Source organism: Melozone crissalis, unplaced genomic scaffold (genome assembly GCF_028551555.1).
Source record: "Melozone crissalis strain CALT ecotype California unplaced genomic scaffold, PUWL_Pcris_2 ptg000041l_1, whole genome shotgun sequence".
Taxonomy (NCBI): Eukaryota; Metazoa; Chordata; class Aves; order Passeriformes; family Passerellidae; genus Melozone; species Melozone crissalis.
In genome coordinates, this window is record NW_026535819.1 from 5,358,112 (window position 1) to 5,429,680 (window position 71,569).

The window sequence follows — 71,569 nt, forward strand, 5'->3', positions numbered from 1 at the left end:
GCAAGCACAATGCCTTCAAATCACCTGTACATTTATGATTGAAGAGTTGGTGGGTATCAATCCACAGGTGACTGCATCTGGGGGATGAAATGACATGGACATGTCACTCCTTTAAGTCAGGAATGTCTTGCAAAGCACAGTGAGCGATCCCTGATAAATAATACCTGGCCCTGCCTCTTTCAGACAGGGAACTCAAAGGCTAAATATTATTACAGAAACCTCAGGCTTTGGATCAGCAGCCTCTGAGAAGTTCTCGTGACTGGGCAGGACACAAGGATCCCCTGACATCAACATGCACTAAGCAACCAGAGCTGATGCAAATACCATCTGCTACAATCATGACATCACTTTAATTACACAACGGATGAGGATGTCGCCACATACAGATTCCTGACATCACCAGCAGAGCTGGAAAAAGATCTGGAGCAGGATGATTAAAACCAAAAAAAATTAGTGCAAAGGAGGAAGATCTCAGCCTGGAAAAGCAGCAGCCAGAGAGGCACACTTGTGGCCTCAAGAGGGTGAACCAAGATTGATTGCTTGCTGCGTCTCCCAATAAAAGAATTAGGAGATATCCAATAACATTAAGAGGCAGCAGGTTCAAAAGAAACGAGAGGAGACGGTTCCCTACACGGTGCATGGTTAAGCAGTGAAGTCCTTGCCACAGCTCTCTGGGGATGATTAAAACTTACGTGTTTACAAAAATCAACTAGACAAATTCATGGGAAATCCATTGAGGGGTATTAAAGATGAAATGCCACTTCAGCCTGGGGAGTCCCTGAGCTGCCATGTGCTCAGGGCTGGAGATGCTCAAGAGATTCATAGGTCCTGGTCATTGTGGGGGCAGCAGGAGCGGGGACAGCCCTGCACAGCTCCTTATGCTGCAGATGGCAGGTGACATCTCCAAGGCAGCACGCTGCTGTCCACAGGCTCTGTGTCACACTCTAGGTGATGTCCAGGTCCCATCAGCCGGGTGCATTTACAGGCCAGTCTTGGGGATACTGAACAAATTCCCTAAGAGTGGGACCACACAGTGCCACTATTGCTGTCACTGGCTTAACACACTTGGAGCCACCCTTAATCTCACCCAGCCAGCACTGGGCTGCACTCACATTTCTTCACTAAACATCATTTCCCAGGTTCCATCCACCCGGGAGCCGGGCTGGATTCAGGGTCCATCCCTTGGGACCCGGCTGGATTCAGGGTCCATCCCTCGGGAGCCCGGCTGGATTCAGGGGTCATTCCTTGGGGCAGGGTCCATCCTTTGGGACCCGGCTGGATTCAGGGTCCATCCCTTGGGACCCGGCTGGATTCAGGGGCCATCCCTCGGGAGCCTGGCCGCGCACCTCCCTGCGCGCAGCATCCCTTCCCCGCACGCCAAATGCGGGCACGTAGCGATCCCAATTAAACCCAACTGCCTCGCACAGGGGCCTGGCAGCGCTGCATTTATCAGCCTGCCTGGAAGGGGCTTGTGCAAGCTGTCCCCCCGGCTGACGGATTAGACGGCAGACAATTAGGTTTCAGACACACACACTCACACACGCACGCACGCAAGCAGAGCACACGCAGGCACACAAATCCTCTCTCCCCATCCATCTGCAAGGCCGAGGTGGCCGAGCCCAGCTGCGCTGCCGGCCGCTGCTGCTGGAGCTGCGTGCAGCTGAATAAGAACGAGCCCCCGTGCCTCGGCTTTCAGCGCCCGCTCGCGAAATGAGCGAGAGGTCCCCGAAGAGATGACACAATTGCAATGGAAATTATTAACCCTTGGCGGGGCGGTCTCGCCGCCTCCTCAGAGCCGGCGGCAAACTCCCACTCCGGGTTTCAAGGGCAAAGCCGGAGCGAGTTGGTGGCCAGCTGACACCGCAGGGGACCAGCAGCCTCCTGCGTTTGTGCTCCGAGGTGAGCTGGGCTTTTCTGGATTATTTCACACGCATCCCTTTGCTGCTGGGAAAATCCCAGCTCCTGGAAGTGGGGATGGTGCCTCAACATGAGCATCACTTCTGCAAACATCCCACCAAAACATCCCCTCTTTACCAGGAACTATGGCTGATATGTGCAGATTCAAGGTGCAGCACAAGGCAGTGGTGTTCCTCAGATTGTTCTTTCCAAGGGCTACTGAGAGCAATAATTCAATGTTTCAAAATTAATTGAAACGTGAAATGGCTGAGATAGAAATGGAACAAGCCCGGCTGGCTTCTAAAGGCAAAGCCTGCACGTCCTCTCTGGGAGAGGATTTCTGATGGAATCAACAAAACTATGGATAAAGGGAAATCACTAGATATAATTTATTGGGATTGTCCTAAAGCCTTTGAAAAAAAATCCCACATGAGACGCTATTAAGGAAACCAAGCATTACTGGGGAAGATGTAAAATATTGCTGGGGAGCAGGAAGCAGTAAAGTGGCACAAACCAGTGCAGGAGGGGATGCTCGTGCCATGCCAGGATGGAGGAAGATGGAGCCTGGCTGTGCTCTGAGCCCAGCTCCTGCCAGCATCAGGAGCCAGGAGCCAACAGCTCCAGGAAAGCAGCACCGTGGATGCTCAGGGGACACCAAAACCCTCCCAGAGCAGCCCCCAAAGCCCCTCACTCCTCACAGTCTGTCCCAGGCTGTTTGTCCTCCTGTGGGGCAGGGGTCTGGGAGCATGAGCAGCCTCACCCTCCATTCTCCCCCACACCTGCTTGAGGGACAATATGTGGAACAGGACACCAAAAAGGACCATGCCAGCCCCTGGCCTCACTCCTCACACTCACAGCCCTTCATCTCCCCAGGTCCTTTCAGGACACCTTTCAACCATCCCTATGGAGAGGAGAAAGTGCCAGGAGAGCAGACTCCCATCCTTGCTAGGAGTGGGACATGCTGGGAGAGGGAGGATCCTCTGGAAACACCACACTCAGCTGTGCAAAGAGCTTTCTGGAAACAGCACTGTATTTTTATTATTTTTCCTCTAGTTACTTTTTGAAGAAAGGGAGAGTGAATGAGAAAAGCCCTTTTTGGTCCCATCTCATCCCTGGTAGAGGATGCAGCCATCTCCAAGACAACTGATGCTGAGGAAGAAACATTACAAAAGTAACTCAGCACATCCCTCAAACCAATTCCAGCAATTTTTTTAGGTATGTTTTCACAAGACACAGACATAAGCCCTCAGTGTTACAAGATGCATCATCCACTAAAGTTAGGAGAAGCTCTCCAGATGCACTGGGGAATGTCTAGATGTTTGCCAAGGAAGATTGCTGCTCTCCCTGAGCTCTGATTATTATTGGCAGCATAACAGTGGAGACATGAGGATGGACAGAGCACGTCACACAGGAATTCAGGACAGCCTGGAGGCTGCCACATTTGTCACCTGTGAGCAGCTGGGTCACAAAACTGGCTCTGATCCACACGTGAGCTGCTCCATCTCCAGACCCAGCAGCTTTTTCACCTGCTCCAGCAGGGCTGGCCCAGAGTCTCATCCCCTCCTTCACCAGAAACCAGTTCCTCACTTTCAGCCTTAACTTACTTGTGGGCATTTTCTAGTCATTTGGTCATGAGCCAACAATATCTGTCAGTGAAACAGCTCCTCTCCTGCCCTGGTGGCCTCTCATCTGCTGGATTTGCAAAGCTGAGTGTGCAGAGTCTCAGGAGATGGGCCATTCACCACTTCTCCTTGGGGATTCTGCCATCATTTCATGTATCAATCCATAAATCATCCCTCCAGGTTTATCAAGGACCTACATGTTTCCCTCTGCAGCACTAAGAGGGACCTGAGGAGAATTTTCTGACAACTGCACTGCATTTTCCTTTCCTCCATTCATGCCATTACCCATGGTTATATCCCTTAGACCACTCTAAATAATTACTCAGCTGTGTGTTTATGACCTTCAGATATTTGTCCATCTCTGGTTTAAGTGAACTTTTAGTCAAGATACGCTTAATATTTAGACTGCACAGAGAAATGCTCGTGTTCAAAACACATCCAGGCTGTGGTGGGGAACTCAACAGAAAGGGTTGATGATGCACTATCAATGGCCACAGTTCTGAGGCCATTTCCCAGTTCCTGGCAGCTTTCTGCTTCCTCAGTGTGATGTATTCCCACTAAAACCCCAACACCTGGAAACCTCTCCATGCTTGCTTCCTGCCCCTGTGCTTAGGGATAGGGAGTGCAGGGACAGTTTAGAGGGGGTGCTTCACACAGAGATCTCCAGATAAAGCTGCTCACACACCTCCTCTGGGACGAAGAGCTGGGGTGTCTGCAGAACAGCCCTGGGAGTTACAGGGAAGGGAGGAACAAGCCTTGCAAGAGCAGCCAGCCTCCAAAATAACAGCTGATGAGGCCAGGAGGATCCAACACTTCCCTCTGTGCCAGGAACATCACTGACACCAGCAGGAATTCCTGCTCCCCTCTGGCCTCCCAGGGATGAGAGCCTGGCTGAGGTGAGGGTCAGGGCCACAGAGAGGGACAGCAAAACTGGCCCCAGTAATGGAGATTTACTGCTCCAGCCCCATTAGCTGGGCCATCTGCATCCCAAGCACCAGCACAAATTATTAGAGACCCCAGAGCGATGTGGCACAGGCACAAAAGCAGGGAGAAGTGGGAGAAACTGCAATGGCTTCTTCCCATGTGGGAGAAGGTGGGAGCTCCACGAAGGTTTCTGCTGGAGCAGAACCCCAAGAAAGAGAAGGAGAAAGGGAAAGGCACACTGAGCTCAGGGATAACAACACAAACACACCGGTGGTGCACAGAGTGCATCTGCACTCACAGCTCTGCACGGGTGCTCACACCCAGGCACAGCCCTGCAGCTGCTGCAGGGGCAAGAAAAGAGAGAGGTGGAGGGAGGAGGAGGAGGAAGAAGCAGGATGAGCTCCTCATCTGCAGCACTGCCAGCTTCACGCATCCATCTGTCATTGCCAAGCCCCAAACAAAATTATGAGGAGGGTCTATAGGACTTTGTGTCCAAAGAGTGCTCAGCTGGCTGGTTATGGTGTATCTTCTGCTTTTTGATGCTTTATAAGGTCATATTTACCTTTATTGCTTTTTGCTGTGTCCCCAGGAGGTGGAAACACTATTTCTTACTGAAAAGTAAGATCTCCTCATGGCCACCAGAATGTGTAACCTTAACTTTAAAGTCAGTATTTGTGATAAAACAAAGAGCCTGGGTTGGTGTCTCTGTTTTGTGGGGCAAATCTCCCAGGGCTTGGCACAACAACACTTTCTTTTCTTCTACCCAGTCTGGGTTTCTGTTCCTTTTCAGCGAGCCAGGGTTCAATGGTTAGACCCAATATACACCATGCAAGAGGCCCCAGGCTGACTCAGAGAGGGGAAATGACTCGCTGTGGTTATGAAGCATCACTTTCCCAGAGAGGAAAACAATCCAGCACATGAAACAAAACCTCTGTCCACCCTTAAAACTGGGCATCACCTGTCAGGGCAAAACAGACAACCCAAGATCTGAGAAACAAAACTTGTCTTGCATGGGTAAAGTGTATTTCCCTCAGACCTGTGTGAGTCCCTGGGCTCTCCAGGTACCATCCCAGACCTCCACCAACAGCCTGGCCCTAACCCTGCACCCATTTTGGTGCTGTGTGTGACCTGGCTGCCTCCAAACCCCAACCCTGCACCCATTTTGGTGCTGTGTGTGTGACCTGGCTGCCTCCAAACCCCAACCCTGCACCCATTTTGGTGCTGTGTGTGTGACCTGGCTGCCTCCAAAGCCCTAACTTTGGACCCATTTTGGTGCTGTGTGTGTGACCTGGCTGCCTTCAAACCCTAACCCTGCACCCATTTTGGTGTTCTGTGTGACCTGGCTGCCTCCAAACCCCAACCCTGCACCCATTTTGGTGCTGTGTGTGTGACCTGGCTGCCTCCAAACCCCAACCCTGCACCCATTTTGGTGCTCTGTGTGTGACCTGGCTGCCTCCAAAGCCCTAACTTTGGACCCATTTTGGTGCTGTGTGTGTGACCTGGCTGCCTTCAAACCCTAACCCTGCACCCATTTTGGTGTTCTGTGTGACCTGGCTGCCTTCAAACCCTAACCCTGCACCCATTTTGGTGCTCTGTGCAACCCAGCTGCCCCCAAAGCCCCAACCCTGCACCCATTTTGGTGCTGTGTGTGTGACCCGGCTGCCTCCAACCTTCTCTCCCGAAGGAAACAGACCTGACCACATCCAGCCCTACAGAAGAGGACCCTTCACACCTTCCCTGCAGCCCCCACCCCAGCACTGCAGAGAAAGAACCCCCCAGTCCCCCCTGATGGCTCCTCGGAGAGGGGCTGGGGCAGATCAGTGTGAGGGGAGGAAGCAAAAAGGGAAAGGCAGGAGGACAGAAATAGGGCCGGGGATGGAGGAGGCTGCCGGGCCGGGCTCCCGCAGGTCTCAGCCCGCATCGGGCTATTTTCTGCCTTTTCCTTTTCCTCACCGCCGCGTCGCCATGGCAACCCCATCAGCTGAGCGGCTCCGCTCCCGACTCTGCTTCCCGCTCCGTGGGGATTTTTGGGTTGGTTTTTTTTTCCTCCCCTTCTCCTCATCTTGATTTCCTGCTCGAGCCCCAGCCCAGAGGGACTCTCAGTGGTGACCAGAGACTTCCAAGGGGTGCTCATAAGGCGTCCCCTGTACTGGCAGGACCGGGCTGTGCAGCCCCTCCCAGCCCCAGGCAGGGTCGGGTGCCCACCAGTGAGGCACAGGACAGGCTTTGGGAGCAGAGCCCTGTGCCAAGGGAGTCCCCTACACCTCTCACTTTTGCTATCCTGCCCTGAGAAACATTCTCCCCTTCAGCAGCTCCAGCCCCAGTGCCCCCAAACATTTCCCATTGTAAGGAGCGGGTGTTGATGTTTTTGGCAGCCATCCCACAGGAATGGGATGTCCCAGTGCTGCCCTGGGACATGGACATCACCCAGGGAAACCTGGAAGAAGCCCTGTGGTGGACTCACTGCTGGGGAAAAGTTAAACACTGTCTGGGTATAACTCCTGCCACCAGGACACTTCAGTCCCCAGAGGTCACTTCCAGCCCTGTTTTCTGGGCCTCAAAATGGCCAAATGTCTCATTAAAAGAACAGCTGAGCCAGAACCTTGGGTAAATCCTTGGGTTTAGAATTAAACAGAGGAAGAGAAATGTAGCAAAGCCAAAATTGGTGACAGAGGATGCAGAGAGGTCGGAAGAGGAGGGAATAGGAGGAAGGAATAAAAAGGCTTTCCTGCCCTCCATTCAGACAGTGTGTCCAGGTGTGACAGCAGCCCTTGACAAGGAAGAGGGGTTTTCAGAACATCCCCTGACATCAGATACCTTCTTGTAGTTACCAGCTTGCTCCCCTTCTGTCTTTGAAATCCCCAGCCTTAAATACAAAGGCAAATCTCTGCCTCCCTGAAAGCCTGAGTTTGAGGAGACCAGATTCATCTCCAAAGCATGCTCTCCTCTTTCTTGCCTAGCACTGGGCTGGCACATCCCCAGAGCACCATGAGCTCATCCTGCCTGGCCAGCTCCCCTTCAGCACAGAGTAGTCCCTTTGGGGTGTTTTGCATTGGTTTTGGTGCCTTCAGAATAGCTGTGGTTGGAAATCAGAGGCTGGGTTAATCTGACCCTGTCATACATATCAGATATGCAGCAGAAACAGCCCTCCAGTGAGCATTATCATGACATTTGGGGAGGGTGGGGATTTTCCCCCCCTTCTTCTCTGTTTTATAGCAGACATCTGCAGCAGGAGAAGAGGGATAGAGGAGAGAGGAATGAGAAGAAACAGCAATTCTTCTAACAGCCAAATCCCCATGACTCAAAGCCCCCCATCGCCCCCAAATCCCAACTTGCTCAGAGTGAGGCCAAAACCCCTCTGGAGAGGAGCAGCCCAGTGGGGCTCTGGAGAGCTCAGCACAGCCCCTGGCACCAATATCCCTGCACACATCCCTGCCAGACTCTGGGTCTCTTTAAATGCAGAATCTCACTGACTTCACTGAAGGTGCAATTTTGCAGCCACTTGCTGGGGAAGCAGAGTTTCTTTCCATGTGGTTTAAGTCAATTAGGAGCAGGTTGAAGCTGAAGTGAATTAAGGCGTTCAGCTCCAAACAGGAGCGTGTGCCTGGAGGAAAAGGGAGGGGAAGGCAGCTCTGCATCACTTTTAGCTAATCCAGTGCAACTCAACCAGTATAAATCCAAGGACAAGGCAGCATCCTTCACTCCTCCTCCTCCTCCCTGTTCTCACTTTTTCTCCCCCCTCCTTGCTTTCCTCATCCTTCCCCCATCCCCTCACTTAAGAATTCTCCTCCTGCTGTTCATCTCTTCCCCACTTTCTCAGCTCCTCCCGGTGCCCACATGCGGGGGGGGCAGGGAAGGAGATCAAACTCCTGGCAGCAACGAGGCACCGGCCACGCCGAGAGCCCCAGACAGCCCCGGGGCAGGGAGGAGTGGGATGGGGAAAAGCTGGGTGAGTTTTGGGGATAAGCAGAGGAACTGCCTGCAGCCTGGGAAGCTCAGGATATCAGGCAGCAGGGAAGAGTCTGGTTTACAGCACCATGAGCACCTGGAGTCACACACAGAGGTGTCTGTATCCAGCCCCTTCCAGGACACAGGGCAGGGAGAGCTGGTGTGCCCAAGCGACTGCTCTGATAGCCAGGGAATGAGGGAACAGCTCAGCTGGTCAAGGGGAAAGTGCCCCATGGCAGCCATCACCCTCTGAGTCTTTGTTGGCACCCTCAAGGACATCAGCCAACAGTTTAGAGACCAACTCTTGGGGTGTTTGGAATTGTGTAAGGACACTATTAATGCAAGAAGATGCATTAACACGGGTGCCATAGGATGTTTTTAAAGTTTAAAAGCTCCTAAAGTACTAACTTCCTCTATCCCCATCCCCACTCCCCCCTCCTTAATCTCCCAGCTTAACATCCGGAAATAAAACCAGCAATGTTTAAATTCCTTTAGACCTCATCCAGCTCAGGTGTCACAGCCCCTGGAAGAAGGCAGAGAGGAAGGCACTCCTGGCCCCACACTGCAATGACAGAGGACCCTGTGCATGCCAGGAAACAGTTCCAGCTGCTGTTACAGCTTCCCTCAGCAAGAGGAAGAGCCCAGAGAGGGTGAAGCAGCTCCAAACCTGAGCTGCTGTACCGGGCTTTCAGTGATGTTGATGCCTCTGTCCCCTGCAGCATCAGTGGGGCTCCCCAGGAGGCTGGGGGAGAGAAGGAGAAGCTGACAACCCAACCCCACAGAGCTGCTCAGGGGCTGTTCTGGAGATGCCAAAGCTCTGGCTGCTCCCAAGGACACACACAGCACAAACAGGCTGCACAAAGAAAATGCCACTGGAGCAAAGCCCCACGCACCCTGCTCTGCACCACAGAGCTGCAAAATCCTCATCCCTCGGTGCTCCCCGCAAAGGGCAAAGGCAGCAGATATTTCCAGCACTCCCTGCTGCAGGTCGAGCTGGCAGCACTGTGCAGTTTGTCCCTGTGGCTCTCGGTATTGGCTGCTGCCAGCCAGGGAGGGAGGAACTGGGGGCAGAGCAGAGAAATCACAGTGAGGGACAGTTAATTGGAAAAGCCGCCAAACAAACAAACAAACAAACTTTGGGATGTCCCTGCACACCTTCTCAATGCAAATGAAGCAGGCGGAGCCAGGGGGATATCGGAGGCTCCCCATTGGATCTGTCCCCAGATAAGCAGGTGACAAGGCTGGCCCCTGGTGCTCCTGGAGCCCCCTGACCCCTCACTGCAGCCTTGCAGCCTCCACCAGCCCCGGCTGGCACAAAGCTGTGGGAGCTGCTCAGTGCTGAACCTGCTGCTCTTGCAAACAAACAATGCAGCTACAGGAGGAAATGTGGTGTGGGCAGGCTGGTGTGAAGGAGCTGTGACCCATCACAAACATCTGTCCCCGCTCTGCTTCCCTGCAGCCCCCTCAGCACCCATGCACACCGAGCTCCTGGGGACACAGAGCCTGGAGGGCTGCTGTGATCTCCTCAGGCATTAAAAGCCTTAAAAATACCAAATCACTATTTACTACCTAAATACAGATTTTCCTCAACACTCTGTGGTTAAGCACCCTAAAGAAGCCCTCCCCAAGAAGGAGAAGCAGGAGGAATCCCTGCACAGGGTCTGTTCTCTCTTCCAGGAGACATCAGGGTTGGCATGGACATCCCAAGTCCTGGGTGCAGGAAGCTCCAGGCAGGAAGATGTGTGGCAGACATGTGCTAAGGGATAGAGAGAAAGGCTGGACATGTGGGACAGCAAGCCAGATCCCATTCCCATTCTATCCACAACTTCCCCCATGACCTTGGACAAATTCCAGGGGCACCAGATTTTCAGACAACTCCTGTTCCCTTCAAACCCACACTTATGTGGGCAGAGCCTGGCATGGCAGGTCACTGAGAGGGCTGGAAAGCCAAAATCCATTCAGCACTGTGGTTCCTCACCCTTCCAAAGGGCATCACCAATGCTGCCTTTTCTGCCACCCCACTTCCAGCTGATTTTTCACATGTACTGGGGTGGCAAAAAGATATTTCAAATTTGTGCAGCTCTCCAGGAGTTAGAAAATGTCCTGGGGATGGGGGGAAAGGTGTCCAGGAAGAGAAGAAGCAATAAAGAAAACCCTCCTTAAAGAAACCAAACCAAAGTGTTAGGAGCTTGTATGGGGCCAGGATGGGGGGTGAATCCATGGGTCTTGTTCTCTTGGGGGAGATCAGACACACTGTTTAAGCACAGTAAAAACCTTCTGTGTTGAAGCAAGTCCCTCACAAGGGGCTTTGATTTCTCCCCAATGCTCTGGGGTGCCAGAAGCCCAAAGCAGCTCCAACAGGAGCAACATTTGTGCTGTTTGGAAAAGGGAAATTGGAAAAAGCAGCAGCAGACACAGCACTAGCTCTGCCAAACCCCAGCATGCTGGACAGGGCTGGCCTTTGCTCTGTGCTTTGCTGTCCCCAGGAGTCATGTAGCTGTCACCCAGCACAGCTTTTAGGGGACCCTTTGGGGCAGGGCAGCAGGGGCGAGGCAGAACCTGATCCTGCAGGATCAGCTCTGGCCACTCCAGCTCTGACAGCAGCAGCAAGGAGGAATGGAAAAATACAGAAAGGAGCTGAATAGAGCTGCCTTGTAAAGGGGCTCAAACCACGCTTTGGACCCTATTCCCCACCCTTGGTCCCTTGTCCTGACAGCTGCACAGTGTCTCCGTGGGGAGAGAGCAGATTCAAGCTCCAAACTTTAACAAAAAAAAGGAAAAAGAAAAAAAAAAAAAGAGAGAGAGGGAGCGAGCAAGCGAGAGAGTGTCTGACTACAGCCCTAAGGGCTGTCACAACAGATAAAACCTCAGCCAGGATTCGCAGTTTGAGCTCCTGCACGCTAATGCACAGCAGAGCTAAAAATACCGACGTGTGGAAAAGCAGAGGCTGCTGTTGCTGCCTCCCGAGCTGATGGCAGGCTCCAGCTTCCCAGGCAGCCCAGAGCAGCCAGATGCACGGCCTCAGAGGGGGAATGCAGCCCCAGAGAGGGGCAGGGGCACCCGGGGGGCTCCCCCAGCACCCGGCTGCAGGGCGGGCTCTGCCCATGCAGTACCCGGCCGAGCCATCGCGGAGAAAGATCTGGGTTAGGTTTGTGCTGATGTGAAGTAAAATATCTGGGCCACGAGCTCTGTGCTCTGCAGGCAGAGGGATGGCAGTGCAGGGATGGAGCAGCCTTGGGGAGAGCAGCTGACGCCAGAGAGAGGGAAGGATGGAGCCTGTGATGAGGAGGAGAACGCAGAGAGGCTTCAGGAGATGACAAAGAGGCGGGACAGCTCCAGAGCCCCAACTCTGGGGCTGCAAAATAAGCAGCCCAGTGCAAATCCCCGGAGTCGGCCTCGTGTGAGATGGGAACGAGCTCGTGGCTCTGTTGTCACACTCTGTCCCAATTTTTGCAGCCATCTTTGCCCTGTCTGAGGCCCAGGAATGGGAACATGCTTCACCATGCACTTAAATTCAAGCACTCACCAAAAGTGGAGCTGAAGGATGAGCTCAAGGGTTCTCACCTCATCAGCTGCCCTCACCAAGGTCAGTTCTCTGAACTGGGGCTGGCTCAGGGCCCCCACCCAAACCTGGGGAAGGCACCTGGCTGTCCCCAAGCTGTCACATCTCCTCCTGTAAATGCAAAGCCCTCTGCTCCTGGGACAGCCATTCTCCAAAGTGCTGATTAACACCAGGTATGGAGCAGACACCACTCTCCCTGCATCAGCTCTGTGTGGTCCCAATCCCATCCAGTGGAGCAGCTGCCTGCCCAAAGGCCCTGGCACTGCTGCCCAGGGAGGGCTTGGCATAATTTTGGAAACCACCAGGACAGTGGGGACTCAGATAGTCTCCCTGAGCTCCAGGGCAGAGTTCTTCTCTCATGTTCTGTGCACGCTCTGCTCGGTCCCATGAGTGGGACAGGCATGACCATCTCAGGGTCACTTCACCCCAAGACCTGGAGCCCAAACTTGACCTCAGAGCACCAGAGAGAGTCTCCAGAGCCCTGGCTAACACAGCCTGCACTGACTTCCTTGTAGGAATCAAATCCTCCCCAAAATCAGGGGGGACATTGATCAGCACCCCTGCTCCAGCCCAGTATTGCACTGCTGACACACCTGCAGAGCTCACAGCCCAATTACCCTACACATCACCCAATTGCTGTTCTACTCACAGCCACATTCAGGACACCAGTGCAAAGTCTCTGTGGATCTGTCTCAAGCTGCATTATCAGCACATTTAGTATTTTCATTGTGCTTAGGACATGGTCCCCTACAAAAGGCCAACTTATTTTGAAGGCAAACCCTGCCTTGGAGGCTGCTCTTTCCAGCAGGCAGAAAGTCCTGCTATACCCAACAGCACCAACCACGCCTTATAGTGGGGCACAAACCCAGAGAAGGAACTCCCCCAGCTCCAAAAACCCAAATTTCTCATTGTCTGGATGGGTTATTTTCACCACACCAGTGCAAGCCATGATAGCAAATTAGTTGTTGAATAATAACTATTATTTAGATTAATTAATTGATGTTTCCACAGTGTGTTGAGGAATTAAAAAGAGGGGGAGGCAAAGGAGGGAGCAAATCAACAAGAAAAAAGCGTTACCTAAGGCCAGGGAATGAACACCATGCAGGAAGAGAGCAGCAGGTTGTTACAGTAATTATAATGTCAGTATTTATGGATGAGGCCAAGAGGGTCCCCCCAAGCACTGACTGCAGCTGGGTCTGTCTGTATCCAGCCCCACTCGCACAGGATGGGGCAGGAACCCTCCCTGCCTGATCCCAGCACAACCCATCCAGGCTGAGCATCAGCCACTCCTCTCTAAGTCGTTTTGCAGCATGAGAAACTCCTAAAACAAAATAATCTGGCTTTGCCCCCACCCCCCATCCAGCTTCCAAATCAAGTAGACACTTGCCAAGCAGCCAGCCCAGCCCCACACTCCTAGTGTTTCAAGGGTGCTTCCAGCCCTCTTTTTTTGCTGCACACAAGCACATTCTTATTATCTCTACAGTGGATATATAAACCTTACACATCACCATCCAGCTATAACCCAGTGTTGGCAAATATCACAGCACCATCACAAGGTGTTGCTCAACCTTTTGACTTCCAGAAAGCCCTTGCTCCCAGAGCCATGAAGTTATAGAAGAAAAATTTAAAAAAGAAAAAAACACAAACCTCTTCTTTCATTAAACAGGAAAATCCTCAGCCCTCATGGTTAGAGGCAAAGACTTGAAAATATGAGCTCTGAAAATACAGCTCCTAACCACACAGGAAAGGGAAAACATAGAAATCAGAATTTTTCACACAAGTTTTATAGCAGATTTCTGATCTGGGGGCAACAACTGGCATTACAATCACGCTCCTTATGTGCTTACATTTGAGCACACAAAGAGGAGAGTTCCCAACAGAGCAGCACTGACAACCAGGAGCGCTTCTCCAAACAGAGTCAGCTCCAGCAAAAATCCAGATGTCCATGGAGATATCCATGACCCAGACACAATCCCTCTAACAAGGAGTCCCATGGCCCAGGGATGTCAGATATGCAGACCCCCTAACAAAGACAGCAGCCCCACCCATGACTCCCAAAAATCCCCAGTTCCTCATCCCTTTGGCCCAGAAGGTCAGTGGTACCCACCAACCCTCCTGCTGACCCATCAGGCAGCTTCATCATCAAGCTGTTCACTGAAAACCCTCCAGAGGCAGCTGCACCAGCTGGGGTCTCTTGAGATGGTCTCACAATTTTAGCCCTTTTGAGGAACCATTTTGCAAAACAGAGGTAAAGAGGTGTTGGAATTCCACCTGGAGACACAGAGCTGCCCAGCCCAGGGCCTGGCAGCAGGTGCTCCACATCCAACATCCTGCCTGAGGTGTGGAAATCCCAGAGCCATTTCAGATGGGGCTGCTGTCCCTGGGGTGAAGAACCAGGCATTCCCACAATTCAGAAACCCCAAAGTCCTAAAGATGCTCCCCTTGAACACCCCTGTCCCGAATCCACCAGGCCTCTTTGCCAGCTCTGGCCTCTTGAAATTCTGCACACTAATAAAATCCTAACTAATTTACATCCAAGATGGGGAGTGAGTGGCAGCTGTTGCTATAGAAACCCTCTCCCGAGCCCTGGCTCCTGCTTGCTGCTCCAAGCTGAGAGCCTGGAAGCCAGTTTGGAGCCCAGTCCTGGTGCTACTGGGGCATCCCATGGGAGCCAGCTTGGAGCCCAGTCCTGGTGCCACTGGTGCCTCCCATGGGAGCCAGTTTGGAGCCCAGTCCTGGTGCTACTGGGGCATCCCATGGGAGCCAGTTTGGAGCCCAGTCCTGGTGCTACTGGGGCATCCCATGGGAGCCAGCTTGGAGCCCAGTCCTGGTGCCACTGGTGCCTCCCATGGGAGCCAGTTTGGAGCCCAGTCCTGGTGCTACTGGGGCATCCCATGGGAGCCAGTTTGGAGCCCAGTCCTGGTGCTACTGGGGCATCCCATGGGAGCCAGCTTGGAGCCCAGTCCTGGTGCTACTGGGGCATCCCATGGGAGGCAGCTTGGAGCCCAGTCCTGGTGCCACTGGGGCATCCCATGGGAGGCAGCTTGGAGCCCAGTCCTGGTGCATCCCATGGTGTCCAGGCAGTCTGGACCCACGGCTGCTGCCCCAGGTGCCACTGCAGCAGGGAGGACACGGTGCCCACCACAGCCACCAGCCAGCCCCTGGTGTCCTGTCATCCCCCAGGCTCTGCATTTCCCACCCTCCAGCACTGAAGGGTCTTCTGTTCCTGCCACCCTTCCTGACCACCAGCTCTTGGAGCCAAGGCTGGGTGACAAACCCTGCTCTCACTTGGGGAAAGGAAGATAAAGATGGAAACAAAGCAGAATCACTCCCTGAGCTGCCAGACTTTGGGAAAATGCTGGAAAATCCAAGTTGAGGATCCCAGCAAAAGAAGGAAAACTTGTTATGTGTTTAACACTTAATGTAGATCTGTTTTTTTCTTAAGTTGGACTGATAATTATTCAGTGCATGACCTCTGGAGGGGTTAATGCTTTGGGTAGATAACAGCACCTTACACAAAACCCTCCCTCAGTTCTGAGCAGGCTGTGCCTCAGGTCTTTGCTTTACAGAAGTAGCTCAACTTACAGCATGAAACCTGCACTGATCACCAGGGCTGCACCAACAGCTTTGCTGGGAATGGAGACACCACATCTCCATGGTGAAGCATCCAGGACTGAGCTTCTTCAGCAGAAAAGCAGAGGACATCATCTCCCTGAGGAAGGGAAGGAGGCAGCTCCCCTTTCAGAACAGAGGATCCCAAGTGACTGTCCCAGCTCCCTCACACCAGCGGCAGGCAGGCACAGCACCATGGGTGCTGCACACTGAGCTCTGCTCACAGCCCCTGCATGCAGAGCAGCACTGGGGACACTCAGTGTGTGCTCCATGGGCTGATCCTGCTCTCAGCCACCCCCTGCACAGCTGCACAGAATCCTGCACTGACCACCAGGGAGGGTGGGAGGAGTGGTGAGCACTCACATCATGGACACGAGCTGTGGGGTGAAGGAGTTTCCTCCCCATGGATGGGTTCCTCAGGGGTTCCTGGGGCCAGGATCCAGCCCACAGCACAGATGCTCCTGGGCCAGCCCCTTTTTTCCCTTGGTTGAGATGTCAAGGATGAATGAAGGTTGCTCAGAGGTGACATCTCCCTTGTCCCCTGGGTTTGTGCTGTGACACACGGACACTGTGACCAGGATCGGGGTGGTGGAAGCTCCTGCCCCAGCACCCTGTCCCAGGGACAGCCGTCCCTGGCATACCTCAGGAGTTATTTATTCCTCCCTCCAGCCCTCAGCTGCCTGCTCTGTCACACAGGGAAAAACTGACTCAGACCTTCCCAAGATAAGGGACCACATCTGCAGCCCAGCTCCCCAGGAATGCAATCAAAATAGCGACCGGCAGCCCGGCGGGGGAACGAGGGGAGGCAGCATTTTTGCTGTCGACTCCGACCCCCTGATGGACTGTTGCCATGGAAAGCCGGCAGCCAGCAGCCCCAGCTGGGGTCTGCTGAAGGATTTTTCCTGCTTGGCCTGAGGCTAGGGCAAGGGGAAGAGGGGAAGAGCTTGCATCTGGCTGTGACAGCCCTGCCTTGCTAGCAGGTGTGGAGCTCACTTCCCTCTTGGCTGGAGCATCCCGAGATGGTTTGTGATCCAGCACGGCTCAGATGCTGCTGGGCAGTGTTTGAATCCTGGTGCAGGAGCACGGATAATAAACCCAATAAATCCAGCTCAGCATTCATGACAGAGGGACCAGGGAAGGGACAGAGAGATGGTAACCTCAGACAGGGCTGCCATCCTCTGGGTTGGTGAGGTCACTGGGGCACCCATCCAGCTCCTCTCCCCTTCAGCCCGTTTCCAATCCCTCATTTTTGCATGAAGAATTAGGACAGTAATTTCTCTCCTGCAGAGAGAAACAATACAGGAGCTGAAGCCCACCCCTTGCAGGCTGCCTGAGCAGGCTGACGTTTGGGGAAGATTTGTACAACTTTCTTACTGTGAAAAAACCCCCAGGGCTGGAGGTTGCACAGAGCTGGGCTTTGCATGGTGGTTCCTTGTCCCGATGCACTGAGATGAGGTGGAAAAGGCCACAGCCCGAAGCTGCTTATTTACACCAGAGCCTGGATCAGGCACTGCAGAATCTGCTGCCAGCAGCAAGCACCCAGAGGAGCTGCCACCCCTCCCTCCCGCTGCCTCGCCGGGAGCTGGCAGGAGGGGACGGACAGCTGCTTCTCCATAATCATCTCTCCACCACTGACAACATGCTGGAGCTCATTTTCAGAAGACACCTTGGGAAGAAGAATGCATTTACAACAGCAGAAGCACCAGGAAGAGCATCTCCTTCCAGAAAGCCAAAGATGCAGCAAAATAAAATGTCGCTTCTTGTTAACCCTCGCCTGTACCTGAGCGAGCAGGACAAAAGTTGCTGGTCAAATCCTATCCACATTCACAGCCCTGGAGCTGAGTGCATTGGCTCAGTGGCTCTTTGGATACCTTGGTGACTGAAAATCCTGAAGGAGGGACCATGCCCGGGTTTGAAGCCAAGATTTGCTTTCCCAGATACCTGCTGAGATCATGGTCCCAGCAATCACCATTCCTGGCACCTCTCAGCTGTCCAGCACATGTGTGGCATGCACGGCATCCAGGATGGGGGATGAGGTGCAAAAACCAACAGCTAGCAATCCCAGCCCAGCTCTAGTTTTAAAAAGCTTCCCTGGCCCGGGAGGGGAAAGGAGAGCTGGGGAAGGTGAATGGAAAGGAAGGTGGAACGCCACCTGCCTATCGATCTGACGATATGAAATGGGTTTTTCTTCTGGTTCCTGAGCTGGAGACAGGAACCTATTGAATGCAAACCTCAGCTCTCCCGCTGCCCTGGTTTCAGCCACTCCAGGCTGCTGTTTAATTAGATGAGCATTAGCAGAAAGGCAGCTGGGCAGCTGGGAGGGGCTGGCTTTCCACACCCCACGGTCACCCACCCGATGTGAGCGTGCTGCTGTCAAAGGCACCACTCACTTCTACCTGCCCAGGCTCCCCCAGCAGCCAGGCTGAGCCAGCCAGGAGCCTGCCCCAGACACACCAGGGAGCAGACCTGGCTGATCCCAGAGCCATTGGGACCCCAGCTGCCCCCAAACAATGCAGTCATTAACCCTTTCCCCCTAAATTTCCAGTAGTCCCGCACAAAGCCCAGCAATGGGACAGAGTTTCCTCTTGCATCAGCCGCAGGTTCAGCTCAGTAATGACCTGGGAGCCAAGGAGGCCGGAGTGTGGAGCAGGCTGTATCCTATCTGGGAGAAATTACAACAAAGTCGTGAAGGATTTGCAGCTATTTTCACACTCCTTTTCCCAGATTAACACATGGATCCACTTTCTGTTCAGCAGTCTGAGAGCGTATTGTTTTGTCTCTGTCGCAACCTCGCACTCCCACATCCCAGAGCTTCCCAGCGCCCCACTGATGGCTATGGGATATCAACAGCAATGGAGGAGCTCACTTTAATTAGCGTGCACTTCTTAATTGGGCTGTAAGCTCCTCAGCAAGTCGGATTGTATTTTATCTTCATTTTACAGACCTGGGAGCAAGGAGACAGCAGGAAGACCAAGGAATATGACCAAGGGTAGTCAGCAGGATGGGCAGCAGAGCAATGGAGAGATGCTGAGTTCCCCCACCCCCATTATCTGCACTGAACCCAGCAGTGACAGTGCCTGGTGACAGCTCACCAAAGCCCTCTGTTTGCAAGGAATAACAGGAAGATCCCATACCCACCTGCATTAATCAGCCTCTCTCCCTTGCTATCAGTGGAGCAATGCAGATTCAAGAAAACTGGGTTAGATCCACATTTATATTAGGATTCAGCACTCACAGGTTAAGAGAAGTTCCCCCAACTATCTGACTGATGCCAAATCCCACCAGGGAAAAGACCCTGATCAGATGGGGCTTTATGTCAAGGTTTTACCAGAGACATGGGACAAGCTCTTATTGCCTGTTGTAAAATAAACTGTGCCACAGTGCCAGGATGCAGCTGTTTCAGCTGCTTTCAGCAGAAGACATTATCAGTGGTACAGATAAACCCAGTTCTGCCTTACCTGCAGCCCCTCCACAGCAGTGTCAGCACTCAGCTCACTGCTATCAGCACATCTGCAACACATCCATGCTGGAGCAGCCTCATGCCTGCTGCTTTGGAGAGAGAAAGCCAAAGTTTTGCATTGTCCTTCTCCAGTGGAGCTCTGGTCTGGCTGGTCAGAACTGGCTGTGGTGGGAGCAGGAGCTCTCAGCTTTGGTTTCTCACCCTGCTTTTCTGTCCGCGTCTCTTTCTGTGTATATTTGTTCCCAGACCAGCAAGGAAACACGAGGAGAATTAAATGTCTCTGAGCTTCCAGGTCAAAAGTGACACAACATGGGGCAACAACCCCATGGTTAATGCATTTCCCCCTTGCTCTCTTACTGTTCCTCATCACCCTCAAGACAATGATTTCATGCTGCATCTGCCCCATGAGAGATGTTGGATGGAGATGCACAACCCACCACAGGAAGATGCTGTGTCCCAGCTCTAGCCCAGCAAGCTCCAACCAGCCATGTGTTGTTCACCCCTAGGTCTGAAACCCCTTCATCTAGCTCAGGAAACGCATTGACCAAAACCTATGGAAAACAAGGGGAAATTGGGAGTAAGGAGCTTAAAGGTCAGTGGAGACTGACAATGCTGAATCTGTCAGTTCTGGGATGTGCTAGAATGTCTGGTGTTGGCTCTGGGATTGATATCCCACCATACTGATGGGAATGCGAGCTCAGGTCCTCCCTTAGGACAAATCCAAAGGATAAATTTTCCCTGCTGTGTCACAAGACTCAAAGCAACAGCCCCCATGCTTCGACTGCTGAACCCCACCGGTGCACATACGAGCACTGGGAACCTCTCACAAGAAAAGCAGCGAGCACATCCCACTGAGCAGAGATGGAGCTCCAGCAAGAGCTGCAGGAAGGCTGTGCCAACACCTCCATGCAACCAGGCAACAGTCCACAAGCAGAGAGAAGAAGGAGAGCTACAGCACCGCGTCCCCCTCCGGCTCCCAGCGTGACTCACACCGGTTGCCATGAAGAAGTCAACATTTGCATGCAGCCACCCCACGGTGGAATGAGAAGCTCCCTCAGCTATTTGCTGGCTCTCTGGGGGAGGGCAGCAAGCATGGGACCTCAGGGGCCAGCGTGGTACCAGATGGCAAACTCTGGCATTTCCACAGGCATCTCCAGGCTGCTACCAACGCGGTCCGTATGTGCAGCAAAGCCCAGACGATGCTCCGTGCAAATGAGATGTTCAAAACAGAGAGGCGAGTTGGGCACCCGGTTCCTATCAGATTTAGTTCTCCTTCAGCTTCTCTAAACTCGCAGCCTCAGAGCTCCCCACCCTCACTAAGCTCTGCATGGAATTAGCTCGGCACAGAGCGGTCGATTCCGGCTCCCGAGCAGTTCACACCCACTCGACACACCCTGCTCGGCTCGGAGCCGGCTCAGCCCCGAGCTCTGGCAGCCCCAAAACCCAACACATCCACAGGCACCTTCTCCCAGCATGGATGCACCCACGGATGTGCTCTGCAGAGCGGGGTGGCTGCTCCTGCAGGCGTGTGAAAGGCCCAGCCTGCGAGAGAGGGGGTAATTATATGCCAGAGGAGCAGCTGATTCAAACCCTTCCTGACCCCAGGCTGAAGAGTTCTCCTGATCGATCAAGAAGATGCTCTTTCATTTTCCTCAAGCGTTTCGCTGATGGATGGAAAAATCAATGCCCCATAGAGGAGTCTGGAGGGGGGTGGAGCAAGGGGAAGAAAGGGAGAGAAAGGGAATGAGGAATGGAAAGGAGGAGAGGGGAGAAAGGAGAGCACTGGGGCTGCTGGAAGGGGTGGTAGGAAGGCAGATGGGCTGGCAGCACCTATGGCTATCACCTGCACCTGAGGTTTGGGATCTCCTCCCCACATGGAGGACCATGGGCATTGCAAAGCTTCTCCCAGCTGCACCCCGTGGAGCCAGGGCACTGCCAAGAGCCTCTATCAGACTGGTGCCTCTCCATGCCATCACTGCTCCTGCAGCACTGATGAAGGGCCCAAATCTGAGCCATGGGGTCCCCCCTGCAGCAACATTGCTGGTTTCCACGGAAACACCTCCCAGATACCCATATGGAGACAGCCCGGGTACCCACAGTCAGAAGAAACCCTCTAAGTCCACAAGCCTTTGGATGAAAACTCCCCATTACTTTGTTTTCCCTTGAAATTGCCTGCTGAGATCCTCTAACTCTGACTCACCATGTGGGTGCAGTTCAAGCACCATCTTTGGGTCCCATCATGCCCACACAGCTCTGCAGGGTGCCCCAGGCTGGGACAGGATCCCTAGAGCCTCTGTGCCACCAGATCCTGCAATTCCACCAGCGATGCTGCCAAAAAGGACTTTATCCCTTGGGGGCAAATCTTTGCTAAAGATCAAGCTAAGATCTGTTCAGCTCCTCAGTTTAGGAGTGCTGTGGTTTTCAGAGAGGGAGTCAAGCCCCTTCATTCATACTTGCCAACACCAGTCACTGGAAAAGACACCCACAAATCTCCCCTTGGATCAGGAGAAAGCCAGGCCACACCACTGGACACAGATGAGGTAGCAGCTTGCCTTAAACAGTTGGGGTTTTCCAGTGTTTTCTTCCCCATATCCTATTAATAATTAACACAACTGCAATGAGACCAGCTTTTAAGAGGCTTCACTGCCATGGGCTGTGTTACAGTCCCTCTTTCAGGAGCAAAGGTTTGTCTGTTACCACTGGAAACAAGGAAGGCTCCAGTCTCAGCCGGGGATGCTGTCCTCAGGGGAACCCGATTCCATGTCCCCAGTGGGCTGAGCTGATCCATCACGCTGCCAGAGCCAAGGCAGCCCATCCTCTGCTCCTTCCCAAAATTCCACCCTATGTCAGAGACACCTCACTGGGCCATTTTGAGCTCTCCACATTCTTTTCAAGGCTGACCTGGTGTGTGCTCAGGAGGACAAGCTACTATTCTCCCTCCAGATGGGATCTGGAGGTCAAAGAACAGAGTTTGGGGGCTGTGGGTGGTCTCTGCCTGCTGATGAAGAACCCCACCCCATGGCACCTCCAAAACAGCAGGTGAGCAAAGCCAGAGCAGCACATTTTAGGCCACTCTGGGGGTGCATCCCAGGCTCTCCCTTCCTGAAGAGCCCCTTACAGATCACCCAGCTCCCAGCTGCCCAGATGACCATGCTGTGACAGGCTGCGGACAAAACCCCAGCCTATCCCAGAAGGAAGGACAAGCTTTCAAGCAGTCCCCAAAACCCAGGATTTGGTTCCAGTGATCCCCATGCCTCCTGCTTGGGAGAGAAACAAACAGAAAAGAAGGGATGTGATAAAAGCAGCCCCCTGGGCCCAGGCAGCCCTGTCTCCAGCAGTGTCCCAGCCCCAGCCCAGGCTGGGCCCCCCTGGCCCCACGCAGAGCAGAGCAGAGCAGAGCGGCCACACCAGCCCAGCTGGTTGGGGGAGGCAGAGCAGGGCCTGCAGCAGCCCTGGCAATAAACAGCTTCCACATGCTCCTGCTGAGCTGAGCCCTCAGCCCCGACATACCAGCACACTTATTCATCCCTGTGGAGGGGCTGAGGCAGCGCCATGGGCTGCAGCCCCTCCTGGGATGGGGATCCTGTGACCCCCCTCTGGTCCCTGGGGGTGTGGGTAGCCCGAGGTGCCCATCCCTCAGCTGTGCCACAGCTCCAGGGGTGCTGCAGGACCCCCAGGCCAGCAAACACTCAGTGTAAGTGTGGGCTCCAGTACTGGCAAACCCCCTCCAATCTCACTTTAATTGGATCCCCAGTTTTCTTCATCCCTCACTGTCTGCATCCATCCAGACCATCATGCCATGCTTCTCCTTCACTGAGGACCACTTCAAACCCATGCCAGCCACAGCAACACAGTCCTGACCCTCCCTTGTCCTCAGTCCTCTCAAATTAGGGGTTGGGAAAGTGTTTCACCCCTGTCCCTGAGGCAGAGGGGGTGAGTGCCCTGCAGAGCCTGGGGATGTGACGATGTTTGGGACACAGCACCCAGCAAGATCCCAGTGCTGTTCCATCAGGCTGGGGCTGTCCCATCCCACAGCCTCTGGGGATGATAAACCCCTTTAGAGGCAGGGAGCAGGCAGGGCTCCAGCTCGCTGGCACCCCGGTGGGTTTATGAGGAGATTTTTAGCAGCACCAGGAACAGTCCCCGGATTAGAGCTCCAGGCTTCAAAAGGAGCTGCCGAGCGCGAGAGCCGAGGGCTGGAGTCGCTGCGGCTGAAAAGGGAATGCTGCACATTATAAATAGCTGCTCACTGGCAGCACATCTGTTTCAGACAGCGGCTCGGGAAGGCTGTGCGTGTTCTGGTTTGGCTATTTTGGGGGAAAGAGATTTGAAACTCACTCATTATTATTGTTCACCCAAGAGATGCCTGTTTCTCCTTTGCCTTTTCAAAGTGGAAAGCAAAACGAGGTGAGTTTCAAAGCACACAGTGGCGTGAGGTTCTCTGGGAACTGCAGGTCTCGCTGGGAGATGGTGCAAGCACCCCAGTGACACTCAATGGGTAGTGCCACAAAACAAGGCTGGCCATGGGACAAGGAGAGCACAGCTCTTGTCGCTGCTAAGCCACCTTTCAGCCTTGGGAAACTGTAGGGTGGGAGGGAGACAGGCAGCAATGGGGCCAAGGGCGGGTGTTGAGGTGAGGCTGTGAGTGACACTCCCCAAAACAGTGTGGGCTTACCTGCACCCATCAGATGGAACTGCCTTATGGCCCTGTTGATGTCACCATGTACCCCCACAGCTCTGGTCCATCTCTGCACCAGAATTGATGCCAGACCTGCTTTAGGATCAACAACAGCGCAGAGGAGCAGGATGAAGGCCATGGTCCCAAGATTGGCCTGGAACCATCAGGACAGGGGACAAAGCGATATCCCCAGCCTGGCTGCCCCATCCCTCAGAGGCTGACACCCCACAGGAGCCCACAGCAGAGATGTGGGGCGCTGCTGAAGCCTGGGGGCGAGCAGGGGAGGACGAGAAGCGTCCGAAGGGCGGCGGGGTCGGAGCGGCCCCGCGGTGCCCGGGCGGGCCCAGGCGCTCCCGTGGAGCCCGGCAACGGCTCATTAATCACTCGGCACCGCGGCGGGATGGAGGCCCTGCCTGCCGCCGCCAATCCCCGCGCCGTTACCACAGAAACAACCCTCACCCTGCATAGGCTTCAAAGGGTTTTGTGCGTGTGCCTGTGTGCGCTGCTCCGGCTCCCCCCTCCCCTTGTTGTTTTTTGTGTGCGTGTACGCAAGAAAGAGTTGGGTTTTTTTTTCCTCTTTCCCGGGAAGGGTTTGGCACCAGGGCTCAGATCATGTGAAAAGCAAGGGCAGGATAGACAGACCGACAGACAGATGAAGCAGGAGGACCAGCCATGATAGCCCAAAGGCTGGGGGGGGTCTTCTGAAAGGAGAAGGGTTGGGGGGCATGGAGGCAGCTGTGGTGCTAACGAGTCAAAAATAAATATTTATATGGGTAGAGTTTTAAAACCCTATTTTGCATCGTTATAATAAATTATTCATCTGCCTGTTTCTCCCTGCCCGCCTCTCATGGTAGGGAGCTGTGAAAGGGGATGCAGGATGCTGCAGGGTGAGTGAAGGGGGTCAGGGCTGACCAGGACCCTGGACCCCCCCAGCACCCCAGGGAGAGGAGGCAGGGAAGCTTGGGGAGGGAAGCAGGGACAGCACAGATGTGGCTGGACCCCAACACAATCATGGCAGTGCCAGATGGGGAAGGGTGAGGAGAGGTGGGTGTCGGGAGCAGGCAGCTGAAGGTGCCCAGGGGACTGCACAACCTCCCAGCCAGCAGCGTCAGGAACAACGTGGCTGCTCGTGTGCTTGCTTTGGATGGAGCCCTCTGTGAGTTTTGGGCTCCCTGATTTTTACTTTGGCAAAGACAGCAGTTTGGCTGGTGCCCTGCAGCGTCCTGCTGAGGAGGTGGGGATGGGGAGCTGTGCAAGGAGTCCTGCTTCCCTGACTCCCCCAAATCCCGGCTTCCTGCATGTCCTGGTGTCCCACTGAGGGTGGGCACACACCTGCTGGCAGTGCTGCAGCTCCCACCCCTCGTGTCCCCCCTCTCACAGTCAGCCCAAGAGCAGAGCCAAGGGAGCCCCACACCAGCAGCTGAGACAGCGCTTCCAGAGCCATCAGTGCCCTCCCACCTCCACCTGAGCACTGGCAGTGCCAAACACATCCCTCTGCAGAGCTGGCACCAGCTTCCCATGGAGGGCCTTGAGCAGCACCTCTGAGCTGCCCCCTTGACCCTTCTGGCTGTACCAAATTCTTTGTTTTGATCACTTTTGCACGTCCCAGTGCTCTGCTGGCAGCTGCCATTGCCTCCACCAGTGTATGAGGTTTGAAAGAGCCGCAAGCACCAAGGAAAGGTTTGGGTAGGAGAGCCTTGCCCTGACTATTTCCAGGCTTGCTGCAATTGCATTTGCCAGAACAGCTGCAACAGAGACAAAAAGCAAGGATAGAGAAAGGCATGAGCCTGGTTGAGCAAGCCATGAAAAGCCCCTTGCCTAGCTGGAGGCTTCCAGCACATGGAAGGGAAGGTAAGAGGGCTGAAGAGGATGAAAAATTATCTTCTCCTTCACCCCACTATCCCTTAACTCCCAGCCTCTCCTGACACCCACTCATCTCACCTGCCCTTCCAGTGACACCCCAGCAGCCTCCTCTGGTGCTACACCCCCAGGATATCTGAACATGAAACCTAAATCTCTCTTGTACTACAGTTTAAGCCCATAATTTCTTGTCCTACCCACCGTAGGACATGGAGAATCGTTTATTCCTGTCCTGTTTGCAGCAGCCACTGACATATTTTTGAAGGCTGTTATCACATTTCACCTTCAGTCTTAGACCTTTTCATGAAAGATGGAACAGAAACACAAGTTTGTGACGGGGAGGAAGGACAGAATAACAAAGAGGTTTTTCTGGATCACACATAGAAACCAGGAAAGGCAGGGAGCCAAGGAGTGAGCAAGGAGAAGCCTGTAACACCCTGAAGGATCTTCAGTGCCACCAGCCAAGCCCAGAACACAAAGGGAGATGCTGGAGACAGCAGGGAGGAAAAGTGAGGACACACCTGGACAAAATGGGCCTGGGATTCCCATGCAGGGCATTGTGGCAATGTCCAAAAAGGGGTGTTGGACTTGGCTGCAAGCAGGAGAGGAGCCAGCTTGATTTATTTCTGATGGTACCAGTATGAATGGCAGGTAATGTGCCAGCTTGGCCCTAAGATGCAAGGAGGACAAGAGACATGAACAACAGACACACAACAGTGTGTTCCAATATGCTTATCGTGCCTTTGCACGGCTGCACATGTCAAAAGTACTTACGAGAAGGAGATAATCTAATTTGATAAGGGAGAGGGTAGAGGAATGACACTGTGGGCACAGATATCAGGAGCAGGAAACAAAGGAGAGACTTCAGCAGGCAGCTGCTACAGACCCCCAGGACTGGAGGAGAGAAAGAAAGAACAAAAAGATTCCTGAACCAACTATCAAAGAGCTCACAAACACAGGATATTTGTACTCAGGGGGCACTTTAACCACCCAGGCATCTGTTGGGCGACACACACATCAAAACATAGTCAGAATGGTTCCTTCGTTATGTAGAGGACAATTTACAGATGAAGGAAGTAGAAAGGCTCCACGAATCTACTCGCCAATAAAAAGGCACTGTTCAAAAAGCAACCTTAATAGGGGAAGTTTGGAGCCTGTGATCACAGGCACAAACCCACCAGAGTGAGGACACGGCAGCACAAGACACTTCACAGCAGCCACGCTGAACTGAGGGACAGCAGGAGCAGGGGCAGGAGCTGTGCTTGTGCCCTACAAGGGCATGGCTGTTGATAAGGGACACGATAAACTTCCCAAATGTGATGGAAAGAAAAGAAGCAGAAAGAGCAGCCCTTTGTGTCAGAGACAGCCCTGAATGCGGGCTGTGGAGCCAGTGAGCAGGGGAGGCTGTGATCCCACCTGGGCTGGCTGTTCCCAGATTCTCAGGGAGGTAAAGGCAGGAGCAGGCAGCTTGTGCAGCTCTTCTCTAAACAGCAAGAATTGCCATGCCTGTTGCATGAAGAAAACCCATTCCTGCCCACCACCACAGGAGCTGAGCACCTCCAAACACCAGGATGCCTCTTGAACATTGCCCCTTGGTCCCTCTAACTCTGTGCCAAAAGCAAAGACAAGATCTGAGTCCCACGAGCCACAGCTCCAGCACAAGGTCAGTGTGCTGCTGTGATTCCCCCACAGAGGGGCTTTTCTGTGCTACTGCATGGAAAGGAGTTTCACAACATAGAGCACAGCAGACACAGAACACTCTTACACAACTTGGAGATGCAAAAGTCCACAGATCTGACAAGTCCTAGGGCAGCAGAGGGGGTTTCCCAGCACACAAGGCACTTTGGCTTCTATAAACAAAAGTAACTTTGTCTATGAACTCCTGGAAGAGGTTGAAAAAGATCTGGCTTCAACCTAATTATCCATGCTCCATGGAGAGAGCCGGGCTTGTGGAGGGCACAGGCAGCAGGAGACTGCCCAGGGTCCCCCTGCCCTGGGGTAATGGCCCCCAGCTCTGGGCAGCCTTCCTGTCCATCCCCAACCAGACCTGGCAGCTTGGAAAGGCGTTGGCACTCCATAGTGTGCTTCAAAACTAACCAGGTTTTAAAGGTGTTTTGTGTCTAAAGATTAAAACAATGAAGGACTTGAAAATCTTTGACCCAATTTAAAGTTTCACTGCAGGGGTTGGGAAGCTGCATGAGCCTCCATTTCCCCTCCAGAGTCAGCTGGGAAATGAAGGGATGTGTCATCCCCTGCTTCCCACACCAAGAGCAAGGACCTCCTCAGTCTTCACAGTTACCTCCAAGCAGATGCAAAACTGGAGATCTGCAACTTCAAATGCCGTAATTAAAAAAAAACCTATTATCACTGGGGACAGGAAAAGCTCCCCACTTCTTTCCACGTTTCCAAAGTTGCTTCCCACACTTTGGCCTTAGCTGGAGTGCAGTTTCCTGTTTCACTTATAAAAATGTAGCTCCTGGTAGACAAGTGTCCAGGGTTCACAGGTGCTGGTTTTGAAATGCTTTGGAAAAATACAGCTATTGAAATAGGAAGGAAAACAAAGTAGCAGCAGCCATATACTACTGCTCTTGTAGGGAACTACCCTGGACATCTTGTTTCTTATTTATTAAAATAAAAAAAATAAGCAACCCAACATTGCTTTCCAGGCCTGAAACACTGATTCGGTTATGACATGTGTCTATTTATCAGGAGAAAAGCTGAATATTTCCACTATCACAAGATTATTGCCAGTGCTTAGATTTTTTTTCCTAACCTCCAGCTAAAATCCTTTGAAAATGGAATGGCATACAAAATATGCTGCCTGACTCTCAGAGTTAGAGCCCACCCCCCCTTTCTCCCAATAAACAATTTTGCATATATTTAAACCTCCTTTCTCTGGTTTCCCAACTCCTCCACCCTCCCCAGCAAAGAAATTACAAAAATCCGTCATTTCTCTCTTTTCCCCTTGCACCTCCATCTATCAGCGTTCAAAGGCAGTCTCCTCGAATGCCGAGCAGAGCAGGAGATGGGCAGCAGTAATGGGAATGTGCTCCTGACTGTGCAAACCCACACAGAGAGTGAGGACAGGAGAGACTGCATTTGCATACATATTAAACGAGAGCAGTAAAAAATGCAGACGTGCAAACCATTTGGACATGGCTCGGCTCGGCGATGCGCCCTGCAAGGGAATCAATCTTGTGCGTTCTTAAAGGGAAAAACCTGTTACGGAGAGAAAAGCAAAGCCCAGAGACGTCCGCCCGCAAACACTTGTCAAGGTTTCAGGACAACCTGACCTTCACAGCCATGCAAAGGCTGTTGTGAAGGAGGCTGAGGTCCCAGAGATGTCCAGCTGCTGCCCCTGCCGTGGTTCCAGCCAGGCAGACTGGTGCCTTTGGTCCTCTTCCCATTATCGTCAATGGGAGGAGAGCTGGTGAGACCCCCAACGCCAGCCGTGCTTGCACTTGAGCTGAAGCAAGATGTTCTGACAGGAATCAAGCTCTCAGGTGAGGGCAGCACAGAAACATCCCTGAAACAGCCTGAGTTGGGCTCCATGGAAGAAGTAAGTGATGCCTGAATGTGCTGAAGAAGTCCAACCTCTGCATCCCAGTACCTTTCTTGACTGAACAATGACATCCCTCTTTAGATCTGGACAATCCTAGATATGGGGAGCTCCAGAAAGCAAGGCCAAGCTCCAGGCCAAGGCCAGCCTGGAGGGCATGACTCCCGGAATGGCTCTGGTAAAAAGTTTTGAGCATCTCTTTGCTGGATCCATGGATTTTCATCTGCTGCTGGACTGACCCACAGGAGTCGCAACACAGCACGGCACACACGAGCTTCTCCCGTGGTCAGGTTCTACCTTGCCCTGGAATGACCCAACCCAACCTCACCTTCACTTGTCCCAATGCCCTGGTTAAGGATGTTCCCAAGATAGGATGTTACACCCAAGACAACAAGTAAGTACAGTGCAGCTTACGTAGTAGATCATTCCAAAGTGTCTGCAAGGATACGGATCTAACGAGGCAAATCACGCAGGCAAACCTACTGATTTCAAAGTCTGCAGGTTCAGATGCATAAAAAGTGCAAAATCAGTAACTTTTATATTGCCACTCAAGGAACCACAAAGATAAAAGCAATATTCTGGGAGTGAAGATGCCATGAATATTTCTCATCTGCACTTATAAGGGATATTTGGGACCAACGGCTTGATTCTGCATTAGCCTTGTTCAAATGAGATAATTTACATTCCCTGCCAGCTGAAAACAGGCTGTCAAGGTATTTACTTGTGTCAGGTTTCACTTCCCAGCCACAGCACTAAAACCCACCAGGTGCACATGGGGAGCAGAGGTCCAGGACCAGGAATGGCAAGGGGGGTCCAGTGGGGACACCCTGACATGGTGCGAGCTCACAAAGTGTAAATGTTCTGCAGGGAATCATGCTATGGTGTGTCAGCAGCTGCTGCTTTGCATCACATTCTCTCAGCTTCTCCCTGCAAGGGTCCCTCCTGGAAAACCAGGAACTTGCAAAGTTCAGCTGTCCATCCCTGAAGATCCCAAGGCTGCAGACAGACAACTGGACATACCTGCCCACCAAGCCTCGCTGTCCTGCGGGGTTTGGCCCCTCTGCTCCTGTGGGAAAGGCTGTCTGGAGCCTGCCTTCTCCTCCCTTGTCCAGCTATCCCCTGCTATGGCCAGATCTAATCTAACCACCTGCTTCTTTGTGGCTGACTCACCCTCATCTGCCTTTGCACCTACAGCCCAAAGGACACGCAGGGGAACACGCTGCCAGATCTTCCCCGTCAACCTCCAGAAACATCCCTTTTGCCAGGTCCAGCAAACCCAGGATAGCAAAGCAGTGCTCAGCTATCTTCTGCTCCCTACCACCCTCCAGCTCCTCTAAACCAGGCACTTGTGGGGTGGGAAGGCAAACAAAACAGGCTTCCCAGTAGCCTCTCCAGTGTGGATTCTCTGGTGTCTCATAAGGGTTGAGTTCCCATGCAGCTATCGAGCGTTCAGCTCTCTCTTTACCCACCCACCCATTTTCACAAGGCTTGTGGGAGCCACACAAGAGCTCTTTCCTTCAGCCAAATGTAATTGGAACTCGTCGCTGGGTAAAGAACAGGGGGAGGCGGGAACAAATGGAGAGAGAGAGAAAAGGAGAGACACGTATGCACACATGCACAGGCTGGATCACAGAGGGCCTATTCCCTTAAAGAAAGGGGGAAAAAAGAAAAAAAAAAAAAAAAAAGAACAAAACAAAACAAAGTAAGACTACAGTGGCAATGTGCACCAGCTGAGCTGTTGACTTGCTTGTGTGCTGCACAGTCCCACCCCTCCGCCTCAGCTGCTGGGGATTTACAGGCACAAACAATCTGGGAAGGGTTGGTTCATCTGTACATGGGGGTTTCTACAGCTCTCTGCACAACACCAGCTCCCCTCCCAACAGTAAGGCACAATTTGGAAACATTTTGAGCTGTTAACTATATTCGGATTGAATTTTTTTTTTCAATAGAAATTCACCCACTGCCCCTGTGAAAGGGCAGTGGGTGAGAATCTCACAGAGAGAACTCGGGGATTTCCACCCAGAAACTGTCCCCCTGCCTTGCCAGAGAAACATGAAGGCAAAAGAAAGTGGTGTTTGACAAAACAACAGAAAAACAACTTATTGAACAGCTGTCACTAGACAAGTATAAATATATTAGTGATTGTGTCGATATTAAGCTGATATCAAAGGTGATTAATTTGATAATTGCCTGTGCAGAGGAAAAAAATAAACCACAATCAAGTATATTGCCACTGGCATCTGAAACGCCTCCTTTGGTTAAATCAATTTCCTTTTTAACTTAATTTGAGTTAATAGGAAAGTTATGGTGTAACCATAACCCAGAATCACGCTCCCCCTTTTATTCCTTTTTTGACTGACCTTATTTTCACGTTGGCCCGAGCGCCTGAAGGAACCAAGGGCTTTATTTGTCAGTTTGGAAAAGTTAAGAGATAGTAGAGAAATGAAAACTGTTTTGCTGAAAAACTTGTCCACAAACCTCCCCAGTGACACTGAGTGCCACCTCCCACGTGTGCCAGGTCCTCCCGCAGGACACACATCCCAGCAGTAGTCAGTGATGTCAAACTCACCCCGCAAATGGCCCCAAATGACATTTTTAGAGAGGCTCTGTTATCTGAGACTACAAAATTAGCACCATATAACAGCCTTGGTCTGCAGGACTGTTCCTGCCAATGTCAATGGCGGTGCTGTAGAAGATCAAAGGCAAAGCACAGTTCTTCAGCAACAGAAACACTTTGGCTGGTGGGAGAACATGGGGGGAGCACGGCAAAGCCAGCAGCAATCCCTTCCCTGGGCAGAAGAGGCCCCAGTGAACCCCAGAAAGCAAAAAATCATTCCTGCCATTTGCTTAAATCAAGCAACTCATGCACAATTCTTCAGGAATATTCAAGAGATTTATCTAGAAAATCAGCACTGAAAGCATTGACCTTCTGCCAAAGAGCTACAGCCCCGAGAGCGAAGCGGAGGCCTCACTCTTGCTGCGAGATTTCTCCCAGTGACACCACGTTCCCACTTGGAGACAAGTTTCTTTGTTTGCTTTTCCCCAGTTATATAAGGGACATAAATTTTTCTTGCAGAGAGAACTCCAGGCAATCTGCATCTCCCTCAAAGTCTGCATCTCCCTCCAAGGCTTCTCACTATGTTTCTGCTTGAACACTACTGCTCTTGCTGCAGTTTTCCAGCTCCTGCCTGTGTCTGCACTAAACCCTCTCCCCTGCCCCAGGAAGCAAGAGCCTGCTCGAAACTCAGTTCCCCATCAGGTGTAATCCCACAGCATCAGCCAAAGCACCTTGCCACCCCCCCATTCCCTGCCTGTGGCATCCAGAAGGTGAAAACATGAGCACAGGCAAGCTACGAAACCTTGGGCCAGCACAAAGCTGTGTCCAGGGATAAGAGAGTCTCAGTGGAGCCCAGACTGCTGCCTTGCAGCTCGACTCCTTTCCAACAGGAATGCTCCAGCCCCTGGCTTTGCTCTCCCAGCAGGTCCCTGATCCCCAGCCCCATCACTCAGCGCTGCAGCAGCGAGCCAGGGGAGGCTGTGCCGGGAATTTCGCAGCGCTGGGGCGAGGGCTGGGTGCTCGGGGCCGGCCAGCGCCGCATTGCACACATACCAGCAAACCTCAGCCCGGCAGCCCCGGAAGGGCAACAGGCAGCCAGCAGCAGCTCCCAGGCCAGCGAGGAAGCCTTAACCCCTTCCCTGCTGTGGCCGAGAGGCTTCTCAAGAGTCCAGAGGCAGTGGGAGAGAGAAATTCACTCTAAGATCAAGCAGCACCACTCCCTCCCTAAAAAACACCCTAAAAAATCCCTGGGAATGCAGCCCTCCTCTTCCCTTTCCCATGGCCCGATGGAGGGGCAGGGGACCATCCTGAGCCCTGGCCAAAAGCCATCAGAGCTCCCAGCAGCCAGCACAGCCCCAGGCACCGCACAGCCGGATGTCCCCTGCCATTCACAGCCCCACGTCCTGCATGATGGAGGGTTCTGTGGGGGGCCCAGGGACAGCCACAGCCTGGCAAGGCTTATTGTGCACCCCAGAGAAGGGGAATGTTGAGTCCTTCCATCCACACCATTTAAAATCATGGTGCTGAGGAGAGTTTCTCATCAATACCACCAGGGGAGAATCTCTCAGGGTGAGGTTTGGCTCCAAGGTCTGTCAGTGTGAATTCCCCATGATCCCGAGGCAGGATTCGGCACATGGCTGCTGGCACCCATCAGGAGTCACAGACAACCTTGAGTGCCCAGAGGAAGCCCTGTGGTCGTGCCTCTCCCCAGCCCCTTTCTCAGCCTGGTTCCTCTTGATCTCTTGATCTCTTGGTCCCCCAGAGAGATCTGGTCTCTGCCCTCAGTCCCTGAAAGCCAGGGCAGGAAAAGGTGGCACAGCAGCTCCAGAGCTGGTACCAGCACATCTCACCTCTGAAAAAACAGCAACCAGGTGTTACAACCCGTGTGAATGGGCTAAAACATGCCTGTGCCACCCCACTTGGAAATCAGCTTGGTCTGAGCAGTCTCCAGACAGCTGCAACAGCTTAAAAGTCCCATTTATGGATCCAACACAACAGCAAACACTTTTCCTTTTCTTTTTTTTTCTTTTTGGACTAAGTAGAAAAACCAGACAAAGCCCTTTCCAGCACAGGTAGGATCTCTGAAACCCAGGGCTGAGCCCGTGGCTTTGGCAGGCAGAGAGAACAGAGGCTCAGGGGCAGGGGGTGTCAGCCAGCCCCAGCCCAGGCTGCCTTCCCAGCGGAGATCGGATCTCCCACACCGACACTCAGCCCTGCTCGGCTCCCTCCAGCTCCAGCCCCATCAGATCAGGCCCAACAGGATTAACCACATATCACAGAGCCAACAAAAGGCAGATTTACCTTTTAAAAGGAAACACGCACACACACACCAAAGTCCATGTTAAAGGAATTGCCTTGGTTCAAAAGCTGCTTCCAAATTTAGGTTTGCTAAAATTAAAATTTCATATTTTTAATAGAATAGAATTAGACTTTCATGATAGATTAATAATCAAAGGCCCACAGAAATGTTTCCATAAATGAAGTTTTCTAATTCCAAAGGAAACCATTTGTTTAAAAGAAGCAAGTGTTCCCCTGCAGAGCTGGAACTTCAGTAATTGCAGCATGATGATAGAAAATGGGGCTGGATAGCAAAAATAACTTAAAACTATTCTAAACAACCATGACGCTGAGTCATCTGTTTCAAAGTCCAAATGAAGCTATCCCAGTGACAGGGCCCACAGAAAATGCTAAGGTGCATAGTTAAAAGGGGAGGGGAGAAACAAAAACAAACAGTAAAAATAGTACAAATTCCTTCAGATACTACTTGTGACAAAAAGATGAAAACTGGGATTTTCACCCTCTTTCCAGCATCTCAATTGCACTGAAGCTCAGGGTTTCATCACACCAGGCATCCCCAACACAACAGTACCATGGATGTACAACCAACACCAAATACTGAAGCTCAGTGTTCCTCTACACCAACTTAAGGAAAAATAAAAGCACTCTCTCCTCAGCTGGTATCAGCCAGTGTAACTCCACGAAGAACAGGGGAAGGAAAGACCAAACCCTGATCTCTCAATCTTTTGTACTCCAGCCTCACTTGTGTACACTGCTATCACATTACACAGTGTGTAAGTTACTGTATGAATGGCAAGGTGCCACCGGCACAAATACATTCATATCTGGAGAAAGGATCAGTCTACATGTCAGGATCTTCATTAAAAATGAGTTTGTAAGCACTTCCCCTCATTCTTTTGATTCATTTCCACAAAAACAAAAATGTATCATTGCGTCAAAGCTGCAAGGACGCCCAACACGAGGCTGGACCAAGCACTTGGTGCTTCTGACCAAGTCAGCTGTGCTTCCACAGCACTCCAGCTTTCCCAGGCTCATCCAGGTGTGGGTTTACATCACTGGTATTTGATCCTGGTAACCAGCCTGATCTAATGATGTGTAGAGCATGTGCTCACTCCAAGAGAGACAGAGCTTGGCAGATCTGGTCTTATCCAACACACCAAGTCCTTTATGCCCTGCTACCAAGACTAATTTAAAGCTAGTTTCAGGTAGATATGGGCACACCAGACCAGAGGGTTTGCCCACACCAAGTTTGCAACATGGCATTCAGCTGGAATTCACCTCAAAGCAGCACGCTGTGCAAGGTGCTGCTTCCAGAGCTGCATCATGAGCAGTGCATCCCTCTGTGTGTGAGCAGCCACAGGCAGAACAGAGCAGAGCAGAGCAGAGCAGGAGCCTCCTCCAGTGTCCCCCCATGCCCTGGGGCACTGTCTTGTGGCTGGGACTCCAAGGACAATTCAATCCCCTCAGGATTTCACAAACAATCGACAAAAGCAGGAACCCAGGAAGGAGGTGAAAAAACGATGGTAAAGCCTGTGGGAACAGAGGGACAAGTGACAGGGACAAACCTTTCCCCATGCACGCTCAACAAAGGCCTGCAGGAAAGCTGGTGGTCATCCCCACTGTCAGCACCTCCCTCTCCAACTGTTTCAGACTTCCCTTCTCCTCCTGCAAAAGATCCAACTGCCTTAAATTCTGCCTTGTGCTGCTGAAACGAGGGAGGGCTCTTGCTTGCTGCTTACTGATGAGGAACCAACATCCAAAAAAAAAAGAGCATGGATCGAAGGCAGTCTGAGAGAGGGAGAGGGGAGAGGCCATAGTTTTTATCAGGCCAGCTGACAGAGCCAGAAAAACAACAGCCTGGATTTTGGGCACAACTGGCTTTCTTTAAGGTCTGTCTATGTTGTAGGCAGGAGAAGCCTGTAGTTTAAGCAGGGTGTTCCAGGTTGTTTTTTTTTCCTTGGCTGCACCCTGAGTTAAAAACACCACTGGCTGAAGGGCTGGAAAAAAGAAAGGAGTTCAAACAGAAAGGCATCCAGGAGGGGGATTTCCGAAAAGGTGGGGAAGAAACCATCAAAGCAAGATTTCCAAGGAGGTTGGCATTCTTTGGGAAGGGAAAGTTTTCCAAGATCTGACTCCAGGACCACTTCAAGACAATTATATCCTCTGTGTGTGAAGCTGCCTCAGTCTCCACTCCTCAAACACGGATCCAGGGAGGCAGGAGACAGATGGATTACAGAACTAAGCACAATGGGAGATCTGATCCTCATGTCCCTTTTACACCACACTCTCACTGTGAAGAAGTCATAAAGCAAATCATCCCCTGAGATAATATATGATTATTTTAACTCTTATCTTTTCTCAGCAAGAAAGGGACTCAACACATGGAGAGCCAAACTTTGCACCTTGATCACCACAATTTGATTCTCCACCTCCCAACAGGCAGGCAGGAAGACTGTGGGCTTCATCCCAGGTCACTGATGAGGCATGGAAGAACCTTCCACAGCTGATGTTACAGCATCCTCCCGGCTTTGTGCAGTCTCCAGCAGTGCTGCCTTTGGGGTCTAATGCCTGGCTGGGAAGATGAAGATCTCTTCTTTTGATGAAAGAGCAAAAGAGGGTGAGTTGTTCCCTAATGATAAGCAGGGTGTAGATTTGCCCAGACTGTGCTCCCTCTCATGCCTGAAGTACATCCTAGGATGTCTCCAATTCTCAGGTCTGGCAGTCTCCAAGGTGCTTGTCCTCTGGCTGCCCCAAGAAATGAGGCAGCACTTATCTGTCTTTTGCAGATGGGTCACTAGAGGCAGAGAGACAAAGCCCCAGCTCCCCTCTACATAAACTCCTCAAGGCACCAGGTTTGAGGATTTCATGGTGTTCAGGCACCTGAACCTGGGCCCAGTGTCACAGAGAGCAAAGAACCAGCTTCAAAATCCCAGAGTCAGGGTCAGAAGCCCTGACCACTGTCCACCTTTCCCACATCCTGGCCAGCTGCAGTTGCTCTCCACGGTTTCATCCCAGCCTTCATGCTCTGGACTGCCTCAGAGAAGCCTCTGTGCTGCTGACAGAACAAAATTCAGCCTTTGATGCCATTGGCACTTCCTCCATTAGTTGCTTTGAAGATTAGGGCCAGAGCCTTAAACTGGATTCTGAAGCTGATGGGGAGCCAGTGGAGCAGCTTGAGCTCCTGGTGGCCCAGCCCTTTGGGGAGGTGAGTGGTGATGCTCTGCACCACCTGGTCCCACACACTGATTCTGCTTTCAGCTTCTGCTGCACTGCACAAAAGCACAGCCAGCTTGAGCCAAGCCATGGCTTCAACACAGCAGACAAGATTGTCCCCATGCTGGAGGGAAGAAGGCAGGGATTTTGGAAACAAGCATTGCCTGGCCAGCATGGCTAGCAAAGAGGCTGGAAAAATTGGGATTCTCCACACCACACCCACAGTTCATGGCAGCATAGTGACAACAGAAAGCAAAATGCCACTGCAGACTTCAAAGCCTCATGTTTTCCAGCCTGCTTGCCCTCCATCCTCAGCTGAATTAAGCTGCTCATACCTGCATCCCACAGCAGCAGCAGCTCTTGTGATTGTGCCAGCTGGGAATGAGAAATGTGCCCACGGCATCTCCATCTCCCCTCCTGGTGGGGAGTCCCTCTCTTCCCATCACACAGAGCTGCCTGACCAGTGGATGATGGGCAAAGCAAGAGGGGGAAGCAGCCAACATGTAAGCCAAGAGCATCAGGAACATCAACAGGAGCCCAGAGTGGGAGCATACAGTTTTGTTTTGGCATGATTTTGTTCCTCTGTGTTTTTCACTGGAGCAGTTCTTATGCACAAAGGAACCATCTTTGCTGTAATCTGTTCAATTTCAGCACTAAATAGTGCCTGCAGAGTTCTGCACACAGAGCTCAAGCTCTAGACACTCAGCAAAACATCCATCCCCAACCACATCCCCTCCTTGGCCCTCCATGGAGCAGCACACTTGGATTTCACCCACACCCAACCACCCAACAGCATCCCCCAGGATGGGGGGGTCCCTTTGCCCAAATTCCTTCAATGTCTTTGGAGACTGGCAACTCAAAGAATGCAAAGAAAGGAGGAATAAGGATCACAAAAAGCCACAGCTCCTCTCCCGAGTCAAGTTGAATCCCCAAGTGAGGAAGGAGATCCACACACACTGAACTTGCTTCCAAAGCATCTCCCTCCTCCAGGAGCCGGGGCACAGGGGCAGCAAGACACTGAGTGCCGTGAAGTGACACACATCGAAGGAACATGTGGCTCAGTCACAGCAACTCTATTAATTTAAGTTAATTTCCTGCAGTTCTGTCTTAGTTTTCCAGCAGATTCAGGACTTAAAGGTTAAAGCATAACCTTGTCTCAGTAGCTTGCTATTCGCTCCATGCAAATGTCTACCTACAGCCTGGTAATTACATGCATTTCCACAGAGCCAATCCGCCGTCAGCCTGACAGATACTGATCTTCCCGTTTTATTTTTAGCTCTGTGCTTCCCCCTCTAGATGCAAAAAAAAATTCTGTTTGTTCCATCTTTTGCTGCAGCCTCTTTTTTCCCTGGCTCACCAGCCAGCTCCCGGCTCAGCCAGGCTAGAGCAGGGAGCAGCACGGGGCTGCGGGCTGGGCAGGCACTGGGCTCCTGCTGGGTGTCCTGCACGGGTCCCCACCACGGTGACAGTGGGCAGCCACCCCCTTTGGGGTCACCCAGGGAATTTGTCACCTCCAGCAGCAAGGGCTGTTTGAATAGGAAACTGAAGTGAGACATAAGCAGGGGAGCTGGACACTTTTTCCTGGGGACATCTCCAGGCCTCACACATCCAACCGAGAGAAACGGGGTCAAATCTGGCAAAATTCAGCCCACGTGCCTGTGGCTCTGCAAGTGCAGGATTTATCACCTTGCAGAGGTGGGTGGCTTCCCCCATGAGCCACCCCATTGGGGCCACCCAGAAGAAGGAGGCAATGCCAGGAGGGCAGACACTCGAGGCAGGTCACTCACACAAAGACAAAGCTCAGTGGACATTTCCAACCCCTAAAACGGGCACACATGAGACTAAATTTATCTGGTGCCACTGAACCAGTGTGCTGCTCTCCTTCATGAGTGGCTCCTGTGACTCTGGGGAGGAGGCAAGGTGTGCAAACCACTAGAAATCGGTGTCCTCTGCAATTTTAACTCTATGGGGCAGCCCCCCACCAAAGGCTGATTGTAAACCATGAGACTTGGAAGAAAAAGGGATCACATGGTTCTTTTTTGCCTCTCCCTTTTTTTTGGAAGGAGTCTGGGAATGGGGGTGGATTGGGCTTTCAGGGTGAGGTCTGCATGCCTCTCTCCCACCCTCTCTCTCTCTCAAATACATAATATAGATTTAAACCAGAACAGATTTGCACAGACTTTAGTCATGTGAAGGGAGGGGAAAGGCACTGAGCATCAGAAGTGAGAGGAGGAGGGCACTGGCAGTGGGTACTCCAGCACACAGGGCAAACCCACCATGGCCAACCTGACTCTGGGCCACAGGGTGCAGCTCAGGGACATTAAGGGGGTGAAAAGGGTCTGCACAAACAGAAAGAAAACCTGCATGCAGGGAAGCCACATTAAAAATGTATTAGGAATCTTTCTAGATTAAACAGCTGAAGTGAAGGAGGAAAGAGGAGCAGGAATGGGATTAAGCAGAAGGAAGGGCCAACCTGTATGAGCTTCCAGTAAAAGCCAGCAGAGCTGGAGCTGATGCATCTCCCCAACACTATGGACACTTGTCCAGTGCTCATCCCTGCATTGGCTACTTCAGCCACATGGGAATCAGAATTGTGGCTCCTACCTGCAGAGAAAGGATTGCTTGTCTTGTTATTCTTCCAAGGATCCTCCTTGTCCCAACGTCATTAAAAAATAATAATCAAGAAATTATCCCTACACGGTTTTACATTTCCAAGGGAATCTCTTCAAACCTCATCAGCAGTTCCCCTCTTTTGAATTTGGTAACAAATGAAGCACACAACACTGGGAAGCTGCTTATCCAACATTCTTCAGACATTTTCAACAGGAGTTTTGGGGCAGTTAGAGGGAACGGGGCTTTTATAGATATTTGGGCAACACTGTCCCAGCTTTCCCCTCCCACAGTTCCAAACATGAAGGTCAATCTAACACAACCAGGGGATCAGGAGCCATCCCAGCAAAGCAGGGAGTGGGGAGGGAAAGGTCCTTCACCCATTACAGAACGATAGCCAAGGAACAGAGATTTTGTTATTCGGCCCACAAGCCAGGAATCAAACTCAGATTCCAAAATCCTATCTTTCTGCACCAAAATAAACAAATCAACCAACCAGCCAACCTGCCTCCCATCGAGGAGGAGTTGGGGAACTCCAAGGGAGCTTTCCCACCCTCTGCACAGCTGCAAGCCCTGGCTGAGCTCCGCAAGAACCAATTCCTCTAAAAACAACAAGTTTAGCCAAAGGAACTCAGGGTAAGCAAAGAGAAAGAGGCTGAAGCAAACCTATCCCTTTACCATATTCCTGCAAAACACCTTTAAATCTGTGATCTTTGCATAATTGTGTTTAAAACAACTCAAACCTGGCACTGCCAGCCTGTCGTTGGAGAGTCACTCTTGCTGCTGGCTCCTTCACTGGGATTTGTAGCTGTTCTTCAGTTTCCATTTTCCTTTGTGTCATTCAGTCCTACTGCTCCCACCTTAACTTGAAATTTGAAAGGCTGGGTACCTCCAAATCCCTTTCTCTGCATTTGCACCCTTCTTTTCTAGACAACAGTGACAGTCTCTGTCATATATCATTTCACCAAGGACTGTACCCAGGGCTGCAGTTGGTCTCTTGCATCTTGGACATCCCTGCAAAGTAACCAGCAGAATCCAAGGCTTTAATTCCTATAACCTTTCCTCCTGCACTTACCCATCAGGCTCCATGTCATTGCAGTACTTTACTCCAAATCCCTTCCCACTGGGTTTGCACTCAACTGTCATTGCAGTGCCCAGACTTGAGCACTGGAAAAGTGCTGTGAGCACAAGCAAGAGAGCAGGAACCAGGGTAGTGTCTCCAGGGCTGTCTGACACGTGGCCTCAGCATCTGTTGCCCCAAAAATATCAAATGGCAGATCTTGCCCTTACACAAGATGCACTCAACAGAAGGTTTCAGCCTTTCTGTGACCACAACTGGCTTAAGAGATGAGTCCCCAACAACACCATTTACACCAGTGCTCTCCGTTCCTCTGGTGACATTTATTCCAAGTCTTGCAGTTCTTCAGCTGCTCTGCAAGAAGCTCTTTTCCTCTGGGTCTCTGTTGCAATTACATCCACTTGGCATTTTCCTTGTGGCATGGCTATTTCTGCCCTCTTACAGCAAATCTTCCCAGGCTTTCTCTGTAGTTCTTTCCTCTTTGACTTCACTGACTTTGTGCATCTAATGAAAACATTCACAATGTGGGGGAGGGATGTGAACAGTGACATTGACCATCCTGAGAAAAGCCCACAATGGAGAATGGGACCCTTGGATGGGTGCTGGGTGCTCCCACCATTCAGCCTACCCCTGTTCACCCACATTTCATTCACAGGAACTCATGGCAGCTTTCATTCCATGGCCATTCCAGTAAGGCACCCAGAGGCACTGGGCAGAACTGGAATATTGTGTATATAAGTTCCCTTGGGCTGCTCTGACCCCCAGAAAGCACTTACATGTGCCATGCCATGCTTCCCACAGTCCTGCCACCTCCAACAGCTCAGACAACACAGGAGCAAATTTTTTACTTCAGGTGCATTGCTGGGAGTATGAAACAGCACTTCTGCCCCCATGCCAGCCCTGCTCTTCCCACCATGTGCTCAGATGGAAATTGCCCAGCTCAGCCTATTTTCCTACTTCAACCCCCCTTGCCCCAGGCTCTCCCACCCCATCCCATCCCACCCCATCTCACATCTCTGCTGTGTCCCAGGTGAGACACAAGCCCCCATCCCACAGTAGGGACATCTCTGACCTGCTGGCACAACATCCCAGTGACAGCTACCTGGAGTCATTGCAGCCTTTCCTCTGATTTCAACAGCTGCTGGCTTCATTCCCCTATTCCTCATGGTCTCTCTATTTCCTTATGGGCTGCTCTTCTATTTGGGAGCCCATGATTGTATCTGACAAGGTCTCCTAATTGTCTCCACTGATTTTACCAGAGACTGATTTTAAAAGCAGCTCAGTAACTTAGTCACTTCAATATCATTGCTGGATTCAGCTCCCTCATTTATTAATGGGCCTACTTTTGCTCTTTTTCCCCTGATATGGTTGCAAAATCCCTTTTTATTTCTCTTAACCCCTTTGGCTAACATTAACAAGCAACAACTCAGTAATATTTGATATTATATGTGTATAAATAAAAGCAGGAAAAGATCTTATTCACTCCTGTTATAGCTACTAAAGCAGGCCTAGGGCTCTGGAATAGCAACTTTACTGCATACGTTAAATATCTCCATTACTCTATTAATGCCCAGTGTTGGAATTTTATTGGATGGTTTGGGTTATTTACCTTATAAAGTAACATGGGCATCACAAACCACGAAAAGAGGGTAGTTAGTACCTTCTCCTTAAGTCTGCATCTCCACAAGCCAAGTGAACACAAGACCACAAAAACAAAACCCCGTGTGCTACTTGTTCTTCCTTCCGTGAGAGGGGGAGAGGGAGACAGCAGTTATCCAGGCACCAATTCCATTGCGTTGGTGTTCCTCAGGAGGATGTTGGACAGACAATTTGCAAACAGCAATCCCATTCTGCTTTTCTGGGCACGGTGACACAGTCAGCAAGTGTGAGGAACCTTTCATTCAGCTCAAAAGAGGTTTTGGGGTACCCCATCTTCACAGCCCAAATGCACAGGTGACAGGAAAGAAAGGGAATAAAAAAACAAACAATATCAAAAAGCAAAAAAACAATCTCCAAGTGGGAATTTTAATATTTTGTATTTTCACTGACTTCTCAAACGCAATTCAAATAATGCCTTAAACTGTCTGTAAAATTGTAATAACCAGAACCACTTAGAAAAGTGCCCAAAAGCCCCCACTTCCTAAAGTCTTTGAAAGAATTAAAATAATCTAGATAAGTTCTAGATAAGTCAACTCAGCCCTGATGGCAGGCCACCTTCCCTTTGCAGGCTGCACTTTTATTTCCCTGCCTTTAAATTGCTGCTTCAAATTCTCCACAACTTGAATGCTCAGAGACTGGCTGCAGTTCCCTGCAGAGAGATGACCACTGAAACACAAGAGATAACTCAAAAAAAAGCTGTCCCAGGGTCCTGTCCCAAATCTCAGTGTTGAAGTGAAGGAGGAAATGCCAAGAGCCAAAACCAGGCACATGTGATTTAACATCTGCCTCAGTTTCCCCTTACTCCAGCCAGCTTGTCCCCAGGGAGAGAAAGGGACAGGCGGGTGCCTGGTGTGAAATGTCTCTCCCCAGACAAAACCCTTCCTGGTGGCTGAGAATGTGCCAATGTGAGGGGAAAGGATGCTCAGATCCCACCTCTGCCAGGCAGGGAAGGATCCAGGTGACACAGCCACAGGATGAAATCCTGCCCAGCTCCACAGCACTGGGTGACTGGGGGTAAGCTGAGGTCACTCCCAGCAGGGCTGAGGTGATGGGTGACAATGACACCCCTGACTTCACCCTTGCAAACCCTTCCCACTCACTTTTTGCACAAAACAAGGAGAGTCCAGAGTTTCCCATCATCCTCTGCCTCTCTTCTTTAAGAGCAAAAAAATTCCCAGCGGCACCTCTGTTTAAACGCAGCCCAGCCCAAGCAGGATGCCCCGGGTGGGGTTTCTGGGGGGGGGCTGTGATTTGGGGAGCAGCAGGGAGGCAGCAGCACCTGCTGCCAGCCAGCCCCGAGCCTGCCCGCAGAGCGCAGCGGAGCAGAGGGAGGGAGGGAGGGAGGGCAGGCTCCCCTTGCAAAGTCTGTCCTGTGCTGTCTAATAACACAAGGTGTCATTGTATACCCAAATCAGTGCCTGGAGCTTTATTTATAACAACTGAAACACAAAACCCAGCAGGCCAGAAACGGCAAAGGGAGCGAGAGACCGAGGAGGGCAGGGACGCACCCGGGCGAAATCTCCCTATTTAGCAGGATTTGCCTTGAGATTTTCAAGTCGGATTGAGGCTGGGGGGGGACTCGGGAGGAGGAAAAAAGATGAAAGGGAGGGAAGAGGGAGCTGGCAGAGCGGCGATGCCTCCCTGGCTGCGGGGCTGTCTCCCTGCACCGAGCGATGGGAGCGCTTTGCTCGCAGCCCCCCGGAGCCAGCAAAGGGAGGTGGGGGGAGGCTCCGGCTCCCCTGGGACTCTCCGGCTTCCACAGCAACTCTTTTCAAAGGTTATTTGTGGCTCTTTAGCCACTTCTCATCCCAGGAACAGCTTTGAAGCTCAACGGCTGGCTCCGGTGGACTCGCTCTTGCATTGGTATAGGTTGTACCTGGGAACTTGGCAGGAGCCATCCCAAAGGGACTCGCCCAGCCCGGCAGGCAGCAGTCCCGGCGCGCTCCCTCAGGTGTGGCTCCTGTCAGACCCAATGCCAGCGGCTCGCACGACCCCGCAGCTGCGAGGGGCTGAGCACCCCGAGCTCTTGCTGAACTCGGTGGGAGCTGGGGCAGCTCAGCAGCAGTGAAAGGTCCCAGCCCGGCACTTACAGCATCCGGAGATGCGCTCTCCTCGGGCGGGTCCAGATGTTATCACCACCGCTGCCACCCCCGGCAGCCCGTTCATCTGCTCCCTTGTGCCGGAGGCTCCCGCTGCCGGCGCAGCGCCGCTCGAACAGCTCTCGCACTCTCCTGCGAGGCTCCTGGGCAAAGGCTGGCAGCGCTGCCTAAAACCCCTTTCCCCAGCAGCTGGAAGGAAGGCGCTGCCAGACTTTGTGCTGAGTGGGAGCATTCATGTCCCATTCTTCTGACACACCGTGGAGGTGGTAAGCAGCAGCAGAAGGGAAATAATAAACAGCTGGAGGGGATGAAGGGGGAGGTAACGTCTTAAGGAGCTGCAGCTAGGGATGCCGTTTGGTGCTCACCTCCCCTGCAGACAGATATTTAAATCTCCAGGTGCAAAAGCCACTGAAAGTTCAGCCTGAGTCAGAGCTCCAAAATTTGACCCACTAACAAGCAACAGAATGGGCCCCTTAGAGCCAAATTCTGAGTCTGTCTTGCACTGAGGCCACTTCGGTCCAGCTTTGCTGAAGACAGTGGGAGCCAAACCATGTTCCCTGCAAACAAACTAGAGCCAAGCTATGAAAGCAAATTTATAATCCGTAAAGGAAACTGCTCCCATTATCTTGACCAGGACTTTAAAAGCTCCCCTTCCTCCCACTCTATCCCAGTATTGGTCTCAGATGTTTTCCAACTCTTCATTTGAAGAGGGAAAACAAAACAACAGCAAACCCACAAGGCACAGGGGGAAGAGGGTTTCATGTTCCTTTGCTAGCGAGCGCTCGCCCAGCTGCACCCGCCGCCCTCGGCCCCCAAAGCCTACCTGCAGAATTACATTTGCAAAACTGTTGCCCAGGAAATGTGCAACTAAAATCTGTGAAATAAGCATGCCTGGAATCAGACGTTCCCAGTGTAGTTAAACGACCGTGCCTTGAAATCTGCCTCCGCGTTTAGCCACGCTGCCATGTACAGAGCTACAAAACAAAACGCTTGGCTTGTTTCACATCCCAGCCTCACCACTGGGACTCTTGTTCCCTGCAAACAGGGAGCCCAAACTCCTTCCCCCATGGGTTTTAGGAGAGTGGCAGCAGGACAAACTGTGAGATTGGGGCCCTACCCTCATGTACAAAATCAGTGCAAAGGCTCGAGCGCAGGGCATTGCCTGTGCAATGAACTGTAGCTGCTCAGGAAATAAAAGCCCAGCAGAGGAAATAGAGAACCAAGGCACTGGGGTTCCCCGTCCCTTGCACCACACATGTCCCTTCATGGGCAGAGCTGGTGGGAACACAAGCCCAGATGCCTTGCTACAGCACAATGAAAACAAGAGCTTTAGTGGTGAGCAGCAAGGGAATGTCCAGCCAGGTCTGTCCTGGGGAGGATGGAGCCTTCAGGGCAAACAAACCATGCCAGTCCCCCATGGAGCATCAAGGAAGAGAAACCCAGGTCCCCCCAGCCCACACAAGGGCTACAGATGCTGTCACTCGTTATTCCAGAGGATGGCTCAGAAAGCCTGAGCCCTGCTGGAAATTTCTGACAGGTTATTTCACAGGGTTTGTCCTATGCAGTAGGAGGGCAGGATTTTATTTTTTTAAGATTTTCACAGATGGGAAAACATCTCTCCTTCCCCTCTCTGGGCTCACCATTCCAGTCCCACATCCCAACAGAGAACACAAACTTCCTGCTTGCTTCTTTTCCCAACAGCAAACAAATTTTCAAACCATTTTTCTTTCCTAGGGAGACTGAGCTGCATAGGCAGGTGAACAGCAGAAAGGCAGGTCCTCACATGAAACCATGGTTCCACTGCAGTTCCCAATCCCTCACTTGGAGTCCCCAGCACTGGGGGGAGAACTCAGGGTCAGGAGACCCCTCTGAGCTCAGCTGCTTGCCAGGTTTCACACAGTACCTACACCTGAGAGGAGACACCACGTGATCAGAGGGTGTTGGCTCCCCAAGACAATTAGGTTATGTTCGAACCACGACCTCGAGGAATCAGATTAATTACAGTGATGTCGAGCATGACTTTGTCTACAGGGACAAGTCATGTTTGACATTGCTGCCAGCTGGTTACAGGTCTGGAGGATGAGCAAAACTGGAACAGTCCCTCCCTGGGCTGGTTCATTGGCACACATTCAGTGACAGGGCAGGTTTTGGGGAGAACAGCCTGTGTGAAAGCCTCAGCAAGCAAAACTCCTCACCAGAGCATTCCCACATGGGCTGAGAGGTCACACAGCACTGTAACACTGACACACACCATGGGAAGAGTAGGCCTGGTAGAAACCTGGGATCTTCCAGCAAGCAATGGCCACCAATGGCCAAAATCCACAGTTTTATGGAGCATCTAAACGGAAAATTACTTAAATTGTTGTTTTAACACACATAACTGTTCTTCTGGTGGAAAGGCAACTGGCCTTGCCCACGAAACGGCACATTCTTCAGCCTGATCCATGGCTTAGCTGATGTTGTTTCTCACCTGATGATGTGCCCTGGCCAGGGGAGCATTTCACAGTCAGGCCAGAGTCACAGGCCCACAGGCTGGAACAAGGTCTCCCCAAAGGGTCAGCATCTCCCCAGCCACCCTGCCTGTACCACCCTCACTCTGGGCTGCCCACAGGCAAGGCTCTGCCTCAAGAAGTCTAAAATAGTAAAAAAAAACCCCAAACCCAGGCTGATCTTTAAGGCTAAAAACGGTTAAAGCAAAAGGGAACAGGGGGAGGTGGGGAAGGAATCTGAGGTTGCATCATCTGGAAATACCCGAGTGCTTTGGAGATGTATGTACATGTTCAGCTTCCTACCATTTCTCTAGGAACCTACTTGGGAACAGCAAAGTGACACCAAAAGGATCACAATGACATTTGCCTGAAGCAGATAGAAACAGCCTTGAATTTAACCCAAATGAGCTCATGTGCAAAATACTGTATTGGAGCTGGGCACTTTGAGGTTTGAAATTCCAGGCAGACAAGTGGGGCGAGAGAGGTTTGAAATATAAATCAATCAAGAACTTTTGCCCTTTGCCTGGGCTGAAAACCAATACAGAGACATTCTCCATTGTATTTCAAACATTTCTCAGAACATGGAACCAAAACTGAGTTTCATTTCCTTCAACAGAATTCACCATGGCTCCTTCATGACACGGAAAGTAGATTGGAGGGAAAGTCTTACTTTCAGTAAAGCTTTTGTTCTTTCAGAAAACCAGGCTACTTTCTAAGCAGCTTTCCTGAAGATGGATAGCTGCACCCAGTTCCAAGAGATTGTTCCAAAGCCACCCAGGCAGGTGCACTGAAACCCAAGGAAAGCACATGGGCAGCACTGCAGGTGTGATCCCATTCAGAGAGCATGATGCCCTCCAGGGAGTCCAGTTTCAACATCAAGCCAGGACACACCTCTAAGAGGGACCAGTCTGGGTGCAGCTCAGCTGAGGAGACATGAGCCATCCAACATTCTGGGCTAGGAGTGAACCTTACCCATCCCCTGACAGGGACGAGTCTGGGTCTAGCTCAGCTGAGGAGACACAAACCATCCAACATTCTGGACTAGGAGTGAACCTTACCCATCTCACCCAGCTCCAGTGGTGCAAAACACCCTGCTCACTGCCCAGCTCTGCCTTCCACCCCCTGCTCCCACATGGACCTGGCTCTCCAAGGGCTCCCTCCTGCAAGGAGCAAGGCAGGAGGAGGGAAAATATGAAAACTATGGGCCTGGTGTTCCATTTCCAGAGGCCACCGTGAGCCACCGATCCAGACTGGGAGTGGCCCGGCTCGACGCCTGCAGCCACAGGAAGAGGATCCTCAGCGGGGCCGTTCCCTCTCCCCGGAGCATCCCCCGGCCCCTCTCCCACGCATTCCCTGGCGAGCTGCCCGGCCCCGCTCCTGCCTGCCTGCACAGAGTGGTTAACGCAGCAGGAGGGCCAGGTGGCTCAGGTGTGCGTGCCAAGCAGCTCCCGGCTCACCTGCAGAGACTTGTCGAGGGGGAGACGCATCTGCCCTTTCTTGTCTGGCTTCAGTCTGCCTGGGGAAAAGGGAGAAAAGGGACTGGGGAAGGGTAAACACGGCTTAAGCAGCTGCAAGTCCCAGCAACCAAAGGGCTCAGCAGGTGATTCAGAGAGCTGGGGGCCTGCAGACACCCTGTTCTCTGCCTCCCACCGATATCTCCGGTGGTGGCAGCAGCCTGGGAATTGCTGGCAGGAATGTGCTGGCTGCCAGGGCTGCAGAGTCCATCCAGCAAAGTCAGGACAGGGAGGCTGAGCTACAGGGTCTGGGGTAAATTGCTGCTTCTTGCTCTGCTCCACCACCTCCCAAAGGACCCAAGAGAAGCAAGATAGCACGGGCAGGTGCTATAGCAGAGTATCCAGTGCTGCTGCAGATGCTGTGATGGCCCCTTGGGAACACCCATGGTGTTGTCCCTGTGGAAACACCCAAGTCAGAGCTGACCCCTTCTGCATCCAGCCCAGGCTTTGCACAGCCTCAGACAGAAAGGCTCAGGATATTGGGTATTGTTCCTCATTCAGAGAAGAAGGAGCCTTTCCACCTACAACCACCTCACTGAGGAAACATCCCCAGCCTTGCCTGCGACCCAGGAATCTGCCCTATCAGTCCAGAATATTCTGCCTGGGTAAATCATTGTCAGCCCAGCAAGGAGCCCCAGCGTAGGTCAGGAATATGAGTGGTGATGTGAGTGCGTGGAGGAGGTGAGGGGAAAGGGCTGGACAGTTTTGAGGGCAGTGGCTCCCTTGAAACTAGGCCACAGCTCAGAAGAAGTCATGTAACATCTCCCCAGGCACTGCTGCCTCTCCCCTCTGCAAGGAGCTGGGCTGGCCCTGGATGAGGAGGAGACTTACAATCCCTGCAATCTGAAGAGCCACTGGCCCCACTCACAAGGTGGGCAGGGCCAGACAGTGTGTTCTGGGAACAGCAGAATTCCCCAGTGCAAATCCAGGAGAGCCACTCAACTCATATTCCATCCTTTCTCACCCACAAGACACCCTGGTGCACGAGGCAGGGTGCAGTTGCCTGGCATTACAGGCATCTTTTTTCAGCTTGCCAGACTTGGAAACAGCCAGAACTCTGCAAATCCTTCCCCTGCCTGCCTACCCTCTCCTGTCTGACTCAGGGACAGCCATAACCCATTGCAACCCCTTCCCTGAGAGAGCAGCAGTGCTGGGAGCTGCCCCGGGGAGATGGGAGAGCCAGTCTGACTGGCTCAGGGCTCACCGAGAGCTCCCTGGGCGAGCAGCCTTCCTCCTCTGGGAAACACAGGGAGACCTGTGCTCCCAGTTACCTCCCAAGCAGGTCAGGGCGAGAGCCCTTCATTGCCCAAGCCTTTGGTTTAATTATTTTCATTCCTGTCCCCACACCCTGCCCATAAGAGCAGGGATGGAGATGCCTATTAGAGCACGCGTGTTTCGGAGGCGCTGCCCTGTCTGACGGCTCTTCCGAGCAGGCAAAGTGGCCAAGCCAGAAAGAAAAGGTTTTGCAAGTGCAGCCTGTGAGGCTGAACCCAATTTGGTGGGCACAATGAGTATTTGGGGCAGGCAAGATGAAATGATGGGGCAAGGGCAGGACCTGATTGCTGATGTAAACACACAACCGAGTTTGCAGCCTTGAGCACCAGTGCTCACATCCATCAGCAGGACACCAGGGTGGCCACAGCAGCAAGGCTGCCAAAAAGCTCCAAATTATTCCCAAGTGCCATCAACACCACATGTGGTGAGGGCTAAACATGCCTTGAACTTTTAGCCTAACCAACAGAAGAGAAATATATAGACACAGGGTGGAAACTTGTGTGTGTAGGAAGGAAAATATCAAGATAAAAAACCCTTAAAGAATTAAATAAGAGGAAAGAAGGGCTGGGAGAAAACAAATATGGGTAGAATAGTCAGGCTCTGGCAGCAGTTAAAACTTCCATGTGTTTAGATTCCCGAATCGATGGTTAGAGATGCTACAACAAATGTCACCTTCATGTGAGCACCAGAACTGCAATTTTCTCATCATCCTTTTTATTTTTTCCCTCCCCCTCTCTGTGTTGGAGCCTGTTTGGAGGACAGCCTGTTGGGGGCAACCCCTGTACCCAGCAGGCACAGGGTTTTTTCCTGGGCTCCCTCTCTCCTCCTCTTTGTCGCTCCTGCACACTCCCTGTCAAGTTTCTGGCTGATCCAGAGGGAGACGTCGGTCCTGCCAGCTCCAGCATCCAACTGCTCTTCCCGGGCCCGGGAGCTGCAGTAACCATAGAAACTGCATCCAACGCGCAGGCTCCACTGGGGGGGCCGATAGGATGCTCAGACACATGCACAGACAGGTAGGGACCAGCCAAGGCTTCACCAAACCACCTCCAAATGATGCCCAGGTCAGGGAGAGGGGTGAGGCGGAGGGAGGATGAGGTTTTTCTCCCTGAAGCCCCGCCGAGGGGCTCGGAGCAGGGTCGGGAGGGGTTTGGTCCCCGTGCTGAGGTGGCTGCGGAGCTGACGGTGCATTTTATGGCGCGCGGGGAGATCGGTGAGGTAATTGGGAGGATTCTGTTGCAAAGCTTTGTCTTGGTCTGCCCTGCATTTTATCTGCAGACTGGATGGGTACCCAGGGCTCCCGCTGGCCCGAGAAGTAATCAGTCATTAATCCTTCGGTCCTTTTTGCACCGTGAATATAAACAGGCCAAATCCTATCCCCGGCTGTGCTGCAGAGAGGCTTTATGTTGATGGCTCTGGCAGCAACACACATGCCTCCAAGGGCAAGATTTGGACCAGCACAGTTAGTTAATGAGCTGATCCAAACATTGCATTAATTTTACACCCTTCCCAACGCAGATATAACCCCTGCTTTTAGCAGCACAACTCAAAGTGGGCTGGAGCCACAAGCACCCCTTCAGACACCTCACGTGGAGTCCTTAAATCCATGCACGGCTCCAAAGAGGCGCGATTTTCGGAGTCACTGGGCACAGCAGATGCTCAGTGTCTATCAGAGCCAGACAGAATCCATTTCAGTCTCACGAAAGCAGATCTGAGGGGGTCTGGTGAAGGAGGACGGGGAAGCAATGTCTGCAGACACCCATGTGCACCCTGTGGGACAGGAGGTGGCTGTGGCAGCCGCACAGGAACCGGGGACTAGCAACCAGGATGGCAGATGGAGATGGCAAACACATAAAATGGGGACAGGGCTGTGGCTTCACCAGATGTTGACATCTCATCCCTCTTACTGATCACATTCAATGGGTTTTGGGAGAACCACAACCTCACCATGGGGCTTTTCTTCTCTCTGCCCCTTGGCTCCATAGCCCAGCCATCATGGCAGTCATGACCATTTTGCTCTTGCACCAGGACAGAAGTGCCTGGTTTGCAAGAAAGCTTAAGCACCTACGGGAAGATGTGGGGTGGGGACAAAAATACCGTCAGTCCTGCCTTTTTAACACCAAAAAACAAATAAAAATAAGGTCACACAACTGCCAGGCTCCCTCCTTCCTTCCCCCTCTCCCAGCCATAAATACTCCACAAAATCCCCACATGCAAACAAGCCGTGGCCTCCAGACAAAGAGGCCCAGCCTCTGAATGGCCACCAGGTGCCTATTTTGGGCTGTAGCTCGGCTGGAGTGGAACAAGCGGGCTCAGCTGTCCTCCCTGTCCGCAGCCCACAGCCGGGCAGGCCAGGCCTCACCCCCAGCTCCAGCCCCTCAATGGCCCCATTGTTCAGGGCTGGGAGCTCAGCTGCGATGGCCAGGGCAGCCCGTCTGGCTCCCTGACATCCGGCAGGGGACAGGGCCCATGGTGGGCCAGGGGCCTCCAACACGGCCGGCGGGATGCCAGCCCCTGCCTGAGGAGCCCCACAGGCCCCAAAAAGGGGAGGGAGAAGGGGTTGTGTCCTGGCAAGGCAGAGATGAGTTGGGGTCCCTTCCCTCACAAGGGCTGTCAGGGGGAGACATGTCTCCCACTTCCTTGCATAGCTTTTGGGGGCTTTTTTGGGAGAAAAAGAGGGAATTGTGATATAATGAGACACATAGAAGTCGAGCTTTCCTCTCCCACCCCAGAGGCATGGCTTGAATCTCCCCACTTTTCTGGCCAGTTCCCCTCATCTTACTCCCTCGTGCCAAACTGGGGATGAAAACAATCCCACAGGCAGCTCCCATCTCCAAAACAGGCCAAGGGATCACAGGGCAGGCACACACACACACACACACACACACACAAACCATTGGAGCAGGGGCTGGCGTCAGGGCAGACACACTTGAGCAGATCCCAGATCTGCAGGAGATACCGGAGCCTCCCCGCAGCTCGGCACCCTGCCAGCCTGGCTCTGCCCAAAATCAGAGCCCTCAGGCTACAGCGTGGAGTGGCTCCAGCACCCTCCACCCAACCCTTCGAGGACTCTGCTTGACAAACAGACACCTCCACCAGGAGCTGAAATTTTCCAAAAGGAAGGATTGTGTCGACATTTCTTTTAAAACTCTCAGCAGTTTCCTCCCGAAAGATGCAAGCAAAGGGCTGAAATAAAACCTTCCTTGTGTGGCGTGAAGGCAGCATCCTCAGCAAGCTCCAAACACCACACAAGGAAAAATGCTAGAGACAACAGAAGCCCAAAAAGCAGCCCAAGACATTTCTACACCCATGTTCTTTCTGGGCCAGAAGGGGTGAAAATGCCTTGGGAGCAGCAGTGGGACATTGCTTTTAACACCCACATGCCACACAAGGTACTGTGTCCTCCACTGTGTCACATCACAGTGTGTCACTCTGTCCCTGTTGCAGAATCCCACCCAGGGCCAGCCATACAATTTAACTACAGGAGCCAGGAGGATCCTTTATCAATACCTGCACAGCCCAAAGGGTCACTCACATCCAGCACATCCCCGTGAATCTCCCGAGGCAGCTCCATGGAGCAGCACCATCACGTACTGGTTGAACTGGCAGGCGATGCCTATCGATACACGACGTGCCTCTCTCTGCACAGCTCATTTCTCTCTCCTGAATGAGAAAAGCTTTCCTGGCAGCACCAGTAGCCCACGCTCAAGAACAGCTTGCTGTCTGTGCTTGGAGCAGTGAAGTCGCAGAGCAGCCCAGCACAGGCCAGCCCAGCATTGCTGACTGCTTCAGACAGCACTCCTGGTGTTTAAAGAGCTCTGTCCTGGTGCAAGGCTGGGCAGATCTGAGCAGGGACAGTAAAGCAAAGGGTGGTTGGGATTCTCCCTCAAAAACATCCCCTCATGGGGGTAGGGAGACCCAGACTGTGCTGATTTATTGCAGGAGATACAATTTAAACCAAATCCCTCTCAGAGTAATTCTACAGCTTTTCAAATGAAGTATCTGCAGCTCTCATGCTGTCCACATGGATTTTCTCAAAGGAGCCCAGATGAAGAATGTAGGCAAGCAGTCCCCAAGATCAGCTACAGCTGACACCTGGCTCCCCAAAGCAAGAGAGAAAGGCAGTAGGTGACTCTTCTTCACAGCATGTCCTCAGACCAGACTTGGAGAAGACAACCCATCTCCATGGCACCATGAAGGCTGCACAGTCCTCTCCCTCCCACCATGTTCTTCGTGCAACATAAGACAGCCTTTTCACATCCAAATTCCCCTTTGTAAGAGTCACAGTGATGGATTAAAAGAAAAAGCAAAGCAAAAAATCTAACTGGACCATGTATTTCACAGTCTTTCCTTGTACGATTTCTCTCACATTGGCCTGATACCTCCTTGTGCCACACAGGTCCTTCAGCATCTTTCATGAAGGTCATTTAGCAATTGTTTTTTCCCCTGTATTGATCTCTCTGCCAGTAACCCACCTCTCAGCTCCCAGAAGAAGATCTAGCAAAACAGCCAGAAGCTGCTGAAGACCTGGAAGAGCCCTTCAATGGGTCTTGCAAATTCCTGAGATGCTTCTGTTAAAGAAGTTTTGTAGGCTGTGTTTCCCCAAGCCCTGCTGGAGACAAAGGCAGCAGAGCACGGTCCTGCCAAAACTCCTCTGCTTGCCCCTTTCCCTGTAAATGCCTTCTCAGGTCATCCCAGAAGGGTTTCACTTGCTGTTGCTGTATCCAAGCATTCAGGAAACAGAGCTTTAGTGGCAGAGAGCAGGATGATGCTATTTATGTATCTTCTTCAAGTAGGATTGCCCAAATAGCCTGGAAGCAACATCACCTCCAGCAGCCAGTTGGACCCAGCGATAACCCCATGCCAGATCTCTGCTCTGACAGCTCCAGAAGATGATTCACCAAAGAGATATTCAAGCCGGGATCTCCCCATCCGGAGGGAATACCCAGTGATCTGATCTCTCACACACTATATTTTACTCAGCATTTAACATTGGCAAAACACTTGATAGGACCCAGAGGGATTTCTGCATCTGCTGATCCACTGCCTCTTCTCTGCGTTCCTCTCCAAGTTTTCATTGTTGCCTTGAATTTGACTTGAAGCCTGTTTCTTTTATGGTGTGACGCTGATACAATCACAACATATCTTCCCAGAACTTTTAAACCTACTGACCCACTTCCAGCCAAGTCTGTCAGGACAGATGCAGACCTCAGAGATAACATTCCTGCAGCCACAGAGAGCAGTCGTGGGATGGGCTGGGGCTCAAACTCAGCTTAGACTTCACATAACATACACACACAGAGTGGGACACTACAGGTTTTTTTCCCCAAACACAGGGAAACAAAACAGGCTTCAGAATTAGACCTTGTGATTTTCAGGCTTCAGAATCAGACCTTGTGATTTAAAACCTAACTGCTAGACAAAGCCAGAGGGATTTAAAACCTAACTGCCATCCAAAGCCTTTCACCTACAAAGCCAGAAGTGAGGTGAGACCCCAGATTCAGGTGACAGTGGAGGGGCTGTTTCTGAGCTGGCCACACCACAGTAGCCACCCCTCTCCCAGCAGAGCAGCTGTGCACTGGTAGCAGAGGTGATGCTGCAATCACTGTAGACACATACCCCACACCCAGAGTACCTCACCCCTGTCCTGTTCCCCACCACACACCTCCCCAGGACCCACCAAATGAAAAACAACCAAGAACCCCAGTAAAGGAGCCACAGGTGCAGCACAGGAGAGATCAGGGATGTTGCAAACATCTCATGTTCCTGCAAGAGCAGGGCACAATTCCCTGAGCATCCTGGGAAAGGATCATAGCCCCTACTACAGAGCAGGTTTCCTGCCAGCATAGGCAGATTCAGCATGAAAAAGCTTGAGTCTCAGGACAACCACCCCACAAATTGGCATCCTGGAGATTTAACATCCCCAAAGAGCACTGTATTGGGTTGGCATGGTGAGGGGTGGCTTCTCTGAGAAGTTGCTGGGAGCTTCACCTTCCTCCAACAAAGCCCATGCCAGACAGCTCCTAGACAGGTCCACAAAGCATCCCCTCTGGGATGACACAGCAGAAATGGGGGAAAAATCCAACAAAACACCCAGAGCAACTGTTGCCAAAGAGAAGAATGAGAATATGTGAGAGAAACAGCTCTGCAGACCCCAAGGTCAGTGAAGAAGCAGGAGGAGATGCTCCAGACACCACAGCTGAGATTCCCCTGAATCCTGTGGTGCAGACCATGGTGGGGCAGCTGTGCCTCTGCAACGCATGAGGGTCAACAGTGGTTCAGAGATGCACCTGCAGCCCATAGAGAGCCCCATGCCAGAGCAGGGGGATGCCTGAAGGAAGCTGTGACACCATGGGAAGACCATGCTGGAGCAGGCTCCTGGCAGGACTTTGCAGCTCCATGGAAAGAGAAGCCCATGTGGGAACAGATTTGATGGCAGGACTTGTGACCCCAAGGAAGGGACCCACAATGCAGCAGTTCACTAAGAACTGCAGCCCCAGGGGGAGGACTTGCATTGGAAGAGTTCATGGAGAGCTCTCCCCACACCTGAGCAGGGGAAGAGTGAAAGGAGCCCTCCCTGTGAGGAGGAAACAGCTTGTGATGCACTGACTGCAGTCCCCTTTCCCTGTCCCCCTACACGGAGGAAGAGGTAAATAATTTGGGAGTGAAGTTAATCCCAGGGAAAAGGGAGGGGTAGGGGGAAAGGGTTTTAAGATTTAGTTTTTATTTCTCATTATCCTACTCTGATTTGATTGGTGATAAATTAAACTAATTTCCCTAAGTCAAGTCTGTTTTACCCATGACAGTAACTGGTGAGTGATCTCCCCTTCCCTTATCTCACCCCATGAGCCCAAAGTTGTATTTTCTCCACCCTGCCCAGCTGAGGATGGGAGTGAGAGTGGCTTTGGTGCACACCTGGCAGCCAGTCAGGGTCAACCCACCACAATCAGCATCCTGTTACATCCTGCCTCTTCCTGTGCCCAGTCTCCCCACTTACACCAGACACAATTCCAAATGCATGCTTGATACACCAAGGACTGCAAAAAATAAATCCTTTCTTGCAGGAAGCATGCAGAAGCCTGGAAATGTGGGCTTAACAATGCAAGATCACCCGAAATTTCTCTCCCTCTTTAGCTTCTGTGGCCATTATCCTGCATGCCAGCCCTGCATTAACTCCCACACAGGAGTAAGGTGGGAGAGGGGCACAGCTCCGTGCTGGATCTCTGGAGGGACGATGCCTGACCCATATCCCACCCCAGGTACCATCTTTGCCACCAGTCCCTTACTGGACTCCCTGTTCATTAGGGATGGGCTATGAGGCCACAGCTCACAGCCTTGTCCAGCTGGCTGCCCAATTTACTCTGCCTGCCCCAACTCAGGGACAGAATCTATGTCAGACGATCTGAAGTTATTATCTGATTAGCCTGTTTGATATTGCAGTGCCTGATTCAATACCCATTGAAATCAAAGGCCCCTTGATCTCAACAGGCACTAAATCAAGCCCTGGCTCCCTCCAGCAGAACACAACCATCCTGTCTTCCCTGGTTACTCCAGAAGCCCAGGCCACTGCTGCATAATTAGAGGGCACAATGCTGGGTTTAACCCAGTGCACCAACATGGCTTTTCTTATCAGCTGTGAATTTCCCCTTGCTTTGGACTTCGTTCCAGAGGAGTTAAGTGCTATTAAAAGCTTCTGTAACCATAGAATCATAGAATCATCTAGGTTGGAAAAGACCTGTAAGATCATCAAGTCCAACCATTAACCACTCACATCTGAGGATCTCCAAGCACTGCAGAGACACCAGCCAGTTATGTTAGCAGCTCTCCTAGGAGAGTTTGAGCAGCTTTTAATACAAGGCTAGAAATGGAAGCACTGGGAGATTAAATTGGTTCTATCCCAGAACGTCCCTGGGCTCAGTTACCATCTTACTTTCAGAGCAGAAGCAAGTCAGAAGGAACTACCCCAAGTTACAGGGCTGCAAAGAGAGCAGGAACCTGGCCCATTGCACACAAGCTGCAATTTGAGATGCTATTTATTTTTCTTTTGCTCATTCAGTAGCAGAGCTGCCCGTGTTAGCAGCCACGTCAGTTCTTGGCTCCACAGGGCCCAAGCTAAAAGACAAAGCAGCAAAGGGAAGAGGAAAGTGGAAAGTGCTCCATGCTGTAAACAAGCCAGGGATCATTTCTGGGAAGCTGGCACCTGTCTCTGATGTATTCTGGAGCAAAAGGGGACACAAGGTCCCAGCCTTGCCACCCTCTGGAGACATGTTCCTCAGTTCAGCCTTTTGCAAAACAAATGTGAGGCAGCAGGAAGACATCCACCTGTATCTGGCTCCATGTCAATGAGCCTTGGAGTCTGTCTGATCCCAGAAACCCCAAAAGGTGGCAAAAGAGTGGGAAAAGGAGACTCAGAGCTCCCCTTCAACAACATTATCCTGTCCCCATCTTCTAAAATGTCCTAGAACAGGGGCTGGGGAACAACTCAGGAAGAAATGCTCCTGCCTCCAGCACAAGAGATTCACCATGTGCTGCTCCAGCAACAGCCAAGAGAGTAAAAAATGTTACACAAACAAGGAGAGAGGGATGGGGCTGGGCAGCAAGCAGGATACTCCCTCCCTCACTAGAACAATCACTTCCTGTTCCACTCTGCCAAGAGCAGGAAAATCCCTTCCATAAATAAAACAAACAAACAAATAAAATAAAATCCCGAGTTTGGGGGAAAGGAGAAAAATCCAGTGCTAAACCAAAACAGCACGTTCCTGGCCCTGCCAGTTGGCAGCAGGGCTAAGCAGCAGGAGCAGCAAGCAGTGGAGTTTACAGCAATGAGCACTGGGAGCTGTGGGGAGGGTGGTTTATAGGCCAAAAAGTGGCTTTATAAAAATGGATCTTTAAATATTTGCTCTGACGTTTCTTGAGTCCCATCTGCTGTGGTGGTTAAATGCTCACAGCCCTCACATGTGTCCAGATCCTGCAGCAATTTGGGGAGAGGGACAGCACCAATTCCCAGCCCAGATCTCCAAGCTCAATGCTGACATTTCCATGCAAACCCAGCCCCTTCCTACCTGAACTGTAGAAGAAACAGATGTGGAAAACAACAACTCCTTTCCCACCTCTCAAAGGGAAATGATAACACCAAGTTAGCCAAAATCCTCAGATCTGCTCATTTTGGTGATGATGGAAACATCACTTTCTAAACCAGCTAGTCCAGAATAAAGAGTCAGGGGGTGGCAAATTGAGCAGGCACCATCATAAGAGGCAACCCTGCTGTCTGTCCCAGGGGTCTGCAGCCTGATCATAAAGACCCTCCAGGCCATCTCTGGTCACTCCTGGCCCTGGATCAGCCTGAACACCAAAGAGCAGCAGGGAAAAGTAGTTCTCACATAGCAGATCTGGCACAACCAGCGTCTCAACCAACTTTCTATATGGCTAAAAGAAATATGACTCCTTAGCAAAGGCTTTTGGCTGGGTTTTCCAACCCCAGTCTTCATCCCTTTCTGTGTTCATGAACTCTGCTCCTCCCAGTCCAGAGACCCTCCCAGTGCTTTCAGAAAAGCAGCAGCTGCCAGCATTAGAGAGTCCCAGGATGTCCTTTCTCACTCCTGCATGGAATTTTTGGGGTGACCAAAGGCAGTCTCTCACAGTGCCCCACAGTTCTGCCTGTCCAAGGACAGCATTCAGGGCTGGGAGCAGGTGCCTGATCAAACCCTTGTGGGGTTTCAGCCTGGACAGAAATGTTGCTTCCATGCCTGGAGCAGGCAGGCAGTGCAGGCAGGACATCACAGTGACCTCCCAGGAACAGCTCAGCACCACTCAGGGAGCAAAGGAACGTGATCCAGGCAAAATTTCTTGCTCAGAATTGGCCTGAGCCTGCCCACATCCAGCCTCTTTTGTAAGCTGAAATCACAGGGTTTCTGGGGCTCCTTCATTCTAGGAGAGCAAGCAGCTGCAGCAAGCTGGATTCCTCACCACGCTGCTGTAGGGCCTTCATTTCCCAACAACTGCCTGTGTCAGGCTGAGAAATGCTGGATGAGCTTCCCTGCACAGCCCCCAGCCCCACCTGCACTGACCAGCAATGCCCACCCTCCCTCCAGCCCCCAGCACCAAACACGCTCCTTCACTTCTGAAGAGCCTGAAGGTGCATCCACAGCTCAGGGAAGCAGCATTCAGGCTGCTTCATTTTCTGTTTTCCTCCTCCTCTGGCTCTTTGCTGAGGCACGAGAGCCTTTTCTGCACCCCGTGCTGCTGAGCAGCCTCCACCTCCCCAGCTCCACGAGCCTTTCCTCTCCCTGCCTTTGCACTGCATCTGCTGAGCGGCTCAGAAGCAGCCTGCATGAAAGGTACTGACAAAATAAAGTTGGATTGTACTGCATTATTGAAAAAGTGACCTCCAGTGGTCAATAAAGCCTTTGCCCACCGTTTCCAGGCAGCGGTGCCTGTTGTCAGGCTCTGCCGCGGTTCAGCAGGACGGCGGCTCCTCTCTCCCGGTCCCGGCTCCCACGGGTGCCTCGTTAAAACTCAGACTCTGCACTTTGGTAACGAGGAGCTCAAAGCACTTTAATGCACGGATGCAATCATGAATGCAAACAGGCTGCAGGCAAGAGAGCAGTGTAAGAGCAGGCTGTTCCCCAGCCCTGCAGCGAGTGGCTTTAGGCGAACGCACAGGGGCTGATAAGGGAAGTTGGCAGAAGGCACAGTTCTAGGATGAGGCATTTCTCGGTTTTGCTGCAAACCCTCAGCCACACTGTGTGGGGAGAGGGTTTCAAGGGACTCAATTCCCTGTGTCTCAGCAGTGCTGAGCTCAGCACCTGAACCAGGAGGAGGCTGATGGACCTCATGCAGGTGGCACACAAGTTCCCCTCCAAGATGCCCTCTGCTGTGCCGCAGCATTCCCACTCCTTTCACATTTGATTTTTATGAACAACTGCACAAACAGCTTCCTCCCTCCCTCCTCTACCCCAGCTACAGAAGGCAGCAGGATCCTGGCACATTTATTTTAACCTTTTGGTGGAATGGTTACCTCCCTCCTCACTGTGTGGTTCACAGACCCAGAATTGAGAGCGGGGAATTGCTGTTCCCCTTAGGAGCACCCCAGCTCTCTCCTCTGGCTCTGCTCACATGGTTCTTGCAGCCAGCAACTGGTACATGGCATCCCTTCCATGAGGGCAGGAGCAAGCAGCTCCAGCTGAAATGGTGATTTCAGTGCTCTCTCCAGACTTTGGCATCTGGCATGGCTGTGGAGCCAAGGGCAGGACACCTTCAGGCACAGCCAGGCAGTTGTTCTGTTGTGAGCACATTGCAAATTCCTTGAGGAGAAGTGGACCATGACATTTGGTGGGCTAAAAAAGTTAGTCTGCAACAAGAGGGGATGGGCCAGGAAGAAGGGAAGAAGATGGGACCCAAGCCTTTGGGATGGCAGTACAGCCAAGCCCCTCTCCTCTGGCCATGGATGTGTGGGCTCACCTCATCAAGTAGAGACCTCATACAAAGCTTGGCGTGGTCCTGACACCATTGTCACAGGCAACACCCCAGCTAGCTGTCCTCCTGAGGCACAGAATACATCAGCAGCTCCTTGCAGGAGGTGAAAGTATTACAAATGAAATGTCTCTGAGCTTAACCTTATGGGGCAGTCACAGAAAGGGTGGCTGTTCTGAGCTGCTGTGAGCTCCCACTGGGACATGTCACACCAACTGGTCACAAACCCCCTCTGCCATTTGCTGTTGGCATGGGGTCATTCCTGGTGAAAGCAGCTCTGGCACCCCTCCCACCCCACAGGAAGAGGTAAAGGTGTTGGGAACTGGAATTTCACTTGTCTCTTTACACAGTGCTGAAGTACAAACTGGAGTACCGACTCTCACTTTACACAGGTGCAGGCATTGCTCAGGGCTCCAGTGAGGTCCAGCAGATCCTCCAGGACCCATCTGGTCACACTCAGGCTCACAAAACATCCATTTCTCTCCAGAGAGATGAGCACACACCATGTGAGTCAAGCCTGGGTTTGGGGATGCCAAAGGCAACCACATTCAACCTCCTAAAGCTTTGACTTCAAACCAAAAGCTGAGGCATTCAGCTGGGTGGAGATGAGGGATGGGGTGGGATCCTGATGCTGTTTTTGCAGGTCTCATTTGGAGCTGCACCAGCACAACCTTCCATAAATGGCATCATACCCAGCCTTCGTCCACAGCTCCATCCCTGGCAGATCAAGTCTATCAGGTGAATCTCTGCCCAAGTCACAGCTTTGCAGCTTCAGGCTTTAGAAGTTTTAAATAATAATATGTCGTAGCCTTGCATCTCAGATCAACTCCCTTTTGGATCATCCAAGCCCCAGCTGGGAGTGTTAAACCAGACAGGCAGGACCAGAAAACATTCCCATCCTACCTCTGCAAAGAGGAGCCTCCACTCCACACCCTTCCAGTCTGCCCCTGGGGTATCTGTCTGACAGGTGGAGCAAGGCCTTTGTTGTTTAAGGCAGCCTAATCCTGCAACCCTTCCATCAGTGGGGCCAGATCCCAGCTCTCGTTTCCCCCAAAGCTGGACAGACCCTTCTTGCTTCCTCCAAGCCTGGGATGCAGCTGGGAAGGGAGGGTGGCTGCAAGGGCCAGGAGGGGGGACACAGTTCAGGGCCATCACACACTGCCAGGATGCAATAGCTCTTCCCTTCCTCCTGCCTCTGCAAACCCCTCTCGGCATCACAGGGTGAGCGAGGCTCAACCCAACACAGGGCTGCAGCAGGGCTGTACCTGCACATGCTGGTGAGTCAGAGCTGGCCAGATAGACACGCACCCAGCCCTCCCCCACAGCCCCTTCAGCTCCAGCCTCCTTGACATGCCCTCACCAGCAGTTTAAAGAGGGTTTTCCCCCTCCACCCCCTTTTTCTTTTCTGCTCTTTTTTGTCTCCAGTCCTCCTGGTGGGTGGGGAAAATCCCGGGTGTCAAACTTCAAAAGGGAAGCCTGAGTTCACATTGCATTCAGGTCCAATGCGCTGCCTCACCACAGGCTGCTGCCCGCGCCCACACCCGGGGCTGGCACAGGATGGACCACGCTGCTGCCTCCCCTCCCGAGCAGAGGGGATGTCTGTTTGCTGTCCGTGGCTGGTGCACCAGCTAAGGCAGAGGGGAGAGGAGGGCTTGGATGTGGAGCACTGCTTGGGGGGGTCACAGGGCTGGGACTCAGCCCCCTGCCAACAAGCTCACCCTAAAAGCATCATTCTTAGAATTCATCTCTGTAGGAAGAACACCTTACCTTCCCCCTGCTCAGCACCACACCCCTGACAGCAGCTTTGTGGCCCATGAGGTGTCTTGGTGGCACAGAACAGCCCTAGGATTCCTCACAGCAAATATTTTGCTTGAATTTCACTCTTGGTCCAGGTGATTTTTGCCAAAGGCTGTGCCCTCCGACAGACTAGCCAGACCAAGGGAGAAACAGATCACAGACCAGCAGCACAGGGACAGAAGAGGTGCTCCATGTTGTACAGGAGGCACAAGGAGGCAGCTTGTCCTCTGCAAGGTCTTGGGCAGGGATGAAGGCTGGACAAAGCCTCCCACCCCAAACCTGCTGTGTGTGCAGAGCTCAGGTGCTCTTTGCACCCTGCAGAGCCAGCTTGGGGCAACAGAGCCACGAGCCTCAGCCTTGTGTTGGTCCCACCCAGCAGCCCTGGTCCACACAAGCCAGCACCTGTGCATCTCCTGCTCTCCAGATTGCCAGAGCAGGGCCGTTTGGACCTGGTGCTTTCATAACAAACCTATTTTCTTTCCTTCAGTCACCTGCAACAAAGGAAACCAGGCACACAGACAGTCAAAGGAGATGTAGCATCTCTTTGATTTTCTATTGTATTCCTGAATAGTAAGTTAAAGCCTATTCACAGTTGATTTGGTTCTGTTTTCGGTAGCATGAGACCTCAGCTCATGGGGAGATGAGCTCTCCCACAGAAGAGCTGGCAGGAGCCAGTCTTGCAGAGTTAGGAGCCAGGCTCTCAGGTCCTGAGAAGTGAGTCAGAAACCCAACACAGAGCAGAACAGGAGGATGCTCAGTGCACAAGAGCCCAGACCTGTCTGCTTACACCATGAGCCCCAGTCAGGGATTGGAAACAGCTTCACCCCCTGCCAGGAGCAGAGAGAAACGTCAGAGCAGCATTTTGTTGGAAGGGGATGAGCAGGAGCGTGGGAGGATGTGTGGATGCTCCCTCCCCAGAGAAAAGGACACAGTTTTCAGTGAGAAAAAGCTGTGCCATTGAGGATGGGAAGCACTGGACAGGGAGTGCTGCAGCCTCTGCTGGTGCCCAGGACACATCAGGGCAGCTCTGGCACTCAGGCTGACCTGCAGAATCCCTGGCAGCCCAGCTCTGCCAGCCACCACCTCACAAGTGTAGGCACCATGATTTCAGTCCCAGTCTCCTCAGCATTGTTTGGATGCAGTGCCCTCAGCCATGGCACCAGCACTGCCTGGGGAGGGCTCTTACCCCACCTCCTCTCTGGGCACACAGGCTCCCAAGCACCTGTATGGAGCACAGGACCAAATCCTGGAGTAAACAGGACACCAGCTACTAAAAGCCTTGAATAATGATTTCTGTACACAGTGTCAGCAATGCAGTTGGGGATACACATCCACTGTGCATACCTGCTCTCAAAATACCTCCTGCAGGCTCAGTTCCACCAAGATGTTCACCTCCAGCAAGGTGCTCAGCTCCACCAGCCTACAGAGACAGCTGGGCACAGAGAAACAAGCAGCCTCACTTTCCCACACAGCCCAGGGTGCCCAGAAAACATTCAACCTGTGTCCAACATGTGAAAAACATTTATTTGAGTGCATTTTTCCTCCGTCCCCCTCCAGGTAAGCAGAGACCTCTGAAAATCCCTCCATGCAGATGTGGAGAGGATGTTTTGAGCAGTACCCTGTTGCAGTGGAACAAAGCCCTGCTGGGACAGACCTTGATTTTAAGAAAGTGCTGAAGTTGGGCGGAGCATAAGAGAAGGAACAGCCTTGCAAGTGAGGCCTTCCCAAGGAGGCACAGGGCAGGAGGTCCCCAGCATCTCCCCAGGGCTGACCCCAGAAAACCCTTCAGCCCCCACAATGCCCTTCTGAAGGGGCTTTCCCTGCAGGACACTGGCAGGAGGCCAGGAGCTGAGGGAAGGGGGATGCTGTTCCTCCAGCCTGAGAGCCAAGAGGGATGCACGTGATGAGGTGTTGGCTTGGATTTCCAAGCCCTGAGAGAGCACCAGCTGCTCCTGCCCATCCCTTTCCTCCCAAAGAGGCCCACAGATCAGGTTTCCTGGGCTGCCACATCCAGGTGAGTCCCCATAGACCTGGCCAATGCCCCCTTCTCTCAGCCATTCCACAGAGATGTCAGATGAGCCCTTCAGCAGGGGACTACTGGAGCATCCCCGGCAGCTCCAGCTGACACGTGGGCAGGGGAAGACTGCTCCTCACCTCCCACCAGCCTGGAGGATGCAAGAGGTGTGCTGGGCAGGGACTCACCCCAGCAGAAACCAGATCTGGGCCGCTCCAGAACCAAAAATAACCTGCCAGCTGCCCAGGAAGAGAGGAGAGCCAAGCGCACACAGATCACGCACATGTCAGCAGGGGAGTCATCTGCATCCATCTTCAGGGATAACAGAGGGGAGCACGGGGTTGGTGCAATTCAATGCAGAACAGCAGCCCTGAACAGCCCCCGGGCTTTTCTGGGGCAGCAAAGCAGCAGACGGTCGATACCCCCAGGGTCCTGTCCTCCATCTGGGGAAGAGCTGCCATGCCTGGGTCCTGGGAGCTGCAGAGAGCCCCAGTGCAGCTGTGCCAAGTAGGGGAGACCCCTGCTCAGCCCCTCCTGTCCTCCCCAAGAGGCAGCAGCAGCAGCAGCCAGAGCAGCTGGGAGCCCAGAGAACCTGCAAACTCATCCTGGGTAGGAGGGTGTTCTCCCACCTCAATCACTCCAGCAGCAGTCATCCAGAAAGGCTCTCCCACCTGAGCAGGGGTGAGCAGTGCTTGGAGAGGGCTGGAGAAGCAGGAAAGAGAATCTGAGTGTGCAAAACAGAGCAAGGAGGAGCATCCCATGCCAGTCTCCTGCCAGAGGCTCTTGGTGCAGACACACCTTCTGGTTTTGAGGAGCAGCCAGAGCCCTGATCCTCACAGCTATTGGGGAAGAGGGGAAGATAAAGCCTTTTGTGCCTTGGCTTAGCTGAGATGGGATAGAGAACCCAGAGGTGCCTTTGAGATGAAGGAAGGCAGTCAGACTTCATAAACAACAGCCCTCTGAGCAGACCCAGTTTTTGGGTCTGTTTTTGCTATTCCCATTATTACACACGAATCACCATTTGCTATTTTACATGTTTTTGCTACTCCCATTATTACACACCAATCACTACCAGAGCTGAGGGACAGGGTTAGGCTGAAGTAGAAAAGCAGCAGATAACTTTTCTCCATCAACCCATACTTCAAGGAGTATTTTTTCCCCTGGTCATTTCCAAATCTTCTACTTTTCTTACTTCTTCCTGCCCCCAAGGCACTCACAACTTGATGTTTCTGAACCTGTCATCTCAGAGTGGTTCAACACCTACCTCCAAACCCCAGTCAGGAGCAGAAGGGAACAGAAATTCCAGGTGCAAATCACCTAGCACCTCAGCTTGCTCAGCCTCCTGAAGGCACCAGCACTGCTCATCTCCAAGCACTGTTACCACAGCCCAGGGGAGGGCATTCCCAGGGCACACCTCATGGAAAAGCTCTATAAAATGGGGCCAAGCCCTCAGCAGGTACAAGCTGACCTCATGGGGAATGCAGGAACGTTTCCAAGCAGATTTGGGAGGGAAGCTGGCATGAACAACATAAAGGTGCAGTGCTGCAGGATGCCAGTGTTTGCATTCATGCCACCTCCCAGGGCTGTGCACGGGATCAAGGCTGCTCCCACTTTTTCTGAACCAGCCCCTCTGGGCAGGAGGAGACAAGCATGAGCTCCAAGCTCCTGGAGCTGCAGCGTTCCCTTCTCTAGTGGTGGGAGAAGAAAACAACATCAAACAATTTTGGGCTGTCACTCCCTGGCACCTTGGCAGTGCTGCCCATGCCAGCACAGCCCTCTCCCACCTCCTTCCCATCACTGTGGCTGGAGAGGGAGAACAAGTGGCTGTGATTCCCAGCCTGGGGTAACAGTGGCTGGGGAAGGATGAAGCCAGTTCCTCTCCATTTCCCAGCTCTGGGGCACTGCACCAGCCAGCAGGGAACATCTTCCTGCTCTCCCAGCTCCTTGTGCAACAAGGGCTGGGTGAAACCCCTGCACAGGGCTGCCACTTCCACGGGAAAAGCTCATCTGGGCAGGGTGGAAGAGGAAGCCCTGGCACCTCACAGCTTCATTGTCATCTCCCTGGAATTGTTTGTGCAGAGCTGCTCTGTCCAGATCTTCCTGCCTCTTGCTTGAAGGAGGAAGGCACCAGCCCATCTCCCACACCCAGACTTTGTTGGCTCTGCTTCATCAAGAGAACTTCCACCTCTCTGGTAGCCATCACTAAGTCTTCTAGACCAGAGGGTTTAGCACCCAGCACTCCCCACTCTGCCCTACCAATCTTCCTGCTCTGGAGAAAACCCTTTAACTCTTCTTTCCAGCCTGGGTGCCCAAAACACTGACCAGGGATTAAGACCTCCCTGTCCTTACCCTCAGCATCCCCAAGTGCTAACTCAGACACACAAAGAAAGCAGGAGCTCCACACTGGTGATCTGCACCATCTAAAAGCCTTTTATTTCATTTTGCTTGCTCTCTCATTTTAAGCTAGCCGCCAATACCTTGGGAAACACAGGCTAGAGAGACTTAGGATTTATTTTTGAGAGCTTAACATCCATTATGCTCTTAAAAAATTTATGCCCTTAAGCATCTCCACAGTGGCTGCTGAACACCCATTAAAAAAATTTCATCCATTGCTTAAGCCTGACAAGTCTCACCTTCAAGAGATACCCGTAAAGACCTGACAAGACAACTCAGCTTGAGCCCTGGGCTCTTAAGACCTGACCATACCACAAACAGCCCTGGGAAAGACATTATCCCCCAAGAGAGCAAGGCACCAGAGGTGAGGTTTATATCCCAGAGCAACCACGATGCGCTGACTTTGCCACAGACGACCGTGGCAGGACAGCTTGATGTGTCAGTTGGAAATGCAATTAACTTCGATGTGCAAAGGGATAAGGGAAGAACTGAGGTTCCTATGGATGCAGTTGCTTGGTTCTTAATTCCTCTAGCAACGCCAGCCTAGCGATGTTATCCACGTTTCGTTCCTACCCTTGCCAGAGTCAAAGTTCCCTTCAGCCTTGGGGATGCCTGTGCACATGGGGAAAGTGTCACAGTGTAAAAAGTGCCACTGCACCCAGGAGCTGTTTGCAAACAGCTTCACCTCCAAGACCCCCAATGCACAGTTCTTGCTGCCTCCTCCAGCAGCTGCATTTCACCCCTTGGGGCTTCTGCTCCAACGTCAGACAGGAAGGGTCCAGGCTCAGCCTGAGTCTGAGCATGACTGTGTCAGAAGCAATCAGGTCAGGGGGTGTGGAGGGGTGCACACCTCAGCAGCCTCAGAGCAGGGCTCCTTACAGGCACCTGCTGCAACACAACCATCACAATGTGCTAGGCAGCTGTAAGGCTGCTGGTACGAGACTTCCAAACAGCAGGCAAGGGATGAAAAGCAGAAAGGAATAAGCAACAGAGCTAAGACAGGCCTGTAGGAGAGCTTTCCTGTGCCCTTCCCCACCAGAGATCCTCACCAGGTCTCTGTGGAGCCCATAATTTCCCCCAAATGCTGTATCAGGGTTCACAAAAAGCCCTGGAGGCAGGTTCCCTGCTGGGCCAGGCACAGCACACACATGTACAGGAGCTGTTTGCCTGCACTGCAGCGCCAAGGAGGACAGGGAGTGAGGGACTAGGACAGGGAGTGAGTGACTGGACCAGGTTCAGCCCAGTATAGAGCACCCAGCACCTCACCTAGCCCCTGAACAGACTCTGGAGAGCAGCCAGGCACAGCATGAGGTGTTAGACTGAGCCCCTACCATTTTCCCTGCATCCCATAGGATCCTCATTGTTCACAGTTCACTATAAAGGTTGCACTGGTGCTTCCATAGACTGCTGTGAACTGGCACCACCAGCAAGGGCAGGACCCTTTATGGTTCCTTGTCTCAGCATCCCTGAGGCAACAGGCTGGCTGCATCCAGAGCACAGCAGCACCATGGGCTCCCTGCAGCCCAGGTTCCTTGAGGGATGCAGCAGCCAGCAGCTCACCACAGGCAGCCTCTCCCACTCCACTGTTTCCTTTTGCACAGAAAAGGATGTGATACAGACTGCTGCAGCCCAGAAGGTCTTTCTGCTGCCCTCAGTGTGTCCAAGAGGTCACAGCTGCATGGGTTGTGCTCCAGCACCCAACCACATGAGTCCCTGCACACAGGGCAGCCAGGGCCAGGCACAGCAGAGTTCTCCAGATACAAGCTCTGATGGGCTTCAGCCCTTCTGCTCCCATCATGTCACTCATGCACCAGGAGCTGTCTGCACCCCAGGGAAGAGTTCCTCTGCTCTGGGTATGAATTTCACCCAGACAACTGCAAAACCAAACGAGACCAGCAGCTCTGCCCACTGCCAGCCATGCCAGACCAGGCACCAGGCTGGAAGCATTTTGGACACTATCCTGAACTCATAGCACACACCAGTTAGAGCCCAGTTCCAGGCAGGAGCATGTGTTCCCAATGCTCTTTCCAACACCCACACTCATGAAGGAAGAAGGATCAAGTACAGCCCCTGAGCAGGCAAACTCCCAGGCTGTGAGGAGGCTGAGCTGCACCCAGAAGCCCAGGAGCAAAAGGCTCAGCAAAGAACCCTGGGCTCATCTCTGCCACCCAAGCCCTCTCCTTGCCCTCATGCTGGTGACAACCCACGTGTGAACCCCAGTGTGTGACCTGGGAAGCAAAGGCAGGCCCAGAGCATCACCCAGCACCAACCAGCTCAGCTGGCAGCTCCCTGCAGCACCACAGCCCCCCCCACAGCAGCTGCCTTTGGGTGGTTATTCCTGCTTTTCCAGTCAGCAAGGCTCCCGTGCTGTGCTCCACCGGCCTCTCTCAGCACATTCACCTCCAGAGAGGTTTCATCCCCCTCTGCCGAGGCTCAGGGGGGCATGGAGGCAATGAGCACCGGCACAGGGAAGCAGGGACAAAGCAGCTGAAAGCAGCCAGTGCCAGGCTGCAGCTGCCCAGCTTCACTGGGGCAGATGTTTCACAGGCATCCCCACCACCATCCCAGGACGGGGTCACCCACCCAGCTGTGGCTCCCAGCGCACACCCCAGGCAGCCCCGGCTGCCCCCCAGCAGGGCTGGATGCTCCGCAGCCATCTCCCTCCAAGTTTGCACAAGCTGTCTAGAGGTAGCTGCTGGCGAGGGGCCAGGCAAGCCGCGGTGGCTTTGATGTGGGTGTCTGCTGGGCACATGCCAGGGCCGGGCCAGGGCGTTTAGCTGGAGGCACCGGGTGCTAGACTGAATTATGCCGGAGGGAGGAAGAAATCTCCAGGTCACGGCTGTGCCACAGCGGCATGAGAAATCTGCCGCGCTGCCCACGTCGTCGCTACTCCACTTTTCCCTCCAGAGCTCTTTATCTGCGGCGACCATGAGCGGGGATGTCTCCCCTGCAAGGAAACAGATTTTCCGTTGGGGGGTTCGGCACTCGCACCCCGGCAGCTCCGGACTCCCGGACGGAGGGTGCCGGGAGGAGGATGCTGCGGCGGGGATGCAGGAGCAGAGCGGTGCAGCGCAGCAGCCCCACGGCGGGCGGGCCCGGCTGGCGATGCCCAGCGCCGAAGGAGTTACTGAGAGCGGGAGATGTCGTTAATAAGGGAGGCCACGCGAGTGATTTTTATCTTTAAAAAGCCCACAGCCCGGGTTGCGCGGCTCCGCTAGGGAGCTCGCTCGGGCACAGCCACTGCTCCTTTAAGGTATATAACAACAAAGTGGGTGAACACGCTGGCTCCTCCCCGAGCCGGCACATTCCCTCCGGGTCCCCCCGCCCCAGCCACGAGTGGCAGCGGGGACCCCCACGCCAGGCCCCGGACTACCAGTCCCGGCACGCCCCGGGGGTTTGCTCCCTGCCGGGGATTGTAGTTCTGCCGCCGTCTGTCCGTCCGTCCGCGGGGCGCCGAGAGGCCGCGCTGCTCCCGGCCGGAGGGGCTCTGCTCGGGAGAGGCTGGAGCGTCCATGACAGACGAGCAGCCATTAACCCTTTCGGAGCCCCCACTCGTGGAGTCGCTTTCAGCGGGGAAGGGGATCCCCACTGGGACCCCACCACGCTTGTGGCCAAAGTGCCATTGAGCACCCCAGCGTTCATTCCCCAGGTGAGCCACAGCTCCAGCTTCACCACAGTTTTTACCCCAGCAGATTTGGCAGATTTTACCCTCCCTACAGATTCGGCTCGGTTTGGTTGCCCTCAATGCCGAGCCCTGGGCAGGTGGTGTCACTGGAGATGAGCAGTGCCCAGCACAGCAGTCACCCAAGGGTCCCCTGCACCAGACACTGCCTGTGCGGTAAGGCAGGCCCTGCCCTACTGTGATGAATATCTAGAAACCACGGAGCAGGGGAGATGGGAGGGGAACAGGCAGGATTAACCCCAGATCTCAGGTGCCCATCTCCACCCTCCCAGAACCTGCAGCAGGTGATGCCCAGCCTCC